General features: G+C 42.9%; 1 protein-coding gene across 1 annotated transcript; it reads right to left on the reverse strand.

Moving 5' to 3' along the window:
• Window positions 1-16,156: 16,156 nt before the first annotated feature.
• LOC126946408 (matrix-remodeling-associated protein 5) lies at window positions 16,157-50,494 on the reverse strand. Its single transcript, XM_050776644.1, has 7 exons — window positions 49,890-50,494; window positions 46,992-47,207; window positions 33,451-33,580; window positions 32,827-33,217; window positions 23,337-28,310; window positions 20,339-21,239; window positions 16,157-19,213 (listed from the first exon to the last, which is right to left on the reverse strand). The coding sequence occupies exons 1-7, from the start codon at window positions 49,934-49,936 to the stop codon at window positions 17,305-17,307; spliced, it is 8,568 nt and encodes a 2,855-aa protein (XP_050632601.1). The 5' UTR covers window positions 49,937-50,494; the 3' UTR covers window positions 16,157-17,304.
• Between the last annotated feature and the right edge of the window lie 21,595 nt (window positions 50,495-72,089).

Consider the following 72,089-nt stretch of genomic DNA (forward strand, 5'->3'; position numbering starts at 1 on the left):
AGGGACTACAGGCATGCGCCACCACACCCATCTAATTTCTAAAAAAAGTTTTTGTAGAGATGGTTTCACTGCATTGTCCAGGCTGGTCTGAACTCTTGGCCTTAAGCAATCCTCCCACCTTAGCCTCCCAAACTGCTAGGAGTACAGGTGTGAGCCATTGCACCTGACCAAATTCCAATATTTAAAGATGAAAAATATTATAAAAGTATGTGAGCAATATCTCATGTCAGAAAGAAGAGTTACTTTCTAAACACAAAGAAGAGTGAATAACAAAGGAAAAAAACTGAAAAATACAACTACAAACAATTTAACACTACTGTACCTTCCAAAAATGCAGTTCCATAAACAAAATAGAAAAATGATAACTGTGAACAAAGTATTTGTTATATTTAGAACAATATTAATGCCTTCTTATGTATTTGCTGTATTTAAGGCTTGCTATGTAGATTAATTCTTACTGCTCAGCAAACTAAGGCTGAACAGCTCAGTATATAGAGGATACAAAATTACAGCTAGAAAGGAAGAATAAGTTCTAGTGTTCTACATCCCTGTAGGATGACTATAGTAATACAAATATATTCTATAGTTTCCAATAGCTAGAAAGAGGGAACTGAACGTTCCCCACACAAAGAAATGATATGTGTTTGAGATGATGAATATGCTAATTACCCTAATCTGATCAGTATTCATCATATGCATCAAAACCTCACTATGTACCCCCTACATTATCCTATGTCAGTTAAAAACTTTTAAAAAGAAATGTAAGGACAAAACAAGAAATAAAACTCTTCCAAGAGATGGCCAAATTAGGTTGTTTGGCAAAGAAGAAGGGGATTGGGAGGAGGAGGAGCAAAAAGAAAGGGAGAGAAGAAAAGAAGAAGAAAGGAAGAAGAATGAGGAGGAGGAAGAGGAGGAGGTCATCGAGACAGGTGACTTTACAAAAGGTGGGGTCTGTCTCAGTGCTGGTGTGCATAAAATAAGTTGAGGCAAATTAGGGATGTTGATGGCTCAACTCAGCATAGTGATTGGAATTTGGGGGTTTACTCCTACCATTTGGGGGAATGAGAGGTTGGAGTAAGATTGCATCTAAAGATTCAATCTAAGATTTCATCTTATAATAAAAGTAAGGAGATAGAGTGAAGTCTACAGAGACACAAGCTAGAACAGCAGTACTCAATCTTGGCTGAACATTAGAATCACCAGGGAGTTTGCACAAATACCAACACCCAAACAAAAAATAACCAAGATCTCTTTTTAAGTTATTATTTGTGCTACTGCAAGAAGAGGAGGAGGAGGAGGAGAAAGAAGGAGGAGAATGAGGAGAGTGAAGAGGATAGAGAAGAGGAGAGGGAGGAGACAGGAAGAGCATACCGCTTTGTGGCTATCAAATTACGAGTTGTTAAAATGATAGTAATTATTGGGAAGCGTGGAGGTAAAATGTACACTCTCATAGGCTGTCACGGAGACAATACAAATTGGAAAAATCTCTTTGAAAGGCATTTTGGAAATGTTTTGCAAGAGTCTTAAATATGCTCATACACTTCACTGTGGCCATTCCATATCTCAGAATTTCAGAGACTATGGGGATTGTTTGCAGAGGTGGGCAAAGTTGTGAAACAGTCTAAGTGTCCCCCAAGGTAGGATTAAATACTTAATGACATATCTATACATCCGTAGGATGGGGCTGACTAATGTTGAGCTATGCAAATCACATATTGGGGTTTTGGGAGGCGGAGGTGAACTTTAAACCACATGATCTGATTTATAATCCAAACTGCAATTACATAGTGTGCATGCACACTAACCAAAATCTGGACTTGTTCAGAATATTTATCTTTGAGGAATGAGATTGCAAATAATTTTTATTTTTTCATTATCTTCTATTCTAATATATATTACATTATACAGAATATCATATTCTAATATATTTCTATGTCTTGTTATTTATAACAGTTACACTATGAAATAAAGGCTTTTCACAAAGTCAGAGGTTAGTTCCAGCTATGTGTGTGAAAATGCTGGAAACTTGTTTTTCCTCTCCAAACAGGGACCGATTCTCCTCCTTAAATGCCCTTAAAAGAGGTTTTTTTTTCAATTTATATTGTCACTATGCCAGCCTATGAGAGTGCACATTTTACCTCCACGCTTCCCAAGAATTGCTATCATTTTAACAACTAATTTGATAGTCACAAAGGGATATACTCTTCCTGTCTCCTCCCTCTCCTCTCCTCTTCCCTTTCCTTTTCCCTCCCCTTCTCCTCCTCTTTCTCCTCCTCCTCCTTCTCTTCTTCCTCCTTTTCCTCCTTCTCTCCTCCTCCTCCTTCTTTCTCCTTCTCCTTCTCCTCCTACTATTCCTCTTCCTTTCCTCCTCTTCCTCCTCCTCCTACTTCCCCTTGTCCTCCAGCCACCTGGCTGCAGGGTGGGTTTTTGTGCCTGCTCTTGTTTCAGCAAGGAGGACATCAAGACAGATTATCTTTCTCTGTTTAAGAATGTATTAAATTCAGTATTTTCTGTAGCAAAATATCAGTGGTTTTTTTTTCTATTAGTTTAAATCCTTGCCTAATAAAAGTCTCACTTTTCCAGAATCAACACTAAAAAAATAAAACTGCAGTGGGTTTTAATCCAGTCATCTGAAAATCATTTTTTATCTCTTCCTTTAAGTACTTACTTAAAATGAACCTCAATCTCCTACCATCATCTAGAAAGTAAGATAGAAAATGTTTATACACATAAGCTATTTTTATAATGATTCAAAGCCAAATCTTGAGGAAAAACTGTAAACTTCAACCCCTCAGCCAAGCCCAGAAAATGTGTGATTGCATTATGTTGACATATTTCACAAAAGCTTATATAACATAAAATAATGAAAAAAGACTGTGTGAGCCTCCTGTTATACATGGAAACTCTTAGATTTTTTGTTTGCTTGTTTTTTTCTTATTGTCTTAAAATTCATGTTGCTGGACATTAATGAAAAATAGCTTTGCTTTTTTTCTTCCAAAAGCCACATGTCCATATTTCTTTCTCACAACAGAAAGTTGAAGCTAGATTCCACTAACAATGCTTCCCTATTCCCCAACCTCTTTATGGTTTTTTTAAAACATAAAATATACTTGTTTAGAAATCTCTTAGATGATAAAGAGGGCTAAGAGTCTTAAGATTGTGAATGGGGACTTGTAGAAAATTGTAATGTATGCTGTGATTAATAATTCAACTAAATTGTATCAGGGACACTTGCCTGGGCTGCAGACAACATTTCTCTATCACTTACTTGTGGGGAGAACTTAAATTGGTACATAATCCCATGAACCTTAGTCCTCTAATCTGGAATAAAGAAATAATGTTCCACCTCCAGTATTGTTATACCCTTTAAATGGCAGTATAAGGGAATGCTTTTAAAAAATTACAGTTCATTGTGTAAATTGGAGTTATGCCATTAATACCATTGCATCAAAGAAATAATAATAATCATCATCATAACAATAATAGATGGTATTTACATATCATTTCTAGGGGAGGCTTTCACAAATATTATTTCATTCAAACATGACAACATTTTGTGGCTCTGTGGAAATATACTATGGGTAAAATAAACCTCAGTCTAACAAAGGCATACCTTGATAAGTATTGCTCTCTGATGTCAAGAGCAAGAGTGTTTCTCAAGAGGTATGGCAGCAGTAAGGGTAAGAAGGTAAGGTATAGTACGATAATAGAGAGACTTTGTGGACACCCATTGAAAGTGCTCTGAATTCATTCAAGAACTCAAGTTCTTCCCACCTTGCCTTCCCCATCCCCTAGTGCCTTATAATCCCTTTATTGAGTGGGGAATGAGAACAGAGAGGTAGAAAAGCGTCCTTGCTTCTTTACTCCTGAGCCAAGAAAGGACACACACCATTGACGGAATTCATCACATCACCCCATTGGCGGGAATCCATCACATGACTCCACCTCAGAGCAAGGGAGCATGGGAAATGTAGTCTTTGCCTAAGGATCTACGTTCAATATCGCAGGAAGTACGCGGCGCTTGGTGGACAGGTAGCCACCTCTACCTCAGGGCAGTCACATCACCATCAATGTTGCCGGTCAAGGAACTGGGCAACTCAATAACGGAGTCAGATGTAGGTCCAGGCTAACATTATGGCAGAACTGCTTCTTTAACACATGTTTTCTTTTGCACTCAAAAAGGAGGAATGTGTCAAACAAAAAATAACCAAGATTTCTTTTTAATTTATTATTTGTACTTGAAAATGTCCCCCAAATTATGTTTTCCCTCCTACATGTGACTGTTTGGATTATCCATCTCTCCACTTGGAATCCCATCTCTTCATTTCTCCATCTGTTATTCCATAACTTCCAAAGAGAAATAGAAAAAGACTTTTAAAATAAGAATGAACAATTTAGGCTACATTAAGATGTGTCCGAGAACTTGGGTAATATTCATGAGTGTGGTATTCTCTTTTACACATAGGAAGCTTTTTATAAACAGATGACAGACATGCTCAAATGAAATTCTTTAACTGGGTTTAATGAATCCTAAAGGTGCAAGGTATGCTATTTTTATGGTGTGGACTAAAACAGTCAGCAGTAATTACAGTGTGAGATTTGGGTAAGTGTTTGTGTAATAAAGGATTTAGCAGGTTATTTTAAAATGGATTTAATAGCAGTCTAAAAAATGAGTCCCTCAATCTTGAATCTATTGATACACACACATACTCATATATGTAATTTTATGCTTATATTTTATATTTATGTGTTTTATATTATATACTATATATTCTATCTATCTACTTATCCCAGACTAATAATTATTTTTAAAATGGCTCAAATAACATATATTCTGAGGGTAGTTTCTCCTTAGAAGGAAAAAATACTATTTAAGTCAGTGCACTAAAGTGCTAAATAATTCTATTTGGAAAGAAACTTGTTCTTTTGGGAGAGTAAACTAAAATGTCAATGAGCCTTTTTGACTTTGCAAAGGGTGGAGTGTGTCCCAGTGCTGGTGTGTACGGAACAGGTTCAGGCAAAGTAAGGATGTTGATGGCTCAGCTCCGCATAGTGATTGGCATTTGAAGGTTTACTGCTACCAGTTGGGGGAACAAAAGGTTGGAGCTTCAAGCAAGATTGGATGTAAAGTTCTTAGAATGAAAGTAAGGAGGTAGAGTGAAGTCTACAGAGATGCAAGCTAGAACAGAAGTTCTCAATCTTGGCTGATCATTAGAATCACCAGGGAGCTTGCACAAATACCAACACCCAAAACATTCCCCAAACTAATCAAATCTGAATTGCTAACAGTGGGGTAAGGGAAAGAGAGAGATGTTATCAGACATCAGATTTATTAAACTCTTACAATGATTTCAAAGTGCATCCAAAATTAAGAACCACTGATGAGGAGATTTATCAGGGTTTGACATTTCCATTGCCTTAAAGAGTGGTGATATTTGAAGTTTTATTGTCCCCATATGCCCCATCCTATATGATATTGCCTTTCATTATCTTCTAACCCACGTTCATGTGACAAGGTTGTACAGAGGTTAAGATAATGGAATGTAGCGCAGAAACTTCCTAGGTTCTGAAGTTCTCATAGAACAGAAGAGGAACATGAATATAAAGCACAGTCTTTCTAGATTTAAAGTTCTCATTAAGAAGGTAGGAAGGTGGAATAGTAATTGTACCATTTTCGAACTGAATGACCAAAGGCAAGCTGTTCAAACTCACTGTGCCTCAACTTCCTACTAGGTAAAATGGGAGCAGTGGTATCGGCACCAACTTGCAGGGTGGTTGTGATAATCAAATGAGTAATATATGGAAACTGGCCAAGACTGTCAAGACTCTACATAGATACCAATTATTATCATCAGTATTGAATTTTGGAAGATGAAGGAGAGAAGTTGAATACGAGATTGGGACAAATTTACCCAGTCATTGAGACAGAAGCCTTCCGTGGTCATACGTTGGCAGGTAGAATTGATGGAGAATTTTACCAGAAGCTGGAGACTGAAGCAAGAGGAGGCACATTGCAACTCAGTGGCTATGAGAACAATTATTCGCCTTTCTCCCACCGAAGCACCTCAGAATAGGAAGTAGCTATGGGCTTTCCGTAGTCTTCGGGAGAGTACCTAAATCATTCTACCGGCATGTTTAAGTGAAGGGCAGAGGGAGAACTTGTCATTTGGGTGACATATATAATAAGCAAAGGCAGTTTTTGGGAATTCTAGAGGCAGTAAAAGTCAGGAATGTAGGGAAAAGTGGTATAACAGGGAATATTCGTTTTTAAATCACCATCGTAGAAAAGTCAAAGGCCATAAATATGTGAAGGGATAAAGACAGGAGATAGAAAATGATGCACCTGAGTGTTATACACATAGCTGCTCACCGAGCCTGGAAGACCCTCCCCATACCCAGCTTCTGAAAAAAGTGTAATAATAAAATAAACTTTCAAAAAACAGAAAATAAACCAGTACCCTTTTTTTTACATTTATCAACAACTGATAATTCTCATTTAATTGTTTTCATAATCTTTGTCCTTTGTACATACATCATTAGATGCTTATCTTATCATGTTACAATTAACGTCTGAATCTACAACTTGTATTATAAGTTAACTGGGATACAGGAATCCCATGCAATTCACTTTTCATTCCACTGTCTGACTCAGTGCTTATCCCATGCTACATCTCAGTAAATGTTGACCAAATTCTGAGAGAATGGTGAGAGTAAGAAAGACAAAGAAATCTTTTACAAGGTCTATGATTTTCATTTCTAGTTTACCAAGTATGTTTCAAAGAGGCAAAGCTTTATTTCCAAAGGGAAGCTTTTACACAATTTTACCTCTGCTGATGTCCAGTCTAAGACTGCATGGTGTGAAAGTGTGATGGTGAAAGGGAGCGAGGAGTAAGAGGAGTGACCTTGCAGTTGATAAACAGGATGATGATGATGATATCAATAATGATGGTGATCATGGTGATTGTTGTGATGATGATGATGATGATGATGATAGTGATGGTGAGAAAAGTCTTTGATAGAGGGTCATAAATGTTTGGGTGACAATAAGAATCCTTCTTGTGTTAAAAGATGGAGTAAAAAATGAAATGGAAGACTTGAAAGGTAGCTGAAGCCCTTGTTTACTAATCCAGAGTGGTGGAGTTTATTATGTAAATTTGAAGATCCAATCTGAGGCTTTTTGACTGAAGTAGCATGACTGGAACTCTAGAGCATAAGACTAGCTTAGCAGTATTGTGTGTTGAATGCATTAAGTTGAAGACTTTAGTAGGCAACATCAGCAATAATCCAAGTGAGATCTCAAATTTGGCATCAGCTCCAGAGCAGTGATAGACCAGGAATAGGGAGAAATAGAAGGATAAGATCAGTGTTACAAAGGTGTCTCAACATAGTTTGGTGAGTGATTGAAAGGAAAGCAAGGAAGAGTAAGTATCATAAAACGTTCTAGCTTTATAAACTGAAAGAGGTGGTGGCATTAACAGAAATAGCAAAGGAGGAAAAGCTAAATTTGGAAGAAAGATGGTGTATACGTCAGCTTCTGCTGCAGTAACAAATACTCCAATTCAAAAATAAATGTGCTTGTGTGATAGGAAGGTTGCAAGTCAGCTACAGCTCAGTTGGGCTCTGCTGGGTTCAGCCGGGCTGGGTTCCTATTTTGGAGCCAAAAGAAACATTTCCTTCTGCCCTCATGGTGGAGGGCTGGAGGTACAGGGTTAAGGAATGTCTTGAGTCCTCTGCTTGGATAAAATTTACATCATATCCACTTACATTTCACTGGTCTAAACATGTCATATGATCACGAGAGAATCTGTATAATTTCCTTCTTGTCTGAGGAAGCAGCTCATTGGAAACATGATCTAATTTGTCCCAGATGGTGAATGCAGTTTGGAACACAGTGGAATATTCTAGTGAGTACAGAGTGAGAGAGAGAGAGTGGCAGAAAGTTGCAGAAAAACAAGAAGAAATGGAACTCAGGAAAAAGAAACATAAGTAAAATCCCTTAATATATAAAAGTTATGGTTGAAGCTAGTGGGATTTATGAGTGAGGAGAGAAAAGAATGGATTGAAGACAGAAAAGAATAAAATTGGGTAAATAAAAGTTGAGGAAGAAAAAAGATATTGCAGTACAAAGAAAATCAGCAGTGGCAGTTATGGTGGGACCCTACCCTAGAACAGATATAAAGAGTAAAGGAATATGTAGAATTTCCAGATTGTTCTCAAAGGTCCCTCGGTCATAAAAAGCTTAGACAATATCATGGATGCTTGCATCATGGTTATACTCACTTGCCCACACATGCACAGAACTGGGCTACTGTGAAAAGCTCGTATGAAGATCACCCTTGCTTTTCTTACATGCTGTAGTTCATTTGAGTGGGTTTCAGGTGGGAAAGGAGAGATAATAAGGGCAGGAATCATTTCCTATCCTTATGGCATTCTACAAGCATCACAAAAACCTAAAAAAAATTGTATCCCTGAAGATACCCAGCAGATAAAGCATTACATTGGGTTAAATGGCAGTGGATGCTTTCCTGGAATCAAAGAAAAGATGATAGTGGGAAAGGAGCATCCTTATTTATGAGAATCCATGATGAGGCAGACATGAGATAAAGGTTTTATACCCCAATCTAAGGATTTTCCGTTTCGCCAGCCTTCCAGGGGCTATCCTTAATTAAATGACGGCATACATTGAGTCAAGTTGAGTGTCAAGCAGATTTGCGGTCTTTCCTAGTACTTCAAATAGTCCACAGGCTCTGTTTACTTTCTTCATCTGGATTTTGATAATCTCTCAGATCTTTATATTATGTTTATTCAGGTTGCTGCTTTTCCCTCTCAAAGTCTTCATCAACAGAAGAGAAAGCAGCCATCTTTCTTCATGCCCCAACACACCACCAACCCAAGGTTGCTTTGTGTCACAGAACTTTACTAAAGTTTTGCAAATATTGGAGAATGAAAATTGTGCATAAGTGGGAACAAATTAAGAAGTAATTATAAATATAACAGTTCATGTGATCCTTATTACTGCCATAAAGCTCAGAATTCAAGGCTTTCCCCAGAGGAAGACAAAATGAGTCAACTTCAGAATCACCTCCCAGCCAAAGAGAAAATTCAAATACCTTTATCATAGCCACTCAAGACATTTTTTAGTATCTACCATATTCCACGCACTGGCCAGGTCAATGCGCACACAGCACTGAAGAAACTAGACACATCTTCAACCAGACATTGTGAGTAGTGGTTCTCTTCTATACCAGTTTTCCTGTCACCCGTTTCCCTGGTCTACTTCCTATATATCTTCAGCTCTGCATGGCAAGGAGGACGTTCCCAACAGAGCTTCTATCAGCTGGCTTGTTACCGAAGTCAGCAGTGGGACCGGTTAGCAGGAGTTTGGAGGAGAAGTGGGAGGAATGGAAGGTGGGTGCATCTCCTCTGTTTCAGCCTTGGGCAGCAACGTTGCAGCCACAAGTGATACATCGTCACTCTGCAACTCACTCTCTGGGATGCCTACTGCTCTAGTTGGGCTCCTCAGCCCTTCCTTTCTCTCTGCCGACAACACCATATAGTAATTTCCCTTGACTGAAAACACTGACTAGCCCCTGAAGCTTTTTCTATTTACATAATCAGAAAGCATCATAGAGTGTTTTCTAAAACAAAAAAGGTACTTTTTCTTTCAGATAATTTATACTACCCTACCAGGGAGTGGACACAGCTTCAGTGTTTTTCTTCTTTTTTTAATGGAACTTTCAAGTTTTGTCCCACCAGCTATATGCAGTGGTTTTCCCAATGACCCAGTAAAGTGAGTGGTGTCATCCCCATTTGACACACACAAAGAAACAGAAGTTTAAGTAGATGACATCTACATTCCCACAGCTATTCAAGAACAGGACCTAAATTCAAGCTTGTGTCTCATTCACTTGAAGTCTTATTTGGTCAGCCATGTTTTCCCAAAGCTCCCCGTTCACCCAAAACCTTGTTTGATTGGCCATGTTTTCCCAAGGCTCTTCACTCACTCAAAGCTTTGTTTCATGGACCATGTTTTTCCAAGGCTCCTAATCGACTCAAAACCTTGTTTGATCAGCCATGTTTTCCCAAGGCTTTTCATCCTCTCAAAGCCTTGTTTGATTAACCATGTTTTCCCAAGGCTCCCATTCACCCAAAACCTTGTTTGATCAGCCATGTTTTCCCAAGGCTTTCCATCCACCCAAAACCTTGTGGATCAGCCATGCTTTTCCAAGACTCCTCATCCACTCAAAGCCTTAATTGGCCATGTTTTCCCAAGTGTCCCATCCACTCAAAACCTTGTTTGATCGGCCATGTTTTCCCAAAGCTCCATGGTTAGGCACAACACAGCACAGCACACACGTTGGTTCTAGTTTTGGTTTCTAGTTCTGGTTATGCTACATGGCTTAGGATGCATAAGCTGCAGCTGAAGTTGGATGGTGTAGGATTGGACCTACACCAATGCTCCAATCTTACACCATTATAGTGGTCATATCTAAGCACCCTTCTTCAGAATTCAACTCTCCCAAGAGTGGTTGTGATTCTTAACTTGAACACACTTTGAAAACCATTGCTCTTCAAAATACTGGAGAAATAATAGCAATAAATATGAAAATAACCAACATATACTGAGTACTTGTGATTGGACAGGTTTTGTTCTAAGAACCTCATCTTCTATTTTCACAATGGCCTTATGAGGTGAGTGTCCTATAAATTTCCTCTTTCCCACAAATCTGAAAACAGAAGCATGCAGAATTTCAACACCACACCAAGGTTCTAATGTCTTCATGGGGGGAGGTATCACACAATATGGTACAAATTAGCACAATAGGTTGCCCCATAGAGGGTTAAATAATAAGAAATATGTGATGGATCACAGTATAGTTTTGCCAAACCACTTCAGGAACAAATGAATTCCAGCGCTAAAGATGCCACTTCCTCATCACATTCTTGCTGCACTTTGTACTCACCCAAGCTTCTCTCTCAGAGATTCTGATTTGTAGGTCAGAGTCTGGTGTAACAGGTGGAATGGCGGCTCCCAAAGATGTGTCTATCTATGTCATAACCTCTGGAACTTATAAATGTGAACTTATTTACATAAGATATAATTGTCTTAAGTATCTCAAAATGAGATCATCCTGGATTAGATGAGCCCTAAATCTATGGACAAATGTCCTTATAGTAGACAGAGGACTGGGAGGCTGAGGCAGGAGAATCGCCTGAACCTGGGAGGTGGAAGTTGCAGTGAGCAGAAATCACGCCATTGCACGCAGCCTGGGCAACAAGAGCGGAACTCCGTCTAAAAAAAAAAATGGGAGAGAGAGAGAGACAGAAAAGGAGACACAGAGGAGAAGGCTACATGGAGATGGAGGCAGAGACTGGAGTGATGAGGCTACAGGCCCAAGGATGCTTGGAACCCACGGGAGCTGGGAGAGGCAGGAAGGATCCTCCCCTAGAGCCTCCAGAAGGAACGGGATACAATTGTAATGGATTGAACCATGGTCTCCCAAAAAGATATGTCCACATCCTAACCCCAGAACCTATAAATGGAACCTTATTTGGAAATAAGGGCTTTGCAGATATACTTAAATCAAGGATCTCAAGATGAGATCATCCTGGATTAGTGTGGCCCTAGAGCAAATGACAGGTGTCCTTCTAAGATACAGAAGAGGAGACACAGATGGAGAGGAGTAGGCCACATGGAGACCAAGGCAGACACTGAATTGATGCCGCCTCAAGCCCAGGGATTCCTGGAGCCTCCAGGAGCTGGGAGAGGCAGGAAGGATCCTCCCCTAGAACCTCCAGAAGGAGCGCAGCTCTGGCCACACTTTGACCTCAGACTGCTGGTCTCCAGAACTGTGAGATAATCAATTCCTGTTGTTTTAAGCCACCAGTTCTGTGGTCATTTGCAATCGCAGTCCCAGGAAATGAAGACACTTGGACATGAGGATGTTTAAATCAATCCAGGAGATGATAACATAAAGCCAACAAGAACCAAAGGTTAAAAAATACTGCTAAAAAGGAAGCCAAACAGCCTCTCTGGATGAAGGTAAACCAACGTTTTTGGTTTTTTTTTGTTTTTGTTTTCCAAAACAGAGTCAGTTCATGCTGGCCATCCAGAAACTCACTAACACTACCCCTCTTAGTTTCATAATTAATCTGTTACTGAACTTCCACCTCCAAAAGACTTGGGTCCTTTTCTTATTTTTGGAGACCGTCTTACGCTGTCACCCAGGCTAGAGTGCAGTGGTGCGATCTCGGCTCACTGCAGCCTCAACCTCTCGGGCTCAAGTGATCCTCCTACCTCAGTCTCCAGAGTAGTTGGGACTACAGGCGTGCACCACCACACCCAGCTAATTTTTGTATTTTCTGTAGAGATGGGATCTTGCTATGTTGCCCAGGCTGGTCTTGAACTCCTGGGCTCAAGCAATCTGCAGGCCTTGGTCTCCCAAAGTTCTGGGATTACAGGTGAGACTTGGGTCTTTAATGACAAAAGTGCAGAAAAGGATCTTGTGGGGTTCAGTGTCTTGCAGACTGAATTCAACAGCAGGGTTGGGGTCTTCCTCATCTTGTCCCACATTCAGCCAAGCTTCATTGAAACAAGAGCTGCCTTTGCAATTACAAACCAGACTTCAAGGACTAGAACCTGGTTGAAGTTTTGTTTTTCTGTGAGGTCCTGAGAGTAATTAATTGGTAACAGTGGACTGTTAGCTAGGGATTTTGCTTGTGTCCACAGGTTTACAAGCACATATACCAGATGGCAGAACTTAGCCATTTAGGGAGAAAAAACAACTATCTTCCAGTTAGTGTATTATTTACAAATAATGATACAGCCATATGTGATTCTGATTAATGATCTGCTCAAATCACACACCTTCGTGTTCTGGACACACTGGTTTAAATGGCTCTTATTTTACCTAAGTCATGAGGTGCTAAGTATCTCTCATCATGACCATTCCTACAAGAAAATTTAAAATATTTGCATTTATTTCTTAGGACGTCTGTAACCAATCACCTCAAAATAGGGGCTTAAAACAACAGTAATGAACTCTCTCCCAGCTCTGGAGATGAGAAGTCTGAGATCAAGGTATCTCAGAGCCATGCTCCCTCTGGAGGCTCTAGGGGAGGCTCCTTCCTGCCTCTCCCAGCTCCTGGTGGCTCCAGGCGTCCCTGGGCATCACTCCAGTCTGTGCCTCCATCTCCACGTGGCCTTCTCCTGTGTCTGTGCCTCCTCTTTTGTCTCTTAAACAGACACCTGTAATTGGATTTAGGGCCCATCTAATCCAGGATGATCGCATCTCAAGATCTTTACCGTAATTACACCTGCAAAGACCCTATTTCCAAATAAGGTCCCATTCCCCGCTTCTGAGAGTCAGAATATGGGCATATATTTTGGGGGCCACTGCTCAATACACTACAATTGTATGCAGTTCCCTCTGGATGTTCTAGGGTAGGATCCTTCCTGCCTCTTCCAGCTCCTGGGGGCTCCAAGAATCCCTGGGCTTGTGGCCATGTCACTCCAGTCTCTGCCTCTGTCTCCATGTGACCTCCTCCTCTGTGTCTGTGTCCCCTCATCTGTCTCTTATAGTGACACTTATTGCATTTAGGACCCATCCTTATCCAGAATAATCTCATTTCCAGATCATTCACATGATCACATCTGCAGACTCTTTTTCCAAATAAGGTTGCACTGACAGGTTCCAGGTAGAGATAATTTTTTTGCAGAATGTTGTTCAACCGATTACAATATCCTACCATGTTCAACCCCAAATGAAACACATTAGACTGTAGTCCAAATATGTCTATTATTTTTAAAAAATTAATTATTACTTTTTAATATTCAGAGACAGGGTCTCACTTTATCACCCAGGCTGTAGTGCAGTGGTGTGATCATAGCTCACTGCAGCCTCAAACTCTTGGGCTCAAGTGATCCTCCTACCTCAGCCTCCTGAGTAGCTGTGACTATGGGCCTGCACCACTATTACATTTTATCTATCACTAGGCCCAAGGTCTCCTTGCTTGAGGCTCGAACTTTTTTCATGATGTTTTTGCTGCCAGGAGAACACGTCCCCCGATTTGTCCATATCATTCTGCCCAGCCATTCTTCTATTCTTGGCTCCATGAAAATGCTACGTCAGCCATCAAAATATAGCTCTTTCTTAATGGGACTACAATCCCACCTGTTTTTTCATCCCCTAGAATCTGAATGCTCTCTGAACCACTTTGAATGTTTCCAAATGCCTCTTCAGCCCATCACCTCATGTGAATGCAGAAATTTGGGTTGATAGGATGTTTTTACCATTTTTTTCCAGGTAAAATTTCACCAAGGTATGTCCTGCAGAAACATTCTCTACACCTAGGAGAATTTACCTCCCCAGATCTCAGTTTCCGCATCATTCACTGAAGCAGGGAGTCCAGATGAATGTGTTTCTAAAACCCTCTGCTGCGTGTATTTATCTAGCACAGTGTTTTCTAACCAGGGATGGTACAGCCTCATGGGGAGAATGTGGCCATGTCCAGAGACCGTTTTGGTTGTCACACTGGGGTGGTGGATGCTCCTGGCATCTGGTGGGTGGAGCCCAGGGACGCTGCTCAACACCCTACAGTGCACAGGACGGTCCCACCACAGAGAATCCTCCAGCCCCAGATGTCCATAGTGCTGAGGCTGAGAAATCCTTAGCATGAGAAACTCAATCTATTATCTATCTATCTATCTATCTATCTATCTATCTATCTATCTATTTTCCATCCATCCATCACCCATCCAACCATCCATCGTCTATTTTTCTATCTACCCATCTATCATCTACCCAACTACCTATCTAATCCACCCAACCATCTCTCATCAGTCTATGTATGTATCTATCCATCTATTGATCATCCATTCAATGATTTATTACCTATCATCTATCTATAATTCATCCAAACATCCATCATCTATTTATCTATATACCTATCTATCTAACATTCACCCAACCATCCATCATTTATCCATCTGTGTATCTGTCATCCATCCAACCATCCACCGTTTATCTATCAATCAATCATCCATCCAACCATCTATTATCTATCGACCTATCTTACTCCTTTCTATATTTATTATCTATTTATATCTATAAATCATCTATCTGTATCAATCTTTATGTCTCCTATCCATATATATTATCTATCTGTCATCTATCTACCATCTATCTATCACTTATCTATCTATATCAATCTTCTGTCAGTTATTTATCTACCAATCTAATCTGTTCTTTATGTCAGTGGCTCTCAGCTAGGAGCAAGTTTGCACCCCCTAAAGGGGCATTTGGCAATGTCCAGAGACATTTTTGGTCATCACAATTTTGGGGGTTGGAGGGGTACTAGTATCTGGTGGGTAGAGCCCAGGGATGCTGCTCAACACCCTACAAAGGACACCCCAGCCCAGAGAATCATCCAGCCCCAAATGTCATTCATGTGCATTTTGAGAGACCTTGCATCATCTGAAGAGCCTGTCTATTGAGGATAAACACTCCAAGCACCACCTCCTCCTCCACCTCTCTGCCTCCTCAGGCCTCTCTTGATATCCAACACACAGTAAGGGCTGTGCAGATATATTTAAGCAGATAAGTGGATTGATGAATGAGAGACAGGCTCTTTGCCTCCCACAGAGTTTAAAAAAAAAATGCATTCTTTAGTTTCCATGACCGACATTCTTTAACAATTGGCGACAGTGCATTTCTTGAAATGCTGACAGTCATATTTTTCCCAAATGTTTATCTTGTCTGCCTTTTTCCTTCCTCTCAGGGGAAGCAAAAGAAGGACAGTTTTGCATATTTGTGGAACACCAGTACATGTATTTCCAGATGTCTCTTTGACAAAAAATTAAAAAAGAAAAATCCTGAAGGATTTCCTAGAACACTGCTTCTCAGTCCCCACACTGTCTTGCTGCATACTGAAATTGTCACTACATGCAAGTGACACTCAAACTCTGCCTTCCTGCCTGCCCAATCTGTCATCAGAAGCATTACCTTTGACTCAGTTTCCTTGCCTGTTAAAAATGTGTAGAGAAGATAATCATTGAGAGAAGGTGAATGAAAGCAGTTTTTTCAACCACGCTGATGGAAACCCAAATTCATGTGACTCTCTTTTGTTTGAAAATAGCATTGTCATCACTGCCTGGTTTTTGGGAGAATATTATTTTATTATCAAATGTACAGTATATTGACCTTAAAAATACAGTACAGCAGTCATGGAAATAACAAGTCTTGTATTATTCATGGGCACAGACTGACTCATGGCTGGGGAAGAAGCAGCCACCTTAGACTGGATGGACAGCTCAGATACTGCAGAGAAATTTCTGAACTTTTAGGAGAAGACTCTAGATTCAATTCTGTAAAGCTATGATGCAGTTTTCTCTTTCCTTTCCTCTCACCTCCTCTGAGCACAGCTTTCAACAAAAACTTTGCATACAAAGAAATCTAATATTGCAGCCTTCCCCACTGCAGGGTTCCTGGAGAAGGTGATATAACAGTGGTTACTGAATTTGAAGGAGGTTGGAGAGGAATTTTTTAAAATTGTATTTCCATGTCTGCTGTAATGTATCCAAGTCTTGTAAAGACCAATAATTTATTAATTTTAATGAGACAGAAAGTATTTCTCCTTCTAGTCTCATCGTCTGATTTGAGAGGAAAAATATATATAAAACATTATATAAAAGGTGAGTTCCAGGAAGAAATGGATTTTTTCATATAAAATGGTAGCTGTATGTATGTAACTCTGAATTTAAAATATATATATATATATATCAATCACTCTGCTTCTAAATCCTTATTGGGCAAGCTGGAGTTTTGAAGTGACAGAGGAAATAACTGAAAGATGACTTGTCAATCTGGAACAAAGTCTACCATGTAAAAACTGCAGCAGGTTAACTAGGTGATGCGTCTTTAATGGGGTAGTGGGGGATTGTTCGTGTCTATGGTTTATTTTTGGTGAATGTTCTGCAGATATCCTATGGACGCTTATGAAGGCAGTTGAGTGGCATTTGCAAAAAAAGAAAAATTGCAGTCAGAGCACAGATACAGCGAATGAAGCCTCTGGAATGATGTAAACACAAAAGAAAGTTCCCAGCGAGGCTGAGCCCTCCTTCTGGTGTCTGTATTGCTTCCTTTTCCCAACAATGGTAGATCAAGTTCAACCTCAACTTGAAACCCACAGGGGGCCACCATGCACTATGACACATTATTTAAGAGCTCCGATTCCCCAGCCTGACTTCCCGTACAAACCGCGCTTTGTTGTCAGTTCCTAAGCAATCATTCTGGAATCCACATTTCAGAAGACATGGATGTAAGTTGTTTTGGAGTCACTGCCGAGAATGTTTTTTGCCATGCACTTGTAGAAGCCGGCGTCTCTCTGTGTGGCATGCTGGATGGTCAGTGATCCCTGGGGGTGAAGAAATCTGTTTCCATACAGACGAGCCTGAACCCCTGCCTTCAGATGCGACTTATCCGGCAACTCCCACGTGATGTCAGCTTTGGGAATCCCCATAGCCATGCAGTTCAGTTTCACGGTGTTCCCGGGCCGGGTGTAGATGACGGGGGTGGGCTCGCTGGTGATCCGGGGAGGATAGGCGATCACAATCACGGGGATGCTGGTGACCGAAGGGCCGTACTCCGTCTCCATCCTGCATACATAGGTACCCCTGTCAAACACCGAGGCCTCACGAACCGCGAGGGTGCCATTGTCCAGAAGGGAAATGCGCCCCAGGGCTTGGGGGCCCTCCAGACGCATGCCGTTGGGGAGCGTCCAGGAGAAACGTCCCTGCCCAGCCCCGGGAGGGGTGCAGGGGAGCTTCAGGGTCTCACCGTTGATGATGCTGACCAGGTTATGATACTGCTTGTTTGCTTCTGGTTTCAGCCCCACCTTCAGGGAGACCAGCCTCTCCGTGTGGCCAGCGGCGTTGCGGGCCACGCAGCGGTAGGCCCCGGCATCCACCGAGGAGAGACCGCTGATGTGGAGCATGCCGTCAGCCTTGTGGTAGAAGCGCTGCAGCTGCTGTCCGCTCTGCAGATCGGTGCCATTGGGAAGGACCCACACCAGGCTGGGTGTCGGGCTCCCCGCGGCAGAGCAGTTGAGGCTGATGGTGTGGCCCGCCATGGCCGTGATCTTCTCGCTGATCGGGTCGTGGAAGATGGGTTTCTCCATGGGCTCCAGGACAGTGAGCTGCACGATCAACCTGGCCTCCCCTCCCTCGTTGCGCGCCATGCATACTAGCTGAACGGAGTCGCTCTTCCTCAGACTCCTGATGTCTAGGGAACCGTTGCCATGGACAGTGACCCGATTTCCATAGTATGGAGCTGGCAGAACCACACCCTCGGGAAAAGCCCATAACACCCTCGGGGTGGGGATGCCTTCAGCTCTGCAGTCAATCAGTTTCCGACTGCCCCCGGCTGCTATCTCCCGCACAGTGGTGATGGGGTTGGGGCTACCGTTGATTTTGGGTGGCTGGACATTGACGTGAATCCACACGGTCTTCCTATCCTCTCCGGCGCTGTTCCTGACCAGGCAGGTGTAGTTGCCACTGTCAGAGCGCTGGGCTTTCTGAATAAGGAGAGTGCCATCTTGGTATATCTGATACTTCTCAGAGGCGGTGGGGATCACCCGGTTGGTTGGGGACAACCAAGTCACCTTGGGCATGGGTTCTCCTTTGGCCTCACAGGCTACAGTGGCCACGTCTCCATAGGGCACCTGAACCGCCAAGTAAGTCTTGTTCCGGATGGTGGCAGGCGCTGTCACCACCTTGACTCTGACTCTCATCTCGTCCTTCCCGACCTGATTTTCGGCAAAGCAGGTGTAGTCTCCTTCCTCCCTCATCCCCACTTCGTTAAAGTAGAGCGTCCCATTGTTGAAGACGACATAGCGCTTGGTGCGTCCACCGCTGTCATCTGACTGCATGAAGGAGTTCACCAGACTCCCATCCGGGAGGCTCCAGGAGATCTCAGGATTGGGAAGCCCGGTGGCCACACAGTCCACTTTCAGGTCACCCCCATAGAAGACTTTGTGGTCGTTCTCCTCCTTGTGCTCAATCTTGGCCGGTTTCATCACCACATTCACCTTGAGCACCACGTAGTCGTCACCAACCTTATTTCGAGCTACGCACAGGTAATCTCCAGCGTCTTTGTCCGTCACTGATTTTACCACCAGGGTCCCGTTGGCAAACACCTTGATTCTACTATCAAAACTACAGAAAAAAAGAAAAAGGAGTAGATGTCAGTTTCCCAAATGCTCTACTGTGGCATTAGGTCACTGGAATAACACAAAAATAGTTGGTTCTGTGATGCATCAGCCCAGATGGCTACTATTGCAAAATGCCCAATGGTTTGATCCACACACACTTGCAGGAATAGGATTGACATCTTCGACTACGTTTCATGCCCTTGAACCCATGGTCAGGCCAACCTAACATCAGATTCAACAGGGAGTTCTTATTTGCAGTCAATCACTTTCCACAACCTTCTCCAGGCTGTAAAAACCATTGGGCAAGAGAGGAGGAAGTTAAGTATTTGTTAAGAAGTTAGGTATTTCTTCTGGATCCGAGTTTAGAGGGACAACATTTCATTGCATAAAAATCACACACTGGGCCAGGAACAGGGGCTCAGGCCTGTCATCCCAGCACTTTGGGAGGTCAGGGTGGGAGGATTGCTTGAGGTGAAGTGTTCGAGATCACCCTTGGGAACATAGCAGATCCCATCTCTACAAAAAGTAAATAATAATAATAATAACAAGCCGTGCCTCGTGGTGTGCACCAGTAGTTTCAGCTACTCAGGAGGCTGAGGCTGGACGATCGCTTGAACACAGAAGTTTGAGGCTGCAGTGAGCTATAATCACACCACTGCACTCCAGCCTGGGCAACAGAGTGACACCCTGTCTCTAATGAATTTATTATTATTATTAGTTGAGATGGACTGTCACTCTGTCGTACAGGGTGGAGTGAAGTGGTGTGATCTTGATTTACTGCAACCTCCACCTCCCGGGTTCAAGCAATTCTCCTGCCTCAGCCTCCCGAGTAGCTGGAACTACAGACACTTGCCACCACGCCCGGCAAATTTTTGTATGTTTATTAGAGACAGTGTTTCACCATGTTGGCCGGGCTGGTCTCAAACTCCTGACCTCAAGTGATCTGCCCACCTTGGCCTCCCAAAGTGCTGGGATTACAGGCGTGAGCCACCGTGCCCTGCTAATTAATTTCATTTAATTTTATCGGACGCAGGGAGCAGTGTGTGTGCATATTCATCCTGAAAATGGACTCATATTCGTTGGGGCCACCAGCCCAGCGATTTACAGGAAGCCACGCAGAGCCGCCTACCTGAAGAGCGCGTCGATCATCCTCTTGGAGGGCAGCCTCCAAAGGATGCGCGGCCAGGGGTCCCCCGAGGCGCTGCAGTCCAGCTTGAGGGTCCCTCCGTACCTGACGTCCGTCCTCCGCGGAGAGGTGCCCGTGATGCGCGCGTTGGCTGCTGCACGCTGCACGTTCAGCTGCACTGTCCTGCGCGCGGAGCCCACCGGGTTGGCGGCCACGCACTCATAGCGCCCGCTGTCCTTGGGCGCGAGGTTGCGGATGTAGAGCGTCCCGTTGGGGAAAACGAACAAGTTCCCGTGGAGGAACTGCGAGGGGCGGATCTGGGTACCGTCCCCGAGCACCCAGCGCACGCTGGGCAGGGGCGCAGCCTTGGCAGTGCAGTGAATGTGAATGCTGAGCCCAGGGGGCAGCGAGATGTTCTCCAGCTTCTCCTGGTGGATAACCGGGGGCAGTGCCGCCACATGCAGGCGGATGGCCAGGCTGTCCGCCCCGGCTGCATTGCTGGCCACGCACTTATAGACGCCTCTGTCTGAGAAGGACGCCTCCTTGATGGAAAGGGTTCGGTTTTCGTGCAGGGTGATGCGGCCCTCCACGGGGGATACAGTTTGCCACACCCTCCTGTCTGGGAAGATCCAGGAAATTTGGGGGGCTGGGGTCCCTTTGGCCAGACACTCCATTGCAATGGTGTCTCCCAGGTAGACGGTGACGTCCTGGTAGTGGGAGGCTAGGATTTGAGGTTGCTGCACGGTGACCGAGAGCAAGACCACCATCCGGTCCAGGCCGTGCAGGTTGCTGGCGGTGCACATATACTGGCCTCGATCTTGCACTTGAACCTGCCGTATCACTAAGGTACCGTTCTTGAGAACCTCAAACCGTTGTATCCTGGTATTCGGAGTCATAAGAGCTCCTGGAGAAAAGTAACACAGTCAGCTTTGGCATAAACTGTGCCCTTTTGATAATGCTCAAACGAGCAGTATTAGTTAATCTAATTCTCCACTTTATCACTCAGACAGCAAAAGCAAATGTAGAAGGTAGAATGTTTTAGTGTTTTTTAAAGGTTTTTTTATATTTATTTTATTTGTTAGAGATAGGGTATTGCTCTGTCTCCCAGGTGAGGGTGCAGTGGTACAATCATAGCTCACTGTAGGCTCAACCTCCTGGACTCGGCCTTCTAAGTAGCTGGGACTATAGGTGCAGGCCACCACTCCTGGATAATTTTATTTTTTTTTTTTTTTTTGTAGAGACATGGTCTTGCTGTGTTGCCCAGGTTGGTCTTGAACTCCTGACCTCAAGTGATTCTCTTGTCTTGGCTACCCAGAATGCTGGGATTACAAGTGTGAGCCACCACACCCAGCCTGTTTTGGTGCTAACCGTTAAAGAAATGAAAAACTGAGATATCATCTCATGCCTGCTGGAATGTCTATTATCAAAAAGACCAAAAACAACAGACACTGGTGAAGATGTGGAGAAAAGGGCACCCTCGTACACTGTTGGTGGGAATGTAATTTGGTACAACCACTATGGAAAACAGTATGGAAGTTCCTCATAAAACTAACAATAGAGCTGCCTATAGTCTAGCAATCCCACTACTGGGTATTTAGACAAAGGAAATAACGTCAGTGTGTTGACAAGACATCTGCACTCCCGTATTTACTACAGTGCTATTCACAACAGCCAAGATATGGAATTCAGCTAAGTGTCCATCAATGAATGAATTGATAAAGAGAATGTGGCATATATGCACAATGAAATACCATTCTGTCTTTTGTTTTTCTTTCTTTCTTTTTTTTTTTTTTTTAAAAAAGAAGCGCCACTGCACTCCAGCCTGGGCGACAGAGCGAGACTCCGTCTCAAAAAAAAAAAAAAAAAAAAAAAAAAGGAAATTCTGTCATTTGCCACAACATAAATGAACCTGGAGGACATTAGGTTAAGTGAAATAAACCAGGCACAGAAAGACAAATACTGCATGATCTCATTTATATGTGCAATGTAAGAAAGTTGAACTCACTGAAGCTGAAGCAGATAGTGGTATGGTGGTTACCAGGGGATGGGGATGGGAGTAAAGGGAAGATATTAATTAAAGAGTATGAAGTTCAGTTAGGAGGAATATGCTTAAGTGGTATTATACTCATGGCAACTACAGGTAATAACAATTTAGCTTATACTTGAAAATTGTTGAGAGTAGATTTTGTGTTGTCATCACACACATACGAAATAAGTATGCTATAAAAAAAAGGATAGATAAAAAGAATGTTTTGTTTCTCTTTTTCATTTTTACACTAGTCCCAGAAACAGGGCCATCTTCAGGCAAAGGAGGGCAAACGTGGGTTTAATAGAGAATTCTAGAAGCAGGCATGAGTCCCAGCCACTTCCAAGGTGAGCTAAGATGGCACAAGCTCAATTACTAGAGACACAGCCTCCCCTTTATTTATTTATGCTAATGCTGTTCTCCTGAACTCCTCGGGCTAGCTGGCTGCATGGGCATGCCAGGCTTGCAGTGGCCAGCCACCCCTGCCCAGAGAGGCCCTTGAGTCCATAAGAAAGGTGAATTAATCCTAAAGTAAGACTCCGGTAACTCTCTCCTACACAAACTCTGGTTAAAGTGTAGATTGGGTACATATGGACATTAAGATAGGACAAATAGACCCTTGGGACTACTAGAGGAGAGAGGGAGGGGTGGCAAGGGCTGAAAAATCCACCTATCGGGTGCTGTGCTAGCTACCTGGGTAATGGGATCATCTGTGCCCCAAACCTCAGCATCATGCAATCTACCCGTGCGACAAACTTGCACATGCTCCCCCTGCATCTAAAACAAAAGCTGAAATTATAAAAATAACAATAAACGCTTATTCAAGTAAAAACAATTCCCCAAATGTGTTATAAAAATTTCTCCTAATGTGCTTATGTTGTTCAACACATGCTGTTTTAATGTATTATATTGCTAGCCAATAAAATAAAAATTGACCAAAAAAAAAAAAAAAAAGTAGATGCTTAAACATCTTACCTGTGGAAACCTTTGTCCAAGTAATGAAAGGCTTTGGTTTTCCTGTTGCCTCACAGGGGAACACAGCATCTGTCTCGGCAGTGATGGACACAGTCTGTGGGGACTTGGTGAGGATCTGGGGCTTTTCCCCAAGAGACCAGAATTTGGATGCAGGCGGTCCTCCTGCAAAGAACTTTGAGCTGCTCTGGTGGAAGCTTCCTGAGGACTGGACAGAAGATGTTACAAAGGAGACAGAACTCTGGGTGGAGGAGACCAGAGGGGTATTCTGTAAGTTAGTTGAGGGTGACCCCGTGGTCCGCGGAGTGTGCAACAACGGAGGTGCTGGAGGGCCAAAGTCCAGATGGAAGGTGCTATGGGAATGTATCCTGTTGTAGGAACCTGGATTAACTTTTCTCTCTCTCATTACTGGGGCAGGAGAAGTGGGTATCTGGGGTCTCAGGGTGACTCCCAGCTGTGGAAAAGAAAGAGTCCTGTTGGTAAAGAAAGGGAATCTTCCATTGGAATAATGAGGAATTCTTGGACTGGGAGGCTTTCCAACTGGGTTTCTTGCCTCAGGGATGTTGTTATTTCCAAACACTTTGGAGTAGCCATTGAATTGGTCAGTTCTTCGGTCAGCAAACTTACTAGGAATGCTGGGTTTGGACATGTGCAATGGGAGAGGAGTTGTTGTACTTGATAATCTTGGAGTTGTAAACTGCTTGTTCTCTGGTAAAGACCTAGAAGGATATGTAGTTATTTCTGGTTTGTTGGTCCAGTGATGAGGTGGCTGGAAAGTTACAAAGTATCTGGAAGCACTTTGTGTGGACATTTCAGGCAGCCTCACTGCTCCTGTTGGTAGGAACAGTTTGGGTTTGGCAGGGACTCTGGTTAGTTGATGAGAAGCATGAACTCTTCCATCCTGGTGGTGGCCATCTGGGCCATGTGGTAGACTCCTATTATCAAATACTTGCTTCTCCAATTCCAGCTTTATAGACAAGTTAAATGCATCCTGGTCGGAAGAGGGTGTTGATAATTCATTTGGCCCTGACATATGCTGTGTCCCTTCATTGTTCACTGGGGCTGCTTTGGTTTCTGGATTCCTCACATAATTCAAGAAAACATTTTCCTTGGAATCTCTAGATGTTTGAGATGTTCTTGGACTGAGAAGTGCTGGCTTAGTGGTGGTGGTTTCTCCCAAAGACATGAGAATCGTGCGTGGGGACGAGGATGCTAGCTCTTTCATCTGGGCGGCAGTAGGGGTGTGATTCTGTGGTCTAGTTTCAGAGAGTAGAATAGCTACAGTGGTTTCATGATGATCTTGATCAAGAGTGGTGGTTTCTGCCTGACTTGAAGACACCTGCACTTTTATGCTGGAGAGAGTTGTGGAAGAACCAACTTCTTCCTGTTGAAATGGTGTGGAGACTGTCACAGAGGATGAAAACTCAGAAGTAAAATCCACATCCTCGAGCTCTTTAAGAAGGGGAGGGTCTGTAAGGTTTTCCCCAGAAGTAGTAACAGGTATGTCTGTCTGTAGCCTCCCAGGCTGGGCTGTCCTTGAGGGATTCCAGGTTGGAGTTCCTGGAAAGCCTACAGGAGAGGATTCTTCCTTAAATTCTCCTGTAGTGGAGACCAAGGAGCAAGAAGTTGGTATGACATTAGTAATTGAGTCACCAGTGACTAAAGTGTCACTTTTATGTTTGTCGACATTTGTGGCATCATCATCCTTAATTTCTTTTCCATCTGTTGTGGGTTTATATGTGACTGGAAGTGTCTCTTGGATTTTATGGTAAGATGAATATATTTTTCTGGTGGTTGTCATGTAATCTAAGGAATCATAAGGGCCCTCAGTTTTCAGAGAAACAGTTGTAGGCAAAAGTATAGTTTCTGAACTGGGAGTAACAATGTTTCTATGTTTATTTTCTGGAGAAGGGCTGGGCTTAGATCCGGAAGCTCTTGAGCTCACTGTAGAAGGGGTATATCGATGTTTGTTTGGCCTCTTCCCGTGTTTTCTCCGTGGCGTTCCCTTGGATATGGGTTCTGCATTCTTCTCCATTTCCAACTGTTTGGGGGTATTAACTGTGTTATCCACCCAAGCTGTAGGAACCGGAGAACTCTCCACTTGATTTGAAATCTTAATTTCAAGTGCTTGAGTTGGTTGAGTAGAAAAAGTCTCTGATGGGGCAAAAGTTGTGGGTGGGGTTTGCTTGTGTCGGTGGCGGAATTTGTGGGGGCGTAATCTCTTTCTCCCATTGGGTCTCCTTCGAGGAGGGTGAGTGGTCATGGTGGATGACGAAGCAACTTTTTGCCTTGGAGTTGTTGTTGCTGTTGTGGTGTCTTTGTCTAGCAGGGTGCCAACTGTGGTTTCTGCAGGCTTCTTAACTGGAGACACACTGCTCATTATACCCAGTGTGGAGTCAGGCAAAGTGATGGATTTGCTCTGTTGGCCTTCACTCTCAGAACTTCTGGAGTGTGTGGGGTCTCCCGCTAGCATATCTCCTCCCTGTAGTGTCTGAGACTTCTCTTTCATACCTGTTTTAATCAGTAAGGTGTCTTGAGTGCTTAAACTACTTTTCACAAGCTGGATGTTCTCTGTCGGTCCTTGTAAATGTGATTTGCCTGGGACACCTTGTTCACCTATAGTAGAATCCTCAAATGACTTTGATGTACTAGAGTCATTAACCCAGGTGGTGGGGATTGGAGTAATGTGTGCAAAGGTGTATTCTTTCATGTTATCCTCATGTGTTTGTGAATTAGTCTCCAAATCTGGGTCAAAGTATTGCGCAGGCTCAGACTCAGCCAAGGAGACAGCATCCAATGGAGGCTCATACTCACTGGATGTGGGCTCTGGTGAGGATCCAACATCTGCTGCAGACCAACCCTCTGTTGCCGTCTCTTCATGGGTGGGCTCTTCATAGACTGTGTCTAAGGTGTGCAGAGTAGGAGATGGTTCATAAGGCTCAGATATAAGTGTAGGGGCTGCAGTCCACTTCAGGTCGCCTTCAGTGGAAGTTATCTCCTCAGTCTTCTCGGAAAACTCATAAACAACTTCTTCCAGAGGTGTGCTTGTTACTTCAGGTTCAACAAGAATAACTCCATTGTGGTTGTGTTCTAGTCCCATGCTGGCTGAGGAAATGGTACTCAAAACGTGCTTTTCTTCACCAAGTAGAGGTACATCTGCTGAGGATTCTTCAGCACTGGTCGCTGTCTGCACAGGAGATGCTGACGGGGGAGAAACAGCAGGCAAAGGTGGTGTGATTTCTAGACTCAAGGATGGAAGACTTGTGGTTTTAATCACTGGGGGTACTTCTGTGCCCTTAGGGAGATTTTTCCCACGGACTTTAGCTAAAATGTCAGCCCAGTGCTCTGGATTAATCTGTTTGTTTGCCATGTTTATCCTTCGTCTGGATTCAAACACTCTGCGACCTTCTGCAACATTGGTCTCTGGTTCTTTTTCCGAATGCTTCCAGAGTTTCAGCTTTCTTCTCCCTTTCTTGGCTTTCTTATCTCCATTGATGGCATCATCCTTTGTTTTGAGGAACACCTCTTGGTCCTTTGGATGCAGAAGTCTCCTTGAAGTGTTCTCTTCATCTCCCATGCCTGAGCCCCCTTCATCCTCCACGATGTCTTCTCTCACTCTGGAAAGAGCCTTTGCACCTGGGCGTCGGCCTCTTTTGGATGGCGAGCCAGACCCTTTCTTGGTCACTGTGATTCCCACGGTAAAATGGTCTGCCCCTTGCTGGTTGACAGCCACACATCTGTAGTAACCACTATCGCTGACTTGGACCTTTGGGATGGAAAGAGTTCCATTTGGCAGCATGTATACATGTGATGTGTTAGTCAAATCATTAATTATCCTTCTGTTTGGAAGAATCCAGCTAAGGTGGGCTTCGGGTATTGCTAAAGCATTGCAAGGCAACATCACCGGCTCTCCTGGGTTCTTGCCAATTGTCACTGTGTCTTTCTCGGCTGGCTGAGTGGAGGGAGACTGCACAAGTACCCTATATACCATGCGGTCCATTTCATCCCTCACTTGAGCAATGCACTGGTACAAGCCCGAGTCAGATGGCTCCATGGACTTGATCCTTAGCCAGCCACTGCTGAGAATGGAGAACTTGCTGTCTGGGTCATCCATGGGCGCTTTCAGGATGGAGCCATCTGGAAGCACCCAGAAGATAGACGGACTCTCAGAAGCTTTCACATTGCAGCTCAACTGGCATGGACCCCCTTCCAGGACAGTCTGATCTCTTTGCACAGCTCCACTAGGCTCAATCATTACCCAGCTTCTGCCCCGAGCCTGCCTTGTATCTTTGGGGGATATTGTTTGAGAATACTGGGTGTAGTAGGAAAGTAGCACCTTCTTGGCCGTACTCTGACGTCGGTTCAGCTGGATATCTATGGATGGCTGCATGACCCATTCTGGTTCTGCAAGAATCTGGGCTCTCACGCCTGTGTAGTAAAGAGCTTCCTCATCAGCATTCTGCCTGTACTGGTAGCTGACTCTGGGGTCTTTGCTGAGCATGAGCTCTCTGTGTAGCTTCACGGGAACTTCACTGTAGTATGCTATCAATTTCCATAGCTTTTCATAGTTTTCCCGGGTCATTGGACACTCAAAGTCCAAGGCAACTGTTGCATTTATGTCAATATCTGGAGGATCCGTTTGGTTCAAGTGAATTTTGTACACATCCATTGGTTTCTTGATGTCACAGACCAAGTTCACCATGTTCCCGTGCTCGTCAGTCATGTTCAAAGAGACATTCCACTGGGAGAGTTGGAATTTCTCCATGATGAGCTGGCTGTCACCATCCTCTTCTTGTTCTTGCTCCTCCTCAATACTGCTGCTCCTGTTCTGTCTCAGAGGAGACTCTATGGAAGGCTTCAGACAAGTCATGTCCTTCAGCTTGTGAATCTCATGTTTGTACAACTTCTTTGGACTGAAGCACATTGCACACAACTGACCACCTTCATAAGCTTTGTCCTTTTTACACTTCAGAATTCCTAAAACAAATAAGCAAATAGACACTCAATAGCGTAAGGAGCCAAAGAAAAGGCACGCCTTACACATGGCCAGAGAATAAAGCCTATGTTTGTGTCTTTATCACCCAGCTGTAATCCCATAACCAAGGAATCCTATACATGAGTTGCCTTTGAGGCTTCATGTTAAACCACAGTTTTAGCACACTGTGTGGTAACTAACGGGTGCTTTATAACTGCTTAACCATTAATAATAATTTTTACTTAAAAATACCTTAAAATACTTACTAACGGGTATTTAAAAAGCGTTTCTAAGTTAAAGAAAGCAACTTCACTCACATACATTATACAATGTACCTTCTGTGAAAGTTTAGGAGAATCTATATAAATAACTGCAAAGTGGGGAAACATTTCTAGGTAAAAAGATGAATCTTTGCATGTATCACATCATATCTACTTTTTGTTGTTTTTTCATCTTGATATATATATATACCAACATATATTAAAAAATCTTGAAATATATCTATCTCAATATATACAAATATGTATCTATCTTAATAGATATATATTTATATAATATATACATAAATAATAGATATATTTTTATATAATACATAGATATATATCTATCATAATATATAAACATATATTGATATATCAATAAATATGTATTAATATGTAGATATATAGACATATAATCAATGTTTATGTATGTCTAAATATATATAAATAATATATAAATATATATGGATATAAATATATAAACCTGTGAAAGCATTTTCAGATAAAAGGAAGAATCTTTGGCATGTATCACATCATATTTACTTTTTTAAATTGTTACATAAAAATATATAAATGTATAGATGTATATATATTTATAAATAGATAATCAGCATATTTATATTATAAATAATTTATAAACATATAATAATACATAATTTATATGTTTATATATAAATATATATAATCAATGTGTATCTAGGTAGCTATGTCTATATTTATAACTCTCTATATATTTATAAATTTATAATATATAATGTATATATAATCAATATGTATGTATCTAGGTAACTATATATAACTCTATATAAATTTATAACATATAATTTATATATAATCAATATGTATCTATGTAAGAACTATATATTTATATCTATATATGTATAAATTTATAATACATAATTTATATATAATCTATATGTATGTATCTAGGAACTGTATCTATATTTATAGCTCTGTATATTTATAAATTCATAATATATAATTTATATGTAATCATTATGTATGTATATAGGTAACTATATTTGTATTTATAACTATATGTATACATTTATAATATATAATGTATATATAATATATAATATATACAATATAAATATAATGTATGTATAATCAATATGTATGTATCTAGGTAACTATATCTATATTTATAACTCTCTCTATAGTAAATACTTCACAGAGGGTTTGCTTTTGAGTTCACATTGTCCTCTTAGTCTCCTGGATATGAAATCCTCTGGAATTTTCTTCATCCTTTCTGGCCACAACTCAGTCTCAGTCACTGCTTCCTCCTCCTCCTCTGCCTGAATCTTTGCTGACTGGGTCCTCCTTGACTTGGTCCTAAGCCCCTTTCTTTCCTGGTCTGCTTCAGCATCAATGGTCTCTCCCACATGTGTGGTTCCAATTACCATCCACCTGCCAGTGATGACTATCTTACAAGCTTCTCTAGTCCAAACACATTCTCTGAGTTCCACACCCCATTGCCTCTTTATATGTCTTTTTAGATAGCATGAAGGCTCCTCGAACTGACATCTACGAAACAAACTTATATTCTCTCCCTGACCTAAATGTAGAGTCTCGTGCCTGTTCTATCTCAGTAAGTGATGGCATACTCTCTCAGCTTGGGAAACTGGAAGACTAGGAGTTTTTCTTAATAGTCCTCTGCCTACTTCTGCCCATTCACATTGGGAAGAAGCCAGTCATACTGCTTCATCTATGACTTGGAGAATTATAAAACTCCTAACTGGCTTTGCCATCTTTCCTTTTGCCCTCCTGACCATGGTTTTCTGTGTGACTTTCAAAGTAAACACCTCAACATGCAAATAGGATTGTTTTGCACGTCTCCCCCCAACACACATACACACACTCACACTCATACCCACACACATACATGCTGTGAGACAAACCAGCAAACATCAGCAGCATTTCACAAAATCCCTTGGCCAGCTCAATTTCAGGGTTCAGGGAATGAGCACAGCCTATAAATGAATGCCCTGAAGATGATGAGCAGGATGGAGCACAGGTCCGCATGTCACTTGCCTGAATCACTGCACTTTTAGAAAAGATGAGTTCAATGCACCTAGCCCCTGCCTCTTTCTGCACATAAGATAATGTCTGGCAGGATTAATGACTATGCCTCTGTAACCTGTAAGCAGATGTCCCCTGGCACCCAAACTTTGATGAGAATCAGCTCTAATGTAACCTCTGAGCACATCTGATGTGAATTCTGACCACATTTGATGTGACTTCTGAGCACCTGCAGAAGCTCCACCACCTGTGTATAAGCTGTGGGCTGAAACACTGCTATGGAACAGTCTAACAGAAACTCTCTGAAAGATTCTGGGATTGCAATCTTCAGAAAGGCTCACTATTAAGACTAACTTTAATACTTTAAAATCTTGGGTTTATTTCACATACATGCAAATCTACACATATGCAGATGTACACACATGCACACAGACACATAGATGCATAGACATGCACACACAAAGACATGCATGAGCATCTCCAGACAGTAGCAGAGATGGTTCTTTGCCCAGCAAAGTTTTATGGGTCCACATCCATAATGTAGTGCTAATGCTACAAAATAGCCATCCAAATGCATTTTCAGGCTCCCTTGCATTCACTGGGGTGTGAGGACTGGTTCTCACGAATGGAATATGAGTGGAGGAGGTGTGTGTCTTTTCTGGTTAATACCATTCACAAGTGGGTATACCTCTGTCTTTCCTCCATCCATTGCTTGATGGTCTCTTGGAAGGAAACTCTAAAAGCTAAGAAAAAGCAAGCCTCTTGAACGTCTAGCAGTAAAGACTCCCAAGCAGCAAATTGAGCAAATCTAATGATGTTGAGTTGGAAATAAGTTTAGAAGCTGCAAGGAACAGACGGGAAGACAGTGTGGCTAGAAATAGATGAATAAGTAGAACAATGGGACCACCATGCTAGAGGATAGTGGGGACAGGTGGAGCGACCATTGTGTGGAGACTTCTTGGAGGGAATGTGCAAATGTGCATCTTATCCTAAGAGCAATGAAAATCAGTTACGCAGAGGTGTGGCCTGGCTGGATGCACATTCTGCAAAAATGTTCTCACTGCTTTGTAGAGAGTGGGTGGAAAACAGGGCTGACAAGGCCATGGGGACACTTGTTTAGAATGCTCCCCTTTCCTACCAGAGAGAGAAGGAAAGGAGCCTGATCCAGGCCAGCGGCTGTGAGAATGGAGTTGAGGAAATAGATCCAGGATATGGTAAACACAATGCAATCTGAGGATGGGGATAGGTTGCAAGGTAGGGCTTAGAGAAGGGGGAGAAAAGAAGGAAGGAAGAAAGGGAAGAAAATGATGGAGGGAGGGAGGGAGAAAGGGAGGGATGAAAGAAAGGACAGAAGGAAGAAAGGAAGGCAGTAGAGAAGTCAGGAGGAAGGAAGGAAAAAAGGGAGGGAGGAAGGAAGAAGCGAGCGGGGGAAGGTGGGAAGCAGGAAGGGAAGGAAAGAATGATGGAAGGAAAGAAGGAAGGAAGGAGAGAAGGAAGGAGTAAAGGAGGGAAAGTGGGAACCAGGGAAGGAAGGAGAGAAAGAGAGAAAGAAGGAAAGAAGGAAGGAAGGAAGGAAGGAGAGAAGGAGGGAAGGAAGGAGAGAAGGAAGGAAGGAGGGAAGGAAAGAAGGAAGGAAGGAAGGAGAGAAAGAAGGAAGGAAAGAGGGAAGGAAGGAAGGAAGGCGAGAAAGAAGGAAGGAAGGAAAGAAGGGGAGAAAGGAATCACAATCTACTTTGTTGCAACTGCTACATATAAGTCCTGGTTGTTGCCATAGCTCTCTGGATCAATACTGAGCATCGCTTCCCTGTCCATAAAATAACGACCTTGTAGCCACTCCTCACCAGCCTGCTCTTTTCTAAGCATCCTTTGTAACTTTCTCATGGAACATGCATTCACAGCCCCTCCCCAGTCCCAGTTTCCCACATTAAGCTGCAGTTCAAGGCTGGCATGATTCTCCAGATACCCATTCCATGGCAACCCACATCACCTGTATGTAACTGATTACATTGACCACTACATTTCACTAAGGGATAACTGCATTTGCATTGGGGAATGAAGGTGGCTTAACATTTAAGTGGTAACGTTTAAAGTGTGGGTTCCTATCTTACTGATTGGGTGCTCAGATTTCATCCAAGGCAAGATGAATAAGTCAATATAAGAACCTTGGAGAAAGGAACGTCTCCAAAAAGATAAAAGAATGTGCAGCTAGGAGTGGTCTACTCTCCTCTCTTCTTACCTCTGGATTTTGCATCCCATTCCAAAAACCATCTCATCTCACAATCACAGGTCCACGGATTTCCCTGCAAGTAAAGATTCTCCAGAAGCGGCATGTTCTGAAGCATGCTGGCAGGAAGAGTTCTAATCATGTTCTCCGCTAAGTAGAGGTGCCTTATGGTGGAGAGTCTGAAATAATCCAGAAATGTGAACGTGGAGAAGGTGCTGGGGTGCAGCTGGTGGAGCAGATTTCCTTCCAAATGGAGTAGTCTCAGGGATGTTAAGCCATTGAAAGCCTGTGGGTGGATAAACTCGATCTTGTTGTGGTCAATGTGCAGCCTCATTAAGTTAGAGAGACCCTGGAGGGTCTGTCCTGTGATCACTCTCAGCTTGTTGTAGCTGAACTTGAAAACCTACAAGGGCAGGGGAAAACAAAACAAAACAAAAGGCTCCTGTTTATAGTTTAAAAGCCACAGCCCCAAATAGAAACCAGTACAAAGGGCTGGAGAATAATAACATGGAACTTGTCTTTCATGTCAAAAAATAGCCGTTTTATTGATCATTAAGGAGAATGACATAGTTTCCATTCTTTATTACTGGTCTTAGAGGATGCAATTAGTGACACTTACAAATGCCGCGGGTTTACCTGAAGAGAGCTGAGGTCTCTTAAAGCTCCGTCGGGGATGCTTGGGATCTCATTGCCGTGAATCATAAGTAACTCCAACTTGGTCAGTCCTGCAAATGAAGTTTCTGACAGGGCCTGTATGCTATTAAACCTAAGGAATAGTAATAATAATTATTATTAAGAAAATAAATAGCAAATGCTTAACTCCCACATGGGAAACATTCTCTAGCCTGCCCAAGAGCAAATTAGTACAATGGTGAGTTTATTTATTTATTTATTTATTTATTTATTTATTTATGACAATCTTACTCCGTCACCCAGGCTGGAGTGCAGTGGTGCAATCGTAGCTCACTGCAACCTCCACCTCCCAGGCTCCAGCAATCCTCCCACCTTAGCCTCCCAAGTAGCTGGAAGCACAGGCACAGGCCACTATCCCTGGCTAATTTTTTATTTTTTATTTTTGTAGAAACAGGGTCTTGATATGTGCCCAGCCTGGTCTGGAACTCCTGGCCTCATGTGATCCTCCTGCCTGGGCTCCCAAAGTGCTGGGATTACAAACATGCGCCTGGTCACTGCACCTGGTCATGAAATAGTGATTCTGAGGTTATAGGGGTGCCATTCCGAAAGATGTTTATCCCTTTGTGTCCCTATCTCTGGAGTCAAGAAAAAAGTGACACATATTTATTTGTCTTCGTTCTGTTAAGGAACATTCATGGAGAACTTCGACTTGGAATATGCTAATGTGATCAGGAGGCTATTTGGTGTCCATCAGTAGGATTTAGAATTCAACATGAGGCTGTTCCACATGTCTCTTTCTTGGAAACTCTGTGCTGAAGTGACAGTAATAAGAAGGGACACATGGCTAGCAGGGACGGGAAAATCCACAGCATTGGAATTTGCTTTGCATATGGCAAGAAAGGAGAGAGCTTCATGCTAAGGGCCAAATAGAAACGTTGACCACAGACACCGACACTCTTATTTCCCATGGACAGGTTGCCATGTCTGACGGATGATCAAAGTTACTTGTAGACATGCTAGGTTTCTTTTTTTGTTTTGTTTTTTCCTGTAACCTGTCCTCAAGAGGAGTTCTTTTTGTTTGAAATGTTTGGCTTTTTGTTGTTGTGTATATAATTGTCAAGATGCTTTCTTGACGAATTCAGAAATGTCTCATTGCCATATTGGTAATAGCATACAACAATGCTTAAACTTGATCCCTGCATAAGCAATTTGAAAAACGAATAGAGAAGCCTGCATGCTGTTACCATAAATCACTGTTTCTGCTGAGATATAACACATCTAGCCTGATATCATCCATTGCTTCTCCTTGTCACTTAAATAAAAGGAAATCAATTAGCAGAGAACATAAGTGAATAGCTCATAGCTAAATGCAGCAGAGGCTAGCATGGTCCAACTTTCTCATACTCATATGTGCCCAAACCTGGACTACAATTCCAAAGTCAACAGAAACACCAGGTTAGCTGTGACTCCCCTAAGACCCAGCCTTAGGAAGCTCCTTTCAGCTACAAATTTTTGAGTGCAGGAAATTTATAAACTCTATTTTCAAAAACCATTCACCTTGATTGCATCAAACTTTTCAAAGACCTCCTTTCATAATTGCATTCTTCTCTTTAAGAACAATTTATGCAAAGAAAACATCAGATGGAATGAAATGCATCCCATCTTATTGAAATAATGTATAGATTCAATATGGTGCATGAGGAAAATATAGTAGAAGATGATCCTATTTCCTGTTCATCATTTTGACTCATGTAGTCAATGAACAATCATATATAGTGGTTCTCTCTTCTTCATTAGATGACATTTCCACTCTTCTTTTTAGTGCATTACTCCAGTGTGTTGTCAGCTAAGCTCTGCTTTATTTAACACTGCTGAGAGGTAAAATATTAAAAGAATTGGGCTCATAGCTATTTGTGTACCTTATGAACATGCTTTGGATTCCATAGAAGGTGGGAAACTTAGCTGGAAGTGAGTCTTGTCCTCTTTGTATTGCTTTTTGCCCTTTATCACCTAAACCCCATGAAGCAGGCTAATTTTCCACAGCAGAAACTGAGATTCAAGAAAGTTTCCAGGCTGGGCATGGCGGCTCATGCCTATAATCCCAGCACTTTGGGAAGCTGAGGTAAGAGGATCACTTGAGTCCAGGAGTTCAAGCCTGGGCATCATAGTGAGACCTAATCTCTACAAAAAATACAAAAATGAGTTGGGTGTGATGGTGCATGCCTGTGGTCTCAGCTACTGGTGAGGCTAAGCAGAGAAGACCACTTGAACCTAGGAGGTCGAGGCTGCAGAGAGCTGTGATTGTGCCACTGCACTCCAGCCTGGGAAACAGAGCAAAACCCCATCTCAAAAAAAAAAAAAAGTGAGAAAGAAAGAAAAAAAGAAACTTTCCAAAATTTTTCAAGGAATAGGAAAAAAGGGAGGTAAAACCATGCAATGTTCCATTCCAAAGTTTTTTTGCTACTACCTAGTGGTATTTTGGTCTTATTAAAACAAGATGGGAACTTAAATATTCCACAAACAAACACAGTAACAGCAATAATGTCCCCATTACTGAAGAGGAGACTCCCAGAAGACATTGAATGCATTCAAGAATACAGTCAGTGAGAGTGAAATCCAGGCATCTTGAGACCAAAGCTTCAACCTGCGTTCAGACACTGTGAACTGAAGCAGGAGAAGCTGTCAATATCAACTTGACGTTGTATTTTATTTAGTGAATTCAAATGTATGGAATCATGGTACAAAACTCCCCGAAATATAATGCTGCAGAGATAAGTGAAATTCAAGGGCATGAAGTTTTATTTCATGTTAAGGACCATGAACCTCCTTAGTGGGTAAAATTCCACGTAAGAGAAGAAAGAGGTGCATTTTTCCAATCATGAGCTCAGCAGTTTCCTGCGGAGTGTAATAAAGGGGAAGGAAGGTGTTGACTCCTGCAAGCTGCGTGGGGAATGGGGGTCCCAGTGTGTAGAGCTGAGATAGAAGCATAGAAAACTCTCTCCTGCTCTCTCGCTCTCTCTCAAGACAGGGTCTGGCTCTGGTGTCCAGGCCAGAGTGTGGTGGCACAGTCTCGGCTCACTGCAACCTCTGTGTCCTGGGCTCAAGCCATCCTCCCACTTCAGCCTTCTGAATAGCTGGGACTACAAGCACACACCACCACACCTGGCTAATTTTTGTATTTTTAGTAGAGATGGGGTTTCACCATGTTGCCCGAGCTGGTCTTGAACTTCTGAGCTCAAGTGATCTACCCGCCTCAGTCTCCCAAAGTGCTGGGATTACAGGTGTCAGCCACCACACCTGGCCAGGCCTCATGTTTTGAGGTCAGGCACACTTCACGTTGCCTGCTGGTTATCCCAGAGAAGTTACCAAGCTTTTTGGAAGCTCAAATTCTTCATTAGTAATGTTGCTGAGGATTCTTTTCTCAGAGAGCCATGTGTGGGTTAAAGGACATAATGTCTGCAGCCACTCAGACATTGCTCTGTGTCAAGGGCTGCTAAAGAGTTTCTGGAGGGAATAGGTACAACAAAGCTGACACCAGGGAGATCAAAGGGAAAGTCACAGCCAAGCAAGACACAAAAAGAGACATGATAAAAATCTGTGAGTTAAAAATGGCAACTAAAATGTAGTTAGGCAGGGGAATAATGAGCAATATATTATATGAATAAAGACATTCAATGAAAACATATTCAGATGTTCAAAAATTTATATATAATATGAATAATGTAAAAATCATACAGGAATCATACTATTCGTAAACACGTCCATTCAATGATTCTTCTCAGAGACACTCAAGTGACCAATTTCAGACCTGATTTCAGCTGACTCCAGAGTAGAAATCTACCTGATACATTTCTAATTCATTCTTTGCCATGTTATGTTTCAAGGAACTTTGCAGCCTGATTACATATGTTTCAACTCACTAAATAAAATAAAGTGTCAAGTAGATATTGATAGCCTCTCCCGCCTCAGTCTCTGAATGCAAGGTGAAGCTTTGGTCTCAAGATACCTGTATTTTACCATAGTGACTGTGTATTCTTGGATGTATTCAGTGTCTTCTATGAGTCTCCCTTCCTCTATAATGGGACATTATTGTTGCTGTTGCTGTGTTTGCAGGGTTTTTTTGTTCCCATCTTGTGGGTAAATGAAGTGCCAATCATGCATAATGACCATACTAAGTTGCCATTTTTTATTTTTTATTATTTTTGTTTTATTTTATTTATTTATTCATTTGAGATGGAGTCTCCCTCTGTCACCCAGGCTGAAGTGCAGTGGTGCCATCTCGGCTCACTACAACCTCTGCCTCCCGGGTTCAAGCAGTTCTCTGGCCTCAGCCTCCCGAGTAGCTGGGACTACAGGCGTGTGCCTCCACCCCTGGCTAATTTTGTATTTTTAGTAGACACATGGTTTCACCATGTTGGCCAGGCTGGTCTCAAACTCCTGACCTCAGGTGATCTGCCTGCCTCAGCCTCCAAAAGTGCTGGAGTTACAGGCATGAGCCACCGCACCCGGCCGCCATTTTTATTTTTAAAAGAAGACCTTATTTCTTCTTATTTAGACACAAGCAAAAATGATCCAGCACACAAGCGGGGGCCAAGAAAGTCTTACAGGATGGGTTTGCCGATGGCATCCTCAGAATTGTTCACAGGTTTTTGTTTGACTGAAATACCAACTATGAGGAAAAATGCAATGCACGTGAGTGAGAAGCAAAGAGAGTCTAAATGTATGTTTCAGAGTCACCGACTACAGAGTAGAAGTCTACCTGACACATTTTCTCATTCACTCTTTAAATTGACTTTCTGCAAAATCACTATGCAGTGGCAATATTCATTGCTCAAGATGCACACTACAAAGAGGAATGAAGCTCTGACACAGGCTACCATGTGGGTGACCCTTGAAACCTGTTGTTCACTGAAAGAAGCCGTTACAGGTCACCTGTTGCAGTGGTCCTCGAACCCCGGGCCACAGAGCAGTACCGGACCGGTTAGGAACCAGGCTGCACAGCAGGAGGTGAGCAGTGGGTGAGCCAGCAAAGCTTCATCTGTATTTACAGCCATTCCCCGTTGCTGGCATTACTGCCTGAGCTCCATCTCCTGTCAGATCAGCGACGGCATTAGATTCTCAGAGAAGCACAAATCCTATTCTGAACAGCGCATGCGAGGGATCTAGGTTGCGCACTCCTTATGAGAATCTAATGCCTGATGATCTGTCACTGTCTCCTGTCACCCCCAGAGGGAACTGTCTAGTTGAAGGAAAATAAGCTCAGGGCTCCCACTGATTCTACATTATGGTGAATTGTAGAATTATTTCATTGTATATTACAATGTAATAATAATAGAAATAAAGTGCACAAAAATGTAATGCACTTGAGTCATCCCAAAACCACCCCCTCCCCAACCCTGTCTGTGGAAAAATTGTCTTCCATGAAACTGGTCCCTGGTGCCAAAAACGCTGGGGACCGCTGATCTATTGTATGATTCCGTGTATATGAAATGTTCAGAATAGTCAAATTCATAGAGACAGAAAACAAAGCAGTGGTTCCCAAAGGCTGGAGGAGGAGACGGAGTAGAGAATGACTGCTTAATGGATATGAGGTCTCCTTTCGGGGTGGTGAAAATGTTTTGAACAAGATAGAGATGATGAGTACACAATAGTTTGAATGTACTAAATGGCACTGAGTTGTAGAGTCTACAAGGGTGAATGCCATATCATTTGAATTTTACTTTAAAAAATTGCAAAAACATTGTACAGGTCAGCTTTGTATGTGCCTTCAGGATATAGTGGGCTCTGAAAACAAGCTTTAATGCTTTTAGAGATGGAGAAATAAAAGGAAAAATAAGGCAGATGCTGTTTGAACTTCCCTCAATATGAAACAATGTCTGCTAGAGATTCTACATGCATGGAATCATTCTGCAACGCAATCACAGCTATAATTTGAGCTTTGTGTGTCTGCAACTTACTATTCTGGGTGGGTCAACCAAATAGGCAAGGGCTCAGCTCTCTTAGCAAGAAGGATGACTAGAAGGGTAAAAATAATGAAAAAGATCATTTCCGGTAGTTGTAAATTTCACAAGAAAATAATTAAAGCACAGGAAGGAGAGTAGAAGGGGTTTGGTGGGCCAATGTCTAGGGCAGTGCTCTCTGGGGAGCTGAGATTTGAAATAGGGCTTAAGAAACAAAGGGATGTGACCGTGTACACCTCTCTTGGGGCAAGGCATTCCCAATGGAGGAAGACACCCAGAGATTTTCATTGCTTTATACAAAAGCCCACTGTTTGGTTTGTTGACCCTGATTAGGAACTTGGTTTGGGTGCTGCCTCAGTGTTTCACTCCATTATGGGTTGACTTATAGTTCATTCACTTTCTTAACTCTCAGCTCCAAGATGCCTCCTTCTATTTCCAGTGATTCATTCTTGGTCCACTTGGGCATGGCCTCATCATTTTAGAAGAATATTCCATAGTGGACAATTAGTTAGCTCTCTGGTTTTTGCTGTTTGCCATAAAGTTCAGAGTTATTGGCCATCTTTCTGTTCCTTAGACTCACCAAACTTGCCCGCTTTATGGCACAGCCATTGATTTGTTCTCTATAGAGATGCTGCTCAACATCCTGTAGTGCACATGATGGCCCCTACAACCCAGATTGATTGAGTCCTAAACATCAAGATTGCAGAAATTTGGTAACCTTACCTTAGCATGTGCAAATTTGTCTATCTGTCTCTCTGTCTGTATCTATCTATCTATCTATCTATCTATCTACCTACCTACCTATCATCTATCAATCTATCTATAATCCTCTCTATCTCTCTATCAGTCCATCTATCATCATCCTATCATCTATCAAGCATCTATCTATTATCATTTGTATATCAATTATATATCTATTCATCCATCATATCTATTTATCTTCTATTATCTATCCATCCATCACATCCATCTTTCTATCTATCAATCATGTATCTATCATCCATCACATCTATCATCTATTATCTATCCATCGCATCTATCTATGTATCTATGTATCTCTGTATCTATCTATCCACCTATCTATCATCTATCTATGTATCTCTATCTATTCCATCTATCTATCTATCATCATATCATCTACCTACCAACATACCTACTTTTCATCTATCCCTATCATCTATCAGTCTATCATCCTATCTAGCTATTATTCTATCATCTACCTATTATCCTATCATCTATTATCTCTCTATGCATCTATCATATGTCTATTCATCCGTCACATATATCTATCTATTTATCTATCATCTATTATTGTTCCATTCATGGCATCTATCTATCTAATATCTATGTATCCATCACATCTATCTATCATCTATTATCTATCCATCCAAGACATCTATCATCTATGTATCATCTTTCTATATATGTATAGCTATTCTATCTGTCATCCAATCACTTACCTATCAACATACCTAGCTTTCATCTATCTCTATCATCTATCAGTCTATCAGTCTATCATCTTATCTAGCTATCATTCTATCATATCTATCATCTATCTATTATCCTATTATCTATCTATCAACAACCTACCTATCATCTATCTCTGTCATCTATCAGTCTATCATCCTATCTATCAATCTATCACTCTATCATTCTATCATCTATCTGTCTGTCTGTCTGTCTATTTTCTATCTATGGCAGTAGTTCTCAAACAGGGGTAAATTTGCTTCTAGGGAACGTTTGTCATCATGTGTAGACATTTTTGGTGATCACAACTACGGAAGGGGGTGCTACTGGCATCTAATGGGTGAAGGTCAGGGAAGCTGCTCAAAGTCTTACAATGCACAGGACAACCACATAAAGTAATGATCCTATCCAAAATGGTAATAGTGCACCAAATGTCAGTTATGCTGAGGTGAAGAAACCCTGCTCTAATCATAGATAATCTTTGGGCAGATGTGCTTTCTTTATGGTTATTTAGGATTCTAGATTTAGTAATCCATCTGGAATTTTGAACACACAGAGGGGAACTGATGTCAGCATCAAAATCCTTTTCCATTTCTTGGATGCTGACATTTCACTAGATACAGCAAGCAGGGGAAATAATGGTATCAGATGAGTAGGTGAGAATGTCAGGGACCAGGTTAACTAAGAGCTGAGAAAACATGGGAAGGACTATGTTTTCTTCACACCAAGTGCAAAAGGGAGTGATTGGAGGGTTTAAGTAAGGGAGTGACATGAACTGAAGTATGTGTTAAAACAGCAATGTTGGCCACTACCTGGAGAACGTGTCAGAGCTGGGCAAGAGAAGGAGGCAGAAATGTGGTGACTCCTGCAGAGATATTGAGGGATGTTGGATTCATGACCAGGTGTGGCAGTAAACATGAAGGCACACAGAACATTTCCAAATGTACTTAGAGGAAGAGCCAGCAGGCATTGCTGAGTGGTGGGAGTGAGAATGAGGACAAACTTGGGGGAAGGACTTCTGCTTGGAGGGGAGCAAGTGGGTGGATTCTACCATTTGCTGGACAGCAAAGGCTGGAAGAGACAGGTGTTGGGGAAAGAATTCAAAGCTGTATTTGCCATGGGATGTTTGAGAATTTTGTAAGAATCTAAGGGGATAATAGGGCTCAAGACCAAGATGGAGACCCAAGATACACGTTCAGGCAAGACTGGCCAACCGACCAATGGAATAGAGCTCCGGGAGTAAATAATATCACCTGAACAGAGCCCAGAAGAAGGAGGCAGATCTTCAGAGAGAGGAGATAGGGTTCTGAGGCTCAGTCTCTGAAGTGGGTCAGAAGCAGCTGGATGTTCCTCAGCACATTTTACTTCAAGGGTGTGATATGTTTTCCTTCCATAGTTGTGGTCATCAAAAAGGTCTCCAGATGTTGCCAAATGTTCTCCAGGGGCAAACTCATCCATTGTTGCTAACTACTGTCATAGATAGATGATAGATAGATACATAGATAGATAGATAGATAGATAGATAGGCAGGCAGACAGATGATAGATACAATAGATAGATAATAGATAGATAGATAGGCAGACAGATGACAGATAGATAGGTAGATAGGCAGACAGATGATAGATAAGTACATAGATACATAGATAATATATGGGCAGACAGATTGATAGATGATAGAGATAGATGACAGGTACAGAGATGATAGACACGTGATAGATGATAGGTAGGTAGATAGATAGATAGATAAATAGAATACATGATAGACAGAGATAGATTGATTGATAGAGATGATAGGTAGGTAGACAGATTATTGATAAATTGATGATAGAGAATAGATAGGTAGATTAATAGATGATAGATAGACAGATAGATAGATGGATAGATAGAATAAGTACATCAATAGATAGATGACAGAGATACATGATAAGTAGGTGATAGGCAGACAGATGATACATAGATCAATAGATTGATAGATAGATGATAGGTATGTAGAGAGATAGATTGACTGATGATAGAGATAGATCATAGGTAGGTAGATAGGTGAGAGGCAGATGCATGACAGATAGATAGATAGATACAGATGTAGGTAGAGAAATAGATTGGTTGATTGATGATAGAGACAGATGATAGGTAGGTAGACAGGTAATAGGCAAATGATAGATAGATAATAGAGAGAGAGAGAGAGAGAGAGAGAGAGAGAGATATTGAGAAAAACATAATGGCTCATACTAAAGCCATGGATAGCTGAATGTCAAATTTAACCTGAGAAATTTGATGACAACTATCAAGGTGGAGAAGAAGGGAAGATAGGAACAAAGGATCAATACTGGTTCATTTCCCTTCACATCTGAATAAATCCCCCTGTTCGGGAAGGCACCCAAAGTCTGGAACGGGCTCCACATCAGCTCAGTAAACCTGTCTGACCCTGTCATCTTCCCCCTGCTTGTTTGTTGTTGTTGTTGTTGTTTGTTTTGTTTGAGACGGAGTCTCGCTCTGTCGCTCAGGCTGGAGTGCAGTGGCGCGATCTCGGCTCACTGCAAGCTCCACCTCCCGGGTTCACGCCATTCTCCTGCCTCAGCCTCCGGAATAGCTGGTACTACAGGCGCCCGCCAGCATGCCCAGCTAATTTTTTGTATTTTTTAGTAGAGACGGGGTTTCACCGTGTTACCCAGGATGGTCTCGATCTCTTGACCTCGTGATCCGCCCTCCTTGGCCCCCCAAAGTGCTGGGATTACAGGTGTGAGCCACCGCGCCGGGCCCCCCTGCTTGTTTTTAAGGGGCATTAGAGAGCTTGTAGATGCAGCTGCCAAGGATGCCAGACGTGAGAATGGGGTAGATATTCTGGAATAGACAGAAGCCTGGGGAATCACCTGAGTACCCCCTTTCAGAACCCGAGGGTATACATGTCCCCTTTTTGCATCCTTCTAAAAATCAGCAGAGAGTCTGGGAAATGAGCACCACACTCAGGGAACAGAATCTAACTGGAGACTGGGATGACCCTGCATGAAGTGCAGTTCGGTGGCTCATTAGCCCTTTGGCTTACATTCCAGACTACCTTCATCACTATTGATTGGCAATCACTGAATGTATAACCAATTCTGTGAAATGTTTATGGCAGACAATATTTGCAAAATTATGTCAAAGGTTCCGGTTAATATCACAAGGCAGAACTTAAAATAAAATAGGCAAGTATGGCCCTTGTCAAAGCTGCAGAAAGGCATCATCAAAACCAGTCTTTTAATCAAGAGAAAAAAAATATTTAAGAGTCTGTAAATCCATCTCTAAGTGGATGCTATATTGTTGGCTCCTGGAAAAAATATTTGGAAAGCAATTTTCAGAAATGCTTTTAGTTTGTCCAAGCAGGAAACAGCAATGCTGACAAAGAACCCTAAAAACAGCTGTGTGGGAATAGAAGGATTCATGAACACTTGGCCAACAATTCCTTATTCCTTGAGAGTCTTATATTTTCTCCAGACTGCTAAAACACAGATCAGTCTCCGAGTTTTATCTGTTAGACATTGCTCTTGCTTAAGTTTTTTCCCCAAAAAGATGCAAGATGCCAGACTCATTCCCTAATTTGAGGTGGATTTTTCTAAAACAATGCTACTATGATATTATTAGTGATTTTTTCAAGTAGTATATTAATTCATGTTACAAATTAAACTAGATGGAGGTAATAGATGTTGATACAGTGAAGTGATTCTCTAGGGTTTTTTATATTTTTCTTTTCCTTTTAATATTACAGAAAACTGTCTCTAGATATTACTGGCATCAATAGGAAAAAGAAACATTAACATGTTGGTTTGTCTGTTTTATTCCCATGTTAAAGTCAATCTTTATTGTGAGTTGTTTAAAATGAAACCATCAGAAACGGTGTTGTGATTTAGAGGTTAGTTATGTTTTGCTCTCACAAAGTACTTCAGTTTAAAAATGAATGGGAAGAAAAGCATCCCAGAAACTGTAAATGAGATGCAAACAACTTCAGAGGTAATAGTCTTATTGGTGCTATGAGTCTCAAGCCATTAAACAAATCACCTCTTTGGGGAGGGTGCATGCAGGGACTGTCCCCACCCTCATTTCCAGCCTGATAGCCCCCTTCCCAACACCCAACACAAACACACAAACCTGCTGTGCAGGAAGTACCTCAATATATATATATATTTCTGCATCAGCCCCATGCTTTTTAGAGGGTTCCACCAAGTCCTGGCTGATGGTGCCCCCAGCATGGGACCTGCCAAGGTGCCGGATTTGAGAGACGAGGTGGCTAATCCCAGCAAGTGGGACCATGTGTTAAAATGGTTCATGTATAAAAAACAATTCCTAGACAGAGCCATTTTGCACCCCAAGGGCGGAAGAAAAAGAAGTTACAGTTAAAGCTCCACTTTCTGTTCTGCAAATATCACATGCGCCATCCCCCAGGATTCAAACAGGCTTTAGCAGACATGGAACCAACACAAATGCCCACCAATGATAGACTGGATAAAGAAAATGTGGTACATAGACACCATGGAATACTATGCAGCCATAAAAAGGAAGGAAATCTTGTCCTTTCCAGGGATGTAGATGAAGCTGTAAGCCATCATCCTCAGCAAACTAACAAGGGGAAGAGAAAACCAAATGCTGCATGTTCTCACTCATAAATGGGAGTTGAACACTGAGAACACATGGGCACAGGGAGGGGAACAACACACACTGGGGCCTGCTGGGGGGTGGGGGGTGAAGGGAGGGAACATAGAGGATGGGTCAATAGGTGCAGCAAACCACCAGGGCACACATATACCTGTGTAACAAACCTGTACACTCTGCACATGTATCTTGGAACTTAAAGTTAAATAAATAAATAAATAAATAAATCAAATGGGCTTTAGCACCTCTTCCCTTTTTCTTACTTCCATTACACAAGAAATGTGTCCTGATAAATTACAAGATTGTGAAAAGGGAAACTGGCTTACATGTTACTATTCCCTCCTCTGGCAACGCCAGGCTGTTTTCCCCAATGAGCTATCATCGTTGTGGTTGGATGTTCAGATGGTCAACTCCTAGAGTCTAACAGCATTTCATTGAGAAACCTATTTAATCGTCTGTTGCCATGGGTTAGGGAAATTATTATCTTATTCCCTTAACATTTTGTTCTCTTGTTCTACCACCGTCAATAGGGAAGTTTCCATTTTACTCCCTCAATGTTTCATTCTGACTCTACCACTGTCAATAGAGAAATTTCCATCTTATTATGTCAATGTTTCATTCTCTTCTTCTACCACTGTCAATAGAGGAGAGTTTTTTTTTTTTTTTTTTAACTTTGTTCTATAAGATGTCCAGGTACATTTACAGTTATTTTGCATTGGCTCAAATCTGACCATTTTATTTTTATTAAAACATCTCCATGGTGGATATTTCTCAAACACTAATTTAATCGGTTGTTCTGGGGATAGACGCTAGAAAGTAGCTAATACATTTTGTTGAAGAACTCCAAATGATTGTTGACTATTAAAATTGCAGTTGAGTACCTGTAGATCATAGCGACTAACAGTTAGGTCCACGAAACATTCGTGTGTATAAAATGAAACCAATACATTAAAATTTTACCTGGCACCCCACATCAAAATATGTTTTAAAAAAGATGTTGATATTTTTAATAGCCAAAATCTGCAGGAATTCTTTTACTGCCTCAAAGTCACAATTCTATCATCTACATGACTTATAAAATGGCACAGATGTTCTACTTATTTTTATTATTCTTAAATCGTTGCTGAAGTCTGTTTAAATCATCTTCATATGTTTAAGTGTGTGTCTCATTCATTCACCTTAACAATGTATTAAAGAAATGGTATCAAGGGAATTTTTCAACAAACTCTAAAGTTGTTCATGCTGCTCGTTGATAGACCTCACAGCAGTGGCAGCTGATGGATATATTCAGATAATCATCGAAAAAGCTGCGTTTAGCATAACTAAAAGGTTTCCTCTCTATTCTGCCCATCTGCAGCTCCATAATTCTCGACAGAGCTACACAGAGGAAATGCACATATGAAGTTAAGTAAATGCACATACAAACATGCAAAACCAGATCAAGACGCACGCACTAACAGTGGAATGGTTCGGGAAGAAGGTGGTACAAACCCCAAATTGATTCTTTCCACGTGTTTAGCAATGCCAGCAGGCACGGAAGCCAGGGATCGGAACGTGCAGTGGACCTCGCTGGGGACGTAGCAGGCACAAGGATGCGGGCAGGCCAGCGCCATTCGCGGATGGCCCCAAAGCAGGATCAGCACCACGGAGAGGGCCCCCCAGTGCGCGCGCTTGGGCATCTTGTCGGGGTGCCTGATTCTCGGATACCTGAGGTAGAACAAGGAAAAGAGATGCGCTTATTCACAGGTAGCACCGATTTCCTGTGGGCAATTTTTAAATTTGAATTGTGCATCAGGGTTTCAAGCTTCCCAGGACTTCACACGATGTGTTGTAGTGATGCTTAAACCATGGGAATTGAGAAAGATGAAACATGTTTTTTTCTAAACTTTTCACCATTCACTTTAATCATGACTATAGAATATAGTCCTGATTCTTGGCTTGGATACTATGATTTGGAAATCTATCTTGCACTCTGTAATTGTGGGTATGAAATAGAGAGAGGAGAGAGCGAGAGAGAGAAACAAGAAAAAGAGAGGTTTATATTTATGTTTCTATAATAAAAGAAATAATAAAATATTATGTTTCTGCCTCCAACAACGACTGAGCTATTATATATTGCATATATTTGAATTTAAAACATCCCAAGAAAAGTGTATTCGTATTCTTTCCTTTAATGATATTTCTCAAACCTTTAATTCTAGCTTCTTGAAGAGCTTAAAGAGGCATTTGCTAGGAGGATATTCATCCTGTTATTTCTGGGTTTATTTACTATCTTTATTTTATTTTATTTATTTATTTATTTATTTTTCTTGGAAAAGCCAGCGAGTTTTTGTGATGATTTAGAGTTGCTGTTAATTGGGGAGGAAGTTTGGGGGAACCTCTGATCATTCAATAAACAGGAAGGGACTGCTTATGAAATATATTCAGGCAAACAGAAAAAAAAATGGAGTCACTAAAAAATGGAAAAGCTCGGGTAAATGCTAGATTGCATCAGCTACTTCATTTAGAATGGCGGTGATCATTTTCTTCGTGCCCTGGCAATGCCTATGTCATCTAACCTTTTGTCATCTCTTGAATGGCGTTCACTTAAAAATAGTGGCACACATGGAAAGTAAATAGGGATACACAACAAACACGCGCCTGCCCATTCGCCCGGGTTCTGAACAAGCGCGAACTGCTGATTAAAAATTCTAAAATCCAGGCCAGGCTTAGTGGCTCACGTCTGTCATTCAGCACTTTCGGAGGCCAAGGCGGGCGGATCACCTGAGGTCGGGAGTTCGAGACCAGTCTGACCAACATGAAGAAACCCCCGTCTCTACTAAAAAAAAAATACAAACAAACAAAACAAAATCAGCCGGGCGTGGTGGCGCATGCCTGAAATCTCAGCTGCCCGGGAAGCTGAGGCAGGAGATTCGCTTGAAGCCGGGAGGCGAAGGTTACGGTGAACCGAGATCGAGCCATTGCACCCCAGCCTGGGCAACAAGAGTGAAACTCCGTCTCGAAAAATAAAAATAAAAATCTAAAACCCTTCCTATAAGAGAGGAGCATCCCAAACCTGCAGCTTTCCCTGCCTTTAAGTGGCCTAGAAAAGGTTATCCTCTTAAGCCCGGGGGCGCGTCTCCCTTCAGCTGCCCATAAAGAACTGATTGCACACAGGTAGCTTTGCAAAAAAACAACTCCGGGCTCCGCCTCTGAGCGCTGGAACAAACCGGCTCCTGCAGCTCTGCAAAAGTCCTCGGAGTTTCCTCTCTCGCCAGAGCCCGGGCTTTCCCCGCCCCTGCCTGCGCGCCTGACCTCGGCGGTGGGCTGGTTCCAAGGGCAGCCGCGCCAGTCCCCAGCGTCCTGTGCCGGCGGGCGGACTTGGCCCGGGCGTTCCAGAGGACTCTTCAGCCCCAACTCCCTGTCCGGCCTCCCTCCGCCCCCTCCCCGGCACCAACCTCTCGGGAGACCCAGGAAACTCGCCCCCAGACAACCCTAATCCCAGGGACGCGAGGTCGGGTCTCTCCGCCGGGGAGAAAGCGGCCACGCGCCAGTTAGGCCGCCAGAGACGGTCTGCGAATCCCGTCGGGAAGCAGGGGTGGGGGCGTGAGGCCGTCTACTTTATTTTTGGCCCGGGGCGGACAACCTGGAGTGGCCGGGCGGGCAGCCCTGAGCCCCTGGCCAGCTTCCAGAGTCCGCTGAGTCGCGTCGAGCTGGCTGCGGGGTGAATTACGCGCTTTCCCGGAACGCGGCTGGGGTGGCCCTGCGAGTCCCCGCCGCCCGGGACTCGGACATCAAACCCCTTCTATCTGCGTGATGACTGTCCCGGTTTTTTTGCATGGCTCAGCTCACTCTAGGCGTTGGGTTGTCCCCTTTCCAGGGAAAGCCTGGGTAAGGGTAGGAGGAAAGAGGCGGGGAAGGAGTGGGGGAAGAGAAGAGGGAGAGGAGACTTGAAGTAGCCACAGCCTGAGCAACTTGGAAAGAGGCTCCTCAAGTGCCCTTTCCCCCACCGATTGCAAGAGCAGAGTGGGCTTCACTTAGGAATTCCGTTGGCAGCTTCCCAGAAACGCGGGATGGCCGGGTTGAAGGTCTCCAGAGAGAGCGAGGGATGGGGAGCGCGTTGGGGAGAGGGAGGAAAGGAGGCATGGGATGTCTGGGCTTAATTAGACCTATTCAGTGCATCCTCCTTCAAGATCCGGCTCTCCTCCCTAACTGATCTTTAGTTACTTAAATTTGCAGGAAATCAGGTATCCTGATTTCTTAGCAACTTCAAACAGTGCTGGGGAACGGTGCAACCTACCTGCATGCAGGTCCTTTACCCCCAGTTTTCCCTTGGGTGTCTCAAATCCCTTCACCCCCTGCGGGCAGAAACGGCAGCCCTGGGGCGCCCTGGCCACCCTGGGTCCTCACCTGTCCTTGAGAAGCCGCCGCACACGGGAGCGGTGCGCCGAGAGCATCCACCGAGCTGGGGCGCGCGAGTCACGGCCGGGAGTCTGCCGGGGTCATGCCCTTCCCGGGGCCAGGGGTGAGGCAGCTCGGCTTCCCAGCGCGGCACAGCGAGCCGGCGCCCTTTTATTCCCGGCACTGCAAGGCTTCCCCAAGTCCACGCCTCGGCACACCCCCACCCTGCCCCACCCCGGGGAGACGGGGCGCGGGCCCGAGCCAAGGGACCCTGGCCGCGCCGCTCTGCGCTCAGCCTTCTTCTTGCGTCTTCATTGCGCCTGGGCCTGGGTGGGCATGCCTCGCCCACTCCCGCTGCAAGAACCGCAGGCGGCTCGGGGAAGGAGGGCTCTTTGTCAGAGAGAAGTCTGGAGACCCAGGAGAGAAGGGTGAGATGCAGGGAGCGCGGTGAGAGCCGCAGTTGAGTCCGCGCTTGGAGAGCGCCTAAGCAGCGCTGGGAACGTTTCCGTTCCTTTCAGGAGAGAGAGAAGGAGCAGGGTTTGCGCTTCTCCCGGCCAGACGGCGTTTTCTCTGGCAGCTCTTCCCGGCCCGTGTGCAGGCAGGAGCGGGCTGGCCCCGCCGGCATCCAGCTAGCTGCAGGCAGGGCTGCAACGTGAGAGCCGCCGCCACGCCCTCCCGCCTCTCCGGGACTCCCCGGCGCCCGCCTCCCTCCCCCTGCCAGTCTTCTAGCCTGAAAGGTGGAACGGCTCCCTTCCGGCGTGGGGAACCTTCGAGGGGCAGGGCGAGGGCTGGGATGTTCGGAGAGTCTGATGGTATTGTCCGGGGAGGGGGCGGAGGGATGGGGGGAGCGACCTGGCGAAAAGGCAAAAAGTAGAGGGTGCAGAGGGTAGGTCCCTATTCTAGGAGGCAGAGGAGGAGGAGGAGGCGGTTGTCTGGCTTCCTGGATAAGTCAGACCTGGAATGGTGGGGAGAGGTCAGGCGAGGATCTTCAGTCAGCAGAGCCCACCTGGGGTAAAAACATGGGGCTCAGACAGGCGTGCAGGGCCCGGAAAGGCACCATTGCACCAGCTTGTCGCAGGGTGCACCAGCGACTGCTTTTCCTTGTTCCTCCGGTTAGCCGCATTCCTCTCCCTGAACCAGCATTTTGACAACACGTCCTTAGGATGAGTGTTTACCTCTTGTGTTCTTTGATCTACAAAAGACATCTGTGAGCATAAAAAAAAAAAAAAATTATTTTTTTTACAAGCCCAGTGGTACCATGTACTTGTACAACACATCCTGTCTGCTGAGATACCCCTGAAGCAGGCTGATAGCATGCGGTATTTATTTATTTATTTATTTATTTATTTATTTATTTGAGACGGAGTCTCGCTCTGTTGCCCAGGCTGGAGTGCCAGTGGTGTGATCTCGGCTCACTGTAACTTCTGCCTTCGAGGTGCAAGCGATTCTCCTACCTCAGTCCCCCCATGTAGCTGGGACTGGAGGCTTACGCCACCACGCTGGGCTAATTTTTGTACTTTTTTTTTTTTTTTTTTTTTTGTACAGACAGGGTCTCACTGCGTCGCTCAGGTTGGACTCGAATTTCTAGCCTCAAGTGATCCACCCACCTCCGCCTCCCAAAGTGCTGGGATTACAGGCGTGAGCCACCGAGCCCAGCAGGCATGCAGTTTTTTGAAGGCAATGCATGGAAAAAGTATAATTGAGAAGTGTCTGCTCTTTAGGTTCAGAAGTCCTGCCCTACATCTAGCACTCTGTCAGGGGTCTTTCAGGAGGAAGGAAGGACTAAGCCTAAGAAATAAGTTGCTTCCCCTGCATGGAGCCTGGACCATCTTAGCTCCTCCAAAGAAACACAACGTCTGGGAATTCCTCACCACCTGCCTCCCATGCCTAGGGTGGCTTCCACAGAGTTGAGAGTCAGACAGAGTTGAGAGTCAGGAAACACTGGTTCATAAATGGGAATTCATTCCTTCTCTAGCTTTCGTTTTCAGTGTGTGTTGACATAGTTCCAGGGAATAGTCACCTAATACCCTTAGGTAGCCTCTTTCTGGGCATGCCCCAAATCCACTGATTAAATTACAAAACAAAACAGAAAACAACTGTCTCTTGAACACGTCTTTACCTCTGTTAATGATGTTGCCACCCATCTCATCAGCTAAACTAGAAACTCAAGCCATCGTTGCCTTCTGCCTCTCTTTCATGTCTTCGTCACAGTCAACTGGTTGCCAAGTTTAGATCCTGATGCCTAAGAATCTCTGGGCCCAACGTGCTCTTCTCTCCACCTCTCTCACTGCAGTTGCATAGATATGTCTTAGATTTTGACAACTTCTTCCTCCACCAACTCCTTCTCATTCATCCCTTCCAGGCCATCACTGAAACTTAGAGGGGTGCCATCATCCTCACACCCAAGGCTGAAGTTTTCCATGGGTGGCCGGTGCCATGCCCTGTGCTTCCCAGCCTGCTTGTCCCTGGGATCTTCCTTTTGGTGATAGGACTGGCTGGTCAAGATCAGGTAGCACATCCCTGATTTTTGTTGTCGGTTCATGCCACTGTTTTGACAAAGTTCTCCTCAGTCTCCATTGTGTAGTATTTCCTTACCTCCGTGCCCATTGCTAATGTGGGCTTTTTCCTGCATTGTGGACAATCACTCACCTTTTTATGCCATCATAGCTTCTTGACACCTGGAGTATAGCACAGAGCTTGGCATACACTAGGTGTTCAATGGAATGAATGAATGTGTGCATGACTGAGGTTGAATTCTATTAAGAAATGTCTACATTTGGCCAGGCACAGTGGCTCACGCCTGTAATCCCAGCACTTTGGGAGGCCAAGGTGGGAGGATTGCTTGAGTCCAGGAGTTTGAGACCAGCCTAGGCAACATGGCAAAGCTCTATCTCTACAAAAAAAAAAAAAAATAGCCAGGCATGGCGGCATATGCCTGTAGTTCCAGCTACATACTGGGGGCTGACAAGGGAGAATTGCTTGAGCCTGAGAGGCAGAGTTTGCAGTGAGCCAAGTTCACACCATCGCATTCCAGTCAGGGTGACAGAGTAAGACCCTGCCTTAAAAAAAAAAAAAAAGTCCGAATTTCCCTGCAGTAAGGAAATCTGTTTATACTACCTTATCCAGGGGGATTATTATTGGCACATTTAATAGATAGTATCTATTAATACCTCTAAATACTTGTGCTACCTGTACAATCTGCACCCCAAAAGTGGTTTATCGAAGTCTAGTTAAAGGCGTAGGTTTACGGAAATGAGATGGTTAACTCAAACATAGCAGTTTTAATTCCTTACAAGTGTGAAGTAAATAAAATGCCAAGTCAACTAATTAAATTCTGCTTTGAAAATTTCATGCATGGGATGAGGGGGAGTAAGCAGTGGAAAGAGACGGCTGAATGGGTGCAGGGTTTTAGCTTGGGGTGACAGAAATATTTCGGAACTACATGTTGGTGATGGTTGCACAACATTGAGGATGTACAAAATGCCATTACATTGTTACTTTAGCATGGTTTACTTTATGATGTGAATTTCATCTCAATAAATTATTTTTTAATAACACACATACTAATAAAAATAAATGCCTAGACTAGAAAAGTCCCAGGGCATAACTTGCACAATAAATCCACAAATAAAGCATTATGGAATCTCGTCATTCCGTCCTTTCTTAAAATAAAATGCATATTTTGCTGCATTTAGTCTTTTTTTGTTTTGATGTTTGTCCTGCTAATGTTGCCTGCTTGCTTGGTTATGTGTTCCTAGAGCAGGGACCATGTTTTATTAATTGTCGAATCCCTTGAAGTGCCAAGAGAGTTCCTTAAATACAGGAGGTTTGGAGTACATGTTGGCTAAATTAAATTCATCTGTTTGCTAATAATTCCACCATGTGGAGGATGAGGAGGGATGATCAAATGACGGGCAGGTCAATCCTTGTAGCTACAGAATGTACTTCAAGCAAAAGAATGATACTGAGCTCAGTGATTAACAAAAGGTCAGAGCCTTCCTAATCGCCAAATGCCATGGAACCTGACGGATTGCAGTTTGTTGCAGGATGCACCAGTGAAAGTGACTTTTACCAGCCACTGCTTTTCACTGTTCCTCTGGTTAGCAGCATTTCTCTTCCTGAGCCAGCATTTTGACAACGTGTCCTTATCATCAGCGTTTGCCTGTTTTGTCTTTGATCTACAAAAGACATCTGTGAGTATTAAAAAAAAAAAAAAGCTTTTTTTTTTGACAAGCCTAATGGTACCATTTCCTTGTGTAACCAATCCTGTTTGCTGAGATGCCCCTGAAGCAGGCTGGTGGCATGCCAGTTTTAAAAAACGATGTGTGGAAAAGACATGATTGAGAAGTGCCTGCCCTTTAAATTCAACCCGCTAGACTGATGCATTCAGAAGGAAATCCAAACAGGTTTGCTAGTTCACTTCCCATTACCCAACCCTGACCCTCCACAGAGACCCTCTCTCCTCTAGAAATGTGGAGATAGGGAAACTTGCAGCCCAGGAGACCCAGGAGGCCCTTACCATGGGGAAGCCATCATCCCTCTGCCTTCGTCATAAGATCTTTAAAATCCACTTTTCTTGCAAGGCTTTAACCAACAGCAGAACCATAGGTGGTTAAGTCAGACAGATAGTAGAGCTCAAACCACCTCCTCCTACTACTTGCTATTTCTTGGCCAGAGGGCCTAGAACACACTATTCTCCCTTCCTAAAACTAGATTTCTCAGGGGTACAATAAGGGTAATTTTACCTCTTGGAGGTGTCGTAAAGACAGAATGCAATGCTGTATAGAGAGAACTGAACATACTACCTGCACCACATCTGTAGTTAATATTTATATAGAGGATCCAGTGAACCTACAGTCATTTTTTCAACTTTATTGCTGTGTCTTTCATCTTCCTATCCAGGTTTTACCCCAATGCAGTCTCTGGAGGTGCACTGGCTGTTTTGTGTATGAACTGCAGTTCCTGGCGATTCTGATTTCAATGTGAAAATCTAATATTCTAAAGGACTCTGTGGATCACTATGTAATTTTCTTAACAGGGGTTGTAAAAGTAACTTTCTTAGTCACATGCCTGCAAACCCCACTGCTTCCCAAACTCTGTAATCAGGAGAAGGGCTGACCTAGTGAATACCCTTGGATGACTGGAGGGAAAAAAAATAGTCTACACAGGAAATCTCTACTTCAAACTCATGGGCTTGCATAGCTCAGAAATCCCGGGGGCAGACTAATAGCTAGTGGGGTTGTATCTTTATTTGAGCAGAAACAGACTTTCAGGAATTTTCCGTGGGAACTTGCCCTCATCCGTCTAGGGTAAACCTTAAATGAAAATACGGGCTACTGGCCACCTCGATGAAAAGGAGGGGGTATTTTTGTTTTCCTTCTTATCATCTTAGCACAGCCAGGAGGAATACCCTGTTCTGTTGCATGTACTAAAATGTTCCCAGATTTTCTCAACAGCATACTTTAAAATAGAACAGCAGCGTGGAAAATAAGTAAATAAACACAAAGAACATGTCAGAGAAACCCTCTAGATCTCCTGAACACGGTTGAGTTATCTCTGCAAATTAGGCTGGAGAAAATTCTGCTTAGCATGGTGCACATCAGCCTACAGAGAAAACACGTCGTGGAGAAGTGAACTTGCCTGACCCAGCTTGGGCGGACGTGCTGATGGGGATTTCCGGGCAAAATGAAAGCTGTTTATCTACTACTGTCTCTTACCGTGACCAGCAGCACCTAGAACACGGAACTCACAGACACAAGCTTCTCCGCTCTGGATCCCTAAAATTTCAATTGGTAGAAAACCAGCTGCAGAAGATGAGATCACAGAAGGTTGTCCCATTCCTCCCCAACCCAGACCACACAGGCCAGTGAATTGCAGACAGGGAAAGGCAAGGAAATGTCAGCAATTATTATTATTATTATTATTTTTTTTTTTTTTTTTTTTGAGACGGAGTCTGGCTCTGTCACCCAGGCTGGAGTGCAGTGGCGCGATCTCGGCTCACTGCAAGCTCCGCCTCCCGGGTTTACGCCATTCTCCTGCCTCAGCCTCCCGAGTAGCTGGGACTACAGGCGCCCGCCACCTCGCCCGGCTAGTTTTTTGTATTTTTTAGTAGAGACGGGGTTTCACCGTGTTAGCCAGGATGGTCTCGATCTCCTGACCTCGTGATCCGCCCGTCTCGGCCTCCCAAAGTGCTGGGATTACAGGCTTGAGCCACTGCGCCCGGCAATGTCAGCAATTATTAATGAATCCCTTCAAAGACCTCAATCCTAGATGGGTAATTCAGCAGAAATCAAGACCTAGCTCACTTTTTTTTTTTTTTTTTTTTTTTTTTTTGAGATGAAGTCTTACTCTGTTGTCCAGGCTGGAGTGCAGTGATGGAATCTTGGCACACTGCAACCTCCACCTCCTGGGTTCAGACGTTTCTCCTGCCTCAGACTCCCAAGTAGCTGGGACTGCAGGTATGCACCACCATGCCTGGCTAATTTTTGTATTTTTAGTAGAGACGGGGTTTCACCATGTTGGCCAGGCTGGTCTCGAATTCCTGACCTCAGGTCATCCATCTATCTTGCCCTCCCAAAGTGCTGGGATTACAGGCGTGAACCACCACACTCAGCCCATCTCACTTTTCAAAATAAAAATGGCACAGGGTCTCTTTTCCAACGTGAAACTATTCATTTCAGAAAGATGTTCTATAAATGATGAACACTCACAATTCTGGAGTTCACACCAAGAGGGAGCCCTAATGAAAACTACAGACTTTGGGTGACTTTGGTGTCTCTGTGTGGGTTCATCTGTTGTAACAGACGTCTCACCCTGCTGAGAGATATTGATCATGGAAGAGCGGGTGTGTGTGTAGGAAAGGGATATATAAAAATTTCGGTGCCTTCTGCTCAATTTTGCAGCTCAGACTGCTCTAAAAATAAAGTCTAGTTTTTAAAAGTCTATATTTAAAGAGTTGAGACTCTTTCTTTCCCGTGTTCTGTTTTGGCTTATGTTTTTGCTGATTCGTCTTCTTTCAGACAAGCTGCCTCTTGGAATACAAACCAAATGGCTTCTAGGGGATTCCACATGGAAGCTGCCCTAGAAGCTTGTGAGGAAGAAGGAAAGAATGTCACTGAAACTAGTCTGAGCACTAATGGCTGGTGGAGACCTTGCCCTCGAGTGGCATGGTCTAGAAATCTCCTAGGGCAGCGGTCCCTAATGTTTTTGGCACCGGGACCAATTTCATGGAAGACAGCTTTTCTGTGGAGCAGGATGGGGGTGGGACATATGGTTTTGGGATGGTTCAAGCACATTACATTTATTGTGCACTTTATTTATATTATTATTCCACTGTAATATACAATGAAATAATTCTACAACTCACTATCACGTAAAATCCATGGGAGCCCTGTGCTTGTTCTGCTGCAGCTAGGCAGTCCCATCTGGGGGTGATGGGATAGACAGTGACAAATCATCAGGCATTAGATTCTCATAAGGAGCCTGCAACCTAGATCCTTCATATGTGCAGTTCACAATAGGGTTTCTGCTCCAGTAAGAATCTGATGCTGCTGCTGATCTGACAGGAGGTGGAGCTCAGGATGGGAAGCAGCTGTAAACACAGACGAAGCCTCGCTCACTGGCCTGCTGCTCGCCTCCTGCTGTGCAACCTGGTTTCTAACAGGCTGGTAGCAGTCTATGGCCTATGGGGTTGCAAACCCCTGTCCTATGACATTCTTCTTACATGTGGATGGATTCCAAGACCCATCTCACTTTTCGAAATAAAAATGGCAAGTGGTCTCTCCTTCAGCATGAAACTATTAATTCAGAAAGATGTCCTATAAATAATGAACACTCAGAATTCTATAGGACACCGCGTGAAGTGCTTTCCGTTTTGGTAAGAAGTCTCTTTCATGAATTAGAAGAAGCGGCCTCAGTTAACAGACCGAGGGGGACTCACGGAGCAAGCTTGAAGTTATTCTTAAAATACAGAAGAGGAAATTAGTTCTCATACACAGTGACCTTCACGTGTGCCTAATCATGAGATTGAAACATACTGAGATTTACTCGATTTTAAATACAGGTGTGTGTTGTAAGTGGACAAGCTTAGAGATTCACTAAAACTCAGACTAAATTCAAAGGAGCACTAATGTATTTTAAAGAAGTATCAAAACACTTTGGAACATGCACTTTAAAGATATAAATATAACTCTCTTAAGAATAAAGTAAAAGAAACAAATAACTCAAAGCCGTTAGAAAGCCTGGATGAGAAAATTCAGCTTGTAAATGTTGCCCTGAATACATTACAAAGAAAAAGGCAAATATAGTATTTAGCTTAAACAGAAACTGTGTGGTTTGGTAATTATTCTTAATTGACCTTCAAACGTGGGCACAATCTGTATGCATTTCCCAGGACTGCCACACAAACCGCCACTGAGTGTCTTAGGACAACAGAAATGTATGCTCTCCCAGTTCTGGAGGCCAGAAGACTGAGGTCAAGGTGTGGGCAGGGCTGCACCCTCTCTGGAGGCTCTAAGGGAGGATCCTTCCTCCCTCTCCCAGCTCCTGGGGGCTCCAGGCATTCCTGAGCTTGTGGCCGCATCACTCCAGTCTCTGCCTCTGTCTCCACGCGGCCTTCTCCTTTGTGTCTGCACCATCTCCTCTTCTGTCTCTTAGAAGGACACCTGTCATTGCATTTAGGGTCGATTCCAGGATGATCTCATCCCAAGATCCTTAAGTAAATATTTTTACATCCTCTTTCCCAGAGCCTATGAAAATGTTACCTTATATGTCAATAGGGGAATCAAAGTTGGAGGGAAAATGAAGTTTGCTCATCAGCTGATCCTAAAATGAGGAGATTATTCTGGGTTATCCAAGTGGACCCCATGTAATTGCAAGGGCTCTTAAAAGTAGAAGAGGGAGGCAGAAATGGAGGTTAGAATGATGAGATGTGAAACGGTCTCTGCTGGTTGTTGCTGGTTTTGAAGATGAAGGAAGAAACCACATTCCAAGGAATGCAGGCAGCCTCTAGGAGGTACAAACTGCAAGGAAATGGATTCTTTCCTGCATCCTCCAGAAGGAACCAACCTGGCTGACACTTTGATTTCAGCCCCAGGAGACTCATTTAGGACTTCTGATTTCTAGAACTGCACGTGAATAAATGTGCATTGTTTTCAACCAGTGTTTTTGGTATTTGTTTTAGCAGCCACAGGAAACTCATACAGAGCTCTTGCACAGGGTCTACCATCTCTCCTGATAATTGACACGTGATTTGTGAGCTGACTCCCTGGACAGGCGTGTGGTTGCTGAAGGGAAGATTTGACACTTCTTAAATTACCAAATCCACTACTCCTCTGGTAAGGAACTAGAGGAAAGAACCAAGAACCAACACATGAAGGTAGGTTTTGCTTTGTTTTTATTATTATGTCATATTGTATTTTTATTATAAGGCAGAGTATTTTACCCATGGGTTTTTATTTTGAAAATTATTAGACATGATTGATTATTAATATTATCTTATCTGATAATGTAATTATTAATGTTTTATCTAATAATATTATAATATCTTATCTAATGATATTAGATAAGACTAAATTATTATAAGATAATTGTTTATGATCAGTCTTTCCTCATTTATTTCTCAGGCATAATCATTGTAAAGATAGGCATAAGTATGAGTGTTATTCTTTCATTATTTAAAATATTTTAATTGGCACACATCTATATGTATTAATAAATGATTTGCTATATATAAAAATTCTGAGAAATTAAAAGAAATTCCTAAAGGCTACTTTGTGTTTAAGACTGGAAGAAGAGAGAGGCGATAGACAAAAAGGCTTAGTACTGAATTTTTTTTCCTTTTTTTTACTCTAAGCATTTTTGGTTTTATACCCAAAAGGGGGATTTGTCTGATTTAGAAAGAATGTCTTCTGATTTTTATGTTTAAAAGGACCACTGAATGTTTTATTGCCTTGACGTTTAAACTTAAAGCCATTAAGGAATATGAGGTTAACCTAGTTAAACTCCTAAAAGACCAAGGCGCATTGTGCTTTTCATCTCCTGGTTTTTCTTTTTTTTTTTCTTTTACTCTGAAATAATCTTTTTTAGGGGGAGATTGAGTCTTGCTCTATTGCCCAGGCTGGAGTGCAGTGGCGTGATCTCAGCTCACTGCAACTTCCACCTCCCGAGTTCAAGCTGTTCTCCTGCCTCAGCCTCCCAAGCAGTTGGGACTATACGCATGCACCACCACGCCCCCACGCCCGGCTAATTTTTGTATTTTTAGTAGAGACGGGGTTTCATCATATGGGTCAGGCTGGTCTTGAACTCCTGACCTCGTGATCTGCCCGCCTCGGCCTCCCAAAGTGCTAGGATTACAGGCGTGAGTGACCGCACCTGGCCGAAATAATCTTTTAAAAAGAAATACTACTCGTTTAAATAAAATGTGTCTGAAGTTTAGTAATTCCATGAGTTTCACTTTCTATTTTGGGGTAAAACTCATATAACATAAAATGGACTATTTTAACCATTTTGAAGTATGATTCAGTGGCATTTAGTGCAGTGGTCCCCAACCTTTTTGGCACCAGGGACTGGTTTAGTGGAAGACAATTGTTCCAAGGACGGTAGTGGTGGGGTTGAGGAGGTTGGTTCCAGGATAATTCGAGTATGTTACATTTATTGTGCACTTTATTTCTATTATTATTCCATTGTAATATATAAGGAAATAATTCTACAACTCACCATAATGTGGAATAGGTGGGAGCACTGAGCTTGTTTTCCTACAAGACAGTCCCATCCGGGGGTGATGGGAGACAGTGACAGATAATCAGGCCTTAGATTCTCATAAGGAGCATGCAACCTAGATCCCTCACATGCTCAGTTCACAGTAGGGTTTGCTCTCCTATGAGAATCTAATACCACCACTGATCTGACAGGAGGTGGAGCTCAGGTGAATGTGAGCCATGGGGAGCAGCTGTAAATAGGCATGAAGCTTTGCTCACTCACCTGCCTCTCACCTCCTGCTGTGTGGCCTGGTTCCTAATAAGCCATGGACAGGAGTCAGTCCATGGCCTAGGGGTTAGAAACCCCTGCTATAGTGCATTCACAATATTATGCAATTATCATCACTATCTAGTTCCTAAACATTTTAAACATCCCAAAAGGAAACCCTATGTCCATTAAGCAGTCACTCTCCATTCTCCTTTTCTCCTAGTCCCTGGAAACCAATTATTTTATGTTTTCTGTCCATAGATTTAGCTATTCTTGAAATTTAATGTAAATGGAATGATATAATATGTGGTCTTTTGTGACTGGCTTCTTTTACTGAGCATGGTGTTTTCAAGGTTCACACATATAGTAGCCTGTATTAGACCTTCATTCCATTTCATGAATGAATCATATTAGACTGTAGGAATTGAACATATTGAACATATTTTGTTTATTTCTTGATCATTGGATGGATAGGTAAAATTATATGTCACGCTTTTTTTTTTTTTATTTGAGACAGAGTTTCACTGTCACCCAGGCTGGAGTGCAGTGGCGCCATCTTGGCTCACTGCAACCTCTACTTCCCAGGCTCAAGCGATTCTCCTGCCTTAGCCTCCTGAGTAGCTGGGACTACAGGCACGTGCCACCACTTCCGGCTAATTTTTTGTATTTTTAGTAGAGACGGGGTTTCACCATGTTGGCCAGGCTGGTCTTAACTCACAACCTCAAGTGATCCCTCTGTCTCAGCCTCCCAAAGTGCTGGGATTACAGGCATGAGCCACCATACCCAGCCTATAATGTTTTTTAGTAAAGAACCAAATATGTTAGCATCCATTTTCAATCTAGTGAAATAGGCACAGAATCTGCACATCATGAAATGAGCACCCATGGATATGATGCACAGAACATCTGAAAGCCACTGTGAAACCACACTTCCCATGTTTCTCCAGGAGCGTTATAATAGAACCCTTAATATAAACAATATTTGCACAGCAAGCACAGACTTCTTATTTACGAACTCTCAGCATACTCTATTTTTTTCTTAACAGGTAAACTTATCTATCCATCCTCCATGTATCCATCTATATTTCTATCAATCTATAAATTGTCTTATATATATATATCTATGTATCTGATCTCTATCAGTTGTCTAATTTATCACCTACTGATTGTTTCTCCTCTATCCCAGGGGTCCCCAACCCCCAGGCCATGGACTGGTACCAGTCGGTGGCCTGATAGGAACTGGCACACACAGCAGGAAGTGAGCAGCAGGTGAGAGAGTGAAGCTGCATCTGTATTGACAGTTGCTCCCCATCGCTTGCATTACTGCTTGAACTCCACTTCCTGTCAGATGAGCGGCCGCATTAGATTCTCACAGGAGCAAGAACCCTATTGTGAACTGTGCATGTGAGGGATCTAGAGTTTGCCACATGCTCCTTATGAGAATCTAATGCCTGATGATCAGTCACTGTCTCCCACCACCCCCAGATGGGACCATCTAGTTGCAGGAAAGCAAGCTCAGGGCTCCACTGATTCTACATGATGGTGAGTTGTAGAATTATTTCATTATATATTATAATGTAATCACAATACAAATAAAGTATACAATAAATGCAATGCCCTTGAATCATCCTAAAACCACCTCTCCATCAAGTCCATGGAAAAATTGTCTTCCCTGAAACTGGTTCCTCATGCCAAAAAGGTTGAGGACTGCTGGTCTATCCATCATCTATCATCTCTATGGTCTATCTTTCTATCTATTTTCTATCTATCTTTATATCCACCTACCCATACTTGAGATAAGTTTGAACATTCATTTTTTATTAATTTCATAAAAAATAGCCTTCTTCAAAGGTTAGCTAGAATCATGTGTGATTATTTTTTCTTCAATAGAATAAAATGCAGTTGTAATAAAATACAGTCTAAATTCTTTAGAAAGTGACTTTATTGTAATACTTTCATTTACTTTTTTTCTCTTGGCAAATGTGTGAGACTTTCCTAAAACACTATATAAACTTTTTGCATGTATGTATGTCTGGTTTTTGTTATTGTTGTTGTTTGTGCTACAGTGTGGGTAATCAAATAACAAAAATATTTGTTTTATTCTCATCATCCAGGCTTTATATAATTCTTGGGACTTAATTGATGAGTGATGTATCGGAGGTGTCTAAAAAAAGGGTGATTTCTAGTTCTTTCTTTTAGTCAATCCTCCAAAGTCCGTACATTCTTCTGTTTCCTAAGGGGTCAGGGTGTTAAGAAAAATAAAAAACTTGACTTGAAAATGCTTGTACAATTTAAATACTGTGTTTGTTTGGCAGAAATAGTGTTTTAACAAGAGTACCATTTGTTTCTGCCTCACTGATAAGAATTCTGGAGATGGAAAACCCAAGGCTGGAGTTCTGGGATACCAGCACCCTCTTCCCTTAGCATGTGAACTCCCACATTTAACAAAAGCTGTTGCCCAGGCGTGGTGGCTCCCACCTGTCATCCCAGCACTTCAGGAGGTCAATGCAGGCAGATCACTTGAGGTCAGGAGTTCAAGACCAGCCTGGCCAACATGGCGAAATTCCATGTCTACTAAAAATACAAAAATTAACCAGGCATGGTGGCACACGCCTGTAATCCCAGCTACTCAGGAGGCTGAGGCGGGAGAATTGCTTGAACCCAGGAGGCGGAGGTTGCAGTGAGCCTAGGTCGTGCCTCCAGCCTGGACAGAGCCAGACTCCACCTCAAAAAAAAAAAAAAAAAAAAAAAAGACAAAAGCTGCTGACTCTTCAGCCACCCCATCTGTATTCCAGACATAAATCAGGAGAACAGGAGGAAGGAAGAAAAACAAACAAAACAAGACCCCCTCCAGGAGCTCCCAGCACCACTGAACTTTCACAGCGTCAACTGGAAGAGTGTTTAGAAAAGAATAAATTTTTCTGTTGAGCATATTGCATAGTGTGTGGGTATGTGAGTGGTTTTCCCTATAGCTGCTGTAACCAATTGCCACGCATTTAGTGGATTATAACAAGACAAATGTATTATCTTATAGTTCTGGAGCTCAGAAGTCTAAAATTAAGGTGCTGGCAGGACTGTGTTCCTTCTGGAGGCTCTTGTGGGGAAATTAGTGGTCCCTTTCTGTATGTTCAAAGCCAGCTGCCTAGTGTCTTCCAGTCTTTCTCTTTCTGACCCTCCTCGCTCCCTCTTCTACGGACCCTGTGATTACATCAGGGTGCCCCTGGACAACCCAGGCTCATCTCCCCATCTCAGGACATTTCACTTAATTATAAGGTTGCTGCAAAAGTAATTGCGGTTTTTGCCATTATCTTTGCACCAACCTCATACATCTGCAAAGTCGTTTTTGCCAGACAAAGTAACATATTCATGGGTTCCAGGGATTAGGATGTGGACATCTTTGGGCACCTGTATGCAGCATGGTACACTCAGTAAAGAAGTAACGGAAAATGAGTATCACGTAGGAATCTGACTATCTCAACCACCGCGAAATGGGGTAAGTTCCCCCATCTCCCTCACAGGGCGTGCAATGGGGGTGCGGCTCACTTCTTCAGTGCCCCGCTGCGCAAACCGCTTGGAGGTGCAGGCAGCTGGGGAGGTTGCGGGGCTCCTGCCCTCGGCAGCATCTGCGGGTGAACGTTTACAGCTCCTGAAGCCCCAGTGGGCATGTGTTACAGGGTGCTCTTTTAGCTTAGCCGTTCATAGGCGGCTTGTGTTACTCAGCTCAGTTAGACCCCCTGCCTTATCACAAGGACAGAGGGCTTTCTGTACCCCGGGTTCCTGTCTTTGTGTACCAGAAGCATCAGATCCACACGTGGGCTTGGAGAATGAGTGCAAGGTTTTATTGAGTAGAAGTAGCTCTCAGCAGATGCGGGAGCCAGAAGGGAGATGGTTTTCGCCCGGAGTTGCCGGCCGCTCAGCAGCCCCGGCTTTCCTCTGACCTTCCCCGTGAAACTCCGTGTGGTTCTGCCGGTCAATGGCCTGCCGGCCTGCCGGCGTCTGCCAGTGCACTCTTCCGCTGACGTGCTCCCCTCGAGGTCTGGCTGCTATGTCTTCTTCCGCTGATGTGTTCCTCTCAATGTCCAGGCCCTTGCGTGTCTGCCTGCTACGGTCTCGAGGTTTTTATAAGCACAGATTGGGAGTATAGCAGGCCAGAGTGCTCTTGGGAAATGCAACATTTGGGCAGGAAAACAGGAGTGCCTGTCCTCACTTAGGTCCATGGGCACAGGCCCACAGGTGGAGCCCTAGCCAAGGACCACACCTTCTTCTACGCAGCACTTCCCTGCCCCCCTTCCATATGAACAGTGCTGTAAATGACAAAGTAGATGATTGATTTTTATGTAGATTCATGGAGCCACAAGTACACTCAGCCTAGACCTATCTGTAACCTCTGTATGCATACCAAATTTTCTGGTAGATCCTTAACATGTAAGCACTTTTTGTTGGCTTGTTTTTGAGACAGAGTCTTGCTCTGTTGCCCAGGCTGGAGTGCAGTGGCATGATGTCGGCTCACAGCAACCTCCGCCTCCCAGGTTCAAGTGGTTCTTCTGCCTCAGGCTCCCAAGTACCTGGGATTACAGGCGTGCACCACCACACCTAGCTATGGGGTTTTGCCATGTTGACCAGGCTGGTCTTGAACTCCTGACCTCAAGTGATCCGCCTGCCTCAGCCTCCCAAAGTGCTGGGATTACAGGTGTGAGCCACCCCGCCTGGCCTCATGTGAGCGTTTTAATTGCCACTAAAAGATATGATGGGCTGTGATTTTGTTTCGTGGTAAAGTGAGCCACACAGCAAAGTACATTCAAACACCCTTTAGCAAGCTATTCACATACCGTGAGATTTCATCCTACACCACTCAGAATGGCTATTACTAAAAAAAAAAAAAAGAAAAAAACAGATGTTGGTGAAGATGCAGAGAAAATGGAACACTTATACACTGTTCATGGGAATGTAGATTAGTGCAATCTCTATGAAAAAGGGTGTGGAGATTTCTCAAAGAACCAAAAATAGAACTATCATTCAATCCAGCAACCCACTACTGGAAATCTACCCAAAGGAAAAGAAAAAAAGAAATCATTATATCAAAAAGATACTTGCACTGGCTGGACGTGGTGGCCCATGCCTGTAATCCCAGCACTTTGGGAGGCTGAGGCGGGTGGATCACTAGAGGTCAGGAGTTTGAGACCAGCCTGGTCAACATGGTGAAACACCGTCTCTAATAAAAATACAAAAATTAGCCAGTTGTGATGGTGCACGCCTGTATCCCCAGCTACTCGGGAGACTGAGGCAGGAGAATTGCTTGAACCCGGGAGGCAGAGGTTGCAGTGAGCCGAGATGGTGCCACTGCACTGCAGCCTGGAAGACAGAGGGAGACTCCGTCTCAACATTAAAAGAAAAGATACCTGTACTGGAAGCCCTGTTTACAATAACAAAGATATGGAATCAACCGAAGTGTCCATCAGTGGATGATGGGATAAAGAAAATGTGGTATACGCACACAGTGGAACACTATTCAGCCACAAAAAGGAATGCACCCATGTCCTTTGCAGCAACATGGATGGAAGCGGTGGCCATTTTCTTAAGTAAAACAACTCAGAAACAAAAAGACAAATACTACGTGTTCTCACTAATAAGTGGGAGCTAAATGATGTTTCCAAATAGGCATAGAGTGTGGAAAAACAGACATTGCTGACTGGAAAGGGTAGGAGGGGCTGAGGGATAAGAAATTACTTAATGGACACAATATTCATTATGCCAGTGATGGTTACAGAAGCCAAGACTTCACCACTGCACAATCTAGGTTACAAAATCACACTTGTGCCTCATAAATTAATACAAATTTTTTAAAAACCCAATTACACTGCTTCTAACAGTCATAATTTAAAAAGTCAAGTGATTAAAAAATGCATTTGTTGATTTAATCATTTGTCTAATTAATGAATCACACAATATCGAGTGTATTGATGTAGATTGAACTCCACACGGGCCTAAACTGTGTTAATCCCACTTGCTGAATTCTTTACTCAGGCAGGGAGGTTAGCATGTGAACTCGTGGCTACGCTCCACATCTCAGCAGGGAGCAGCATGTGCTGTCTTGCCTGTCTGCTCCTGCAGATCAGTAGCAACCTGTCTAGTGCAAATAGAGAACCAGTCTGGGGATGTGTCTGGGCTGAGCAGAGAAAATCACTTCGAGAAATCACTGATGTCGGCCAAGGGCTGGGAGAAAGGAGGACACAGGGGCATTCAATTAGCACACCTGCCTTCATCAGTCCAAATGCTACTTCAGTGCAAACTTTTATTGCATTGCGTTTTAGTCCGTTTCACGCTGCTGATAAAGACATACCTGAGACTGGGAAGAAAAAGAGGTTTCACTGGACTTACAGTTCCACGTTGCTGGGGAGGCCTCAGAATTATGGTGGGAGGTGAAAGGCACTTCTTACATGGTGGCAGCAAGAGAAAATGAGGAAGATGCAAAAGCAGAAACCCCTCATAAAACCATCAGATCTCATGAGACCCACCTACTACCATGAGAATAGTATGGGGGAAACCGCCCCAGTGATTCAAATTATCTCCCACTGGGTCCCTCCCACAACACATGGGAATTCATTCAAGATGAGGTTTGGGTGGGGATACAGCCAGACCATATCACATTGGTAACATACTTGCCTGTGTAGTTTTAGGAATGTGCTTCTCCAGCCTACTAAAACCTAATTTTAACACAGAATATCTTTTTTTTTTTTTTTTTTTTTTTTTGAGACGGTGTCTCGCGCTGTCACCCAGGCTGGAGTGCAGTGGCGTGATCTCAGCTCACTGCAAGCTCCTCCTCCGGGGTTCACGCCATTCTCCTGCCTCAGCCTCCCGAGTAGCTGGGACTACAGGCGCCCGCCACCGAGCCTGGCTAGTTTTTTGTATTTTTTAGTAGAGACGGGGTTTCACCGGGTTAGCCAGGATGGTCTCGATCTTCTGACCTCGTGATCCGCCCGTCTCGGCCTCCCAAAGTGCTGGGATTACAGGCTTGAGCCACCGCGCCCGGCCAACACAGAATATCTTAGTTCAATTTTTAAAGATTTTTCTAACAGTTTTTTTGGGGAAAAAAAAGATTTACATCAGTTTATTTGCTGAAACAAAGCTAGTAGATTTGTTTGTAAATATCTCCTAATTATGCAATATGGAAACTTTGAAGGAAAGTGAGAGTCTTTTTGTTGTTATTTTGTTTTGTTTTTGTTTTGTTTTTGAGACAGGGTCTCAATCTGTCACCCAGGCTGGAGTGCAGTGGTGAAATTATGACTCACTGTAGCCTTGACCTCCTGGGCTCAGGTAATCTTCCTGTCTCAGCCTCCTGAGTAGCTGGGACTACAGGTGTGCACCACCATGCCCAGCTAACATTTATATTTTTTGTAGAGATAAGGTCTCATTATATTGCCCAAGCTGGTCTCAAACTCCTGGACTCAAGCGATGCTCCTGCATTAGCCTAATAAAGTGCTGGGATTACAGGCATGAGCCATCATGCCTAGCCTTCATTTTTAACATAACACCTATAAGAGATCACTTGATTTCCAGGCACATCGTGTTCTATCATTGGTTTCTTCAAAATTTATTAGAACAACTTTACCTTGTGTATATTTGTTAATAATTGTATCACAAATGATTTAATGTAGTAATTATTATAATATTTATTGTTAATAATGCAAATGATATATATTATATAATATGTGTCTTTAGGTATATTTTACAAGTTATATGGCTGTATAAGATATATTACAAAATTATATCACATTCATAAAATACACACTATATTATATTATATATAATATATTGCATATAAATTACACGTGGTAGCTCATGCCTGTAATCCCAGCACTTTGGGAGGCCAATGCAGGTGGATCGTAAGGTCAGGAGATCGAAACCATCCTGGCCAACATGGTGAAACCCCATCTCTACTAAAAATACAAAAATTAGCCGGGCGTGGTGTGGCTACTCAGGAGCCTGAGGCAAGAGAATCGCTTGAACTCAGGAGGCGGAGGTTGCAGTGAGCTGAGATCTCGCCACTGCACTCCAGCCTGGGCGACACAGTGAGACTCCATCTCAAAAAAAAAAAGTTACGTATGAATATATAACTTGTATCATAACATAAATATCTTTCTATAATATGTAATATTTATGTTATTATGATATATTCATTCTATTATATAATATATTCATATATATTGTATTTATATATTTGTATATTATACATCGTAAATTCATTTAAAAATATCTAATGTTTACCTAATCAAGTTATCTAATTATCTAACTTATAACATCTAAATAAAATTTATATTTATATAAATTATATATTTATGTTTTATAGTATTATATCAATACATGTAAATGTATCAACATCAATATATTGTGTATTATGAAATATTTATGTATTACAATACAATAAATTCACATTTTCTCAAACATGTATAAATTTAAGTTATGCACTTAAATATGTATGAATATCTTATGCAGATTTCAATATTAATTAGATAAGCATGCAAACATATTTTCCCTTTGCCTTTAGGGAATTCATTATTCTGTGTAAGCTGTCCTTCTTTTTCAACTGGAAAAAACATAAATAAACTTGAGTTGAAATCTAAATGTTTGATCTGTTTATTCCAACATTTCTTACACTTAGTTTATCTGTCTACGGCTCATACGACTTACATGGATTGCTTGAAAGAGTTAATGGTAGGGTTATGGCAGGGTTATTGCGGTAGAGGTTTAAACAGAATTAAATGTAGGAAACTGAGTTCCCCCTAGAAGCACAAGCAGAGACTAGGATTTGAGGGTAAGGTGTTTATGGGAGGTGATACCAGGAAGGACCCATTGGAAAACCAGAAAATGAGATAGTCGAGGCCCCAATGCAGAAACCTTCATTGAACTAATCTGAGTGTTTGACCTGGGACTGCGCATTTTTGGCAAACACCCAAGTTGTTTCTGAAGCAAGTAGAATGTGGATCGTGAATCTCCTGGAGGATACTCTGGTTCAAAGGAATCTCCTGTTTACACTGGCTCATTGGCTTTTTGAGTGATAACCCTGACTGGGCCCATGACAGGGCAATTTCACCTTGAGAAAGAGCAGTTCAGGGACACTGGCTCTTATGTTAACCTTCCTAGTTACTCACAAGGGTGCCCAATGGCTCACAGGTGAGAAGACCAAGGTACAGCACAGGGGATCGGCAGTCAATTCCCACCACTAGAAATGACTCACATTGTGGCCCAATAATTCCTGGTGTATAGTGCATTATTACTGGGTAAATGGCTGCCTCCTGGGAAGATACAGAATTTACAGGCCCTCACCCATTCGCCAACTTATTAATTTTCTATGGCTGTTGTCACGAATTGCTATAAACTTAGTTGCTTAAATGATGCAAATTTATTTTCTTACACTTCTACAGTTCAGCAATTCTGGAAGTGAAAAGTTCAACAAGAGCCTCATTGGGCTAAAATCAAGATGTCGGTAGGCTCAGCGTCATGCAATGTAACAACATCATAAACCTGTACATGTAGTCCTTAATCACAAGTACAAGTTGATGTTATTTTAAAAAATAAAATAAGAATGAAAAATCCTTATTTTTCATTCACCAAGAATGAAAAATCCTTGTGAATTTCCTTCTGGAATATCTTTTGAACAGATATATGGTGTATTCATTTCTTAAACCTGATCTTTGATCTGATACGAATGTTGATTTTTTTCCTAATTTTTACATTAAATCATTCATTAAAGTGGTTATAATTATAAAAGTGAAAAAAAATAACAAAAAGGTGTCAGTAGGGCTGCATTCTATTAGAGAAGATGTTGTGCAGAATTCATTTCCTTGCTTTTCAGGGATGGTGGCAGAATTGTTTCTTGTGATTGCAGAATTGAGGTCTCCCTTTCTGGCTGGCTATAAAATGAACATCATTTCCAGCTTCCAGAGACCACCATACTCATCTCTGAGTCTTCTGCTGTTTTTTGTTTGTTTGTTTGTTTGTTTTGTCTTGTTCTGTTCTGTTTTGTTTTTGAGACAGGATCTTGCTCTGTTCCTCAGGCTGGAGTGCAGTGGTATCCTTACAGCTTACTGCAGCCTCGACCTCCTGGGATCAAGTGATCCTCCTGCCTCAGCCTCCCAAAGTGCTGGGATTACAGACATGAGCCACTGCACCCAGCCTTTTAATTTTTTTGAGATAAGGTCTCGCTGTATCACCCAGGCTGGAGTGCAGTGCCACGGTCATAGCTCACTACAGCCTCCAACACCTAGGATCAAGCATTTCTTTCTTCTCAGCCTCCAGAGTAGCTCATGTTACAGGTGCATGTCTCCATATCTGGCTTTTTTTTTTTTTTTAAGTGGAGACAATGTCTTGCTATGATGCCCAGGCTGGCCTTGAATTTTGTCTATTTTTAAGGACTCTAAGGACAGTTTAAACCACTACAGGTGTACTTAGTTCCCTCTGGAGGCTCTAGGGGAGGATCCTTCCTGCCTCTCCCAGCTCCTGGGGGCTCCAGGCATCCCTGGGCTTGTGGCCATATCACTCTAGTCTCTGCCTCTGTCTCCACGTGGCCTTCTCCTCTGTGTTTGTGTCTCCTCTTCTGTCTCTTACAAGGACTCCTGTCATTGCATTTAGGGTCCTGAATCCAGCGTGACTTCTTGCAATTAGATTGAATAATCAAAAACAATCTCCCAGTTTTAAGGTCGAGTGAGTTAGCCACCTTAATTCCATCTGCAACCTTTATTCCCTTTCTCCATTGCAGGGTATCATATTCACAGGAGATTGGCATTATCTTGCCTCCTATGCCTTTCTCTTTCCGACTCTGGTTCATATCTGCCATGGAATCTTGTCTCCACCTGATAGCCCAGAACTGCCCCAAATGCTGACCAATTTTGACACACAGAGTTCTCAATAGGCTCAGCTCCTCAGTTGATAGGCACTGAATCCAAACACATCTGACAGCCAAACCAAGGCTGGTGCTCCAAAGGAGAGTTCAAAGCTCCTTCAGTATATACCACAACAGTCTCCACCCAGTGTCTGAGCATGGCTCATGGGCCTGGGGCCCGTGTTGACCCAAACTCCTGGTCAGTGTGCTAACCCACCTGACATTTCTCATTGATTTTGGTGTTGCCTCTAACCTGAATGGTATTAGTTTTGTACAGTTGCTATAAAAAATTACCTCCTCTTGCTCTGTCACCTGCCTCAACTGCCTGGGGTCCTAGTGGTTCACTGCACCGTGAAGACAGATTC

This window comes from Macaca thibetana, chromosome X, assembly GCF_024542745.1.
Source record: "Macaca thibetana thibetana isolate TM-01 chromosome X, ASM2454274v1, whole genome shotgun sequence".
NCBI classification, from domain to species: domain Eukaryota; kingdom Metazoa; phylum Chordata; class Mammalia; order Primates; family Cercopithecidae; genus Macaca; species Macaca thibetana.

Bases quoted from the DNA above. Each gene is read 5' to 3' on its own strand.
- LOC126946408 (XM_050776644.1), bottom strand. From the start codon at position 49,936: ATGCTCTCGGCGCACCGCTCCCGTGTGCGGCGGCTTCTCAAGGACAG. The intron at 47,208-49,889 runs GTGAGGACCCAG...GTTCTACCTCAG, and splicing joins CGGCGGCTTCTCAAGGACAG to GTATCCGAGAATCAGGCACC. The intron at 21,240-23,336 runs GTAAGATGTTTA...ACTTTTCTCCAG, and splicing joins TTGGACAAAGGTTTCCACAG to GAGCTCTTATGACTCCGAAT.